The sequence below is a fragment of the Chionomys nivalis genome, chromosome 9 (assembly GCF_950005125.1).
Source record: "Chionomys nivalis chromosome 9, mChiNiv1.1, whole genome shotgun sequence".
Classification (NCBI taxonomy): domain Eukaryota; kingdom Metazoa; phylum Chordata; class Mammalia; order Rodentia; family Cricetidae; genus Chionomys; species Chionomys nivalis.
The window spans coordinates 44,901,496-44,973,584 of record NC_080094.1 but is presented as its reverse complement, the minus strand read 5'-3'; the positions used below and the strand labels follow the sequence as shown (position 1 = coordinate 44,973,584).

At 45.4% G+C, this 72,089-nt stretch overlaps 1 protein-coding gene across 1 annotated transcript; it reads left to right on the top strand.

Annotated features, from left to right (window-relative positions):
* Positions 1-12,434: 12,434 nt before the first annotated feature.
* On the top strand, positions 12,435-38,732 carry Tgm3 (transglutaminase 3). The gene is made up of 13 exons (XM_057780167.1): positions 12,435-12,507; positions 13,002-13,196; positions 13,685-13,924; positions 14,732-14,850; positions 16,181-16,309; positions 19,219-19,396; positions 19,495-19,630; positions 26,577-26,680; positions 28,197-28,442; positions 32,049-32,357; positions 34,733-34,890; positions 37,996-38,129; positions 38,585-38,732. The coding sequence occupies exons 1-13, from the start codon at positions 12,435-12,437 to the stop codon at positions 38,730-38,732; spliced, it is 2,169 nt and encodes a 722-aa protein (XP_057636150.1).
* Positions 38,733-72,089: the final 33,357 nt, after the last annotated feature.

The following is a 72,089-nucleotide window of genomic DNA, read 5'->3' as shown; positions in this document are numbered from 1 at the left end:
TTTTAGTAATTGATTGATTGATTGATTAACTGGTGTATTCAAACAGAGGACAGTGAGATGGCTCAGTAGATAAGAGTGCTTGGCACAACAGCCTGACATCCAGAGTTAGGTCCCTGGAGCCTACATCAGAAGCTGGACATGGAGGCACATAGCTGCAGTCCCAGGGAGATGGGAGGCAGAGGCCAGAGAATTGCCCAGAACCTGGAGGGCCCGCTAGCCTAGAGTAGCAGCATGGCAGAAACAAGAGAGACCCTACTTCATTCAGCAAGGCAGGAGGAGAGAAAGGGCTTCCCCAAGTTGTTTTCTGATCTCCACGTATGGATGCATATACATGCGTGCACACATACGCAAGGCACACACACTAATAAAAATAATATAGTTTATGTTTATTAAAACAAGTATGTGCTCTCACCATGTTTCAAGTATCTAGGTTTTGAGGCGAAGACTAATAACATACAGCCCGTACACATTAAGTAGATAGTTAAAGGACAGGTCAGTGTATAACTGCTGTATCTTAAACGCTCAATTCTTCCTTCCTTCCTTCCTTCCTTCCTTCCTTCCTTCCTTCCTTCCTTTCTTTCTTTCTTTCTTTTTTCTTTCTTTCTTTCTCTTCTTTTTATTTTTGCATTGCTAGGAATTGAACCCAGGCCCTCTCTGTTGATGCCCAATTAATGAGCTTTACTCCCAACACACACCTTTTCCCAAGCTAGTCAGTCACTTGTGATCCTCCTGCCTCAGCTTCTCAAGAACTGTGATTACAGCTGTGTCCCCGCACACCACCTCTGGAGGTGGTTGTGAGCCACCTGATATGGGTGATGGGAACAAACCCTGGTCTTCTAGAAGAGCAGCAAAAGCTTTTAACCACTAAGCCATCTCTCCAGCCCTTAATCTCCTTGTTAAAACTGATGTACAAGCTTGGGCTGAAAAACAGATCAATGACTCCTCCTACGGTCCCAGAGAGAGCGTGCAGCAGAACTGGAAAATCAGTGGTTATTTCTGGCACTCCATGAGAAAAGACTACTTCTCCTCACCTGCCTTCTGCTTCCAAAAGACCTTTGGTTTAGTTCATGGTGAGACACATGTATTCATTTTCTACCTGAATAATCATGCTGAATTAATCCTTCATCCTTGTGAGGTGAGAGCGTAGGTATGATTAGCCTCAAACCTAAACAAAGCTTCCAAGCTTCAAATTTGAAGAATGACCCAGGCCCAGATAGCACTGGAACCAAGCGAGGGCTTTCCACCTCAAAATGTGCTTCCTGTTATACTCAACCCTGAGCCCGTGAACTGTGGCATGTGGAAGCAGACAGCCCTAATAATATATGTGTGCAGCGAGAAAGGACGTGGCTAAGTTCTAGACATGTCCTTAACATACAAGACTTCCTGGCCTCAGCTCCAGACAAGCTGCCTAAGCGCGGTGGTCCAGGAAGCCACTCACCTTTATGAATGAAAGAAAGACTCAGAAGAGCAAACCTTTCGACTTTCTTTCATCTCCTTTCTTCTTTCCAAGCCAGTCTTGCATAAGCGTGATGACCTTCCATTGGGTGACGGGTATGTTGTAAGTGAAACGCTTACAGGCACCACAGGAATGACCTGGTGCCTCGCCCACCTCATTAGAATCCTAATTGGGGTGTGTAGGAGAGGCTCCTATAAATGGTAAGGCAAATCCTCGGCGCCTGTCTCCCCACACCATCTCTGTCATTCCCAGAGGAGCCCCAGGAAAGGCAGAAGAAGCCCAACATGAGTGGTGAGTGCCGTGTCTCTCTGGCAGGTCCCTGTGGGAAACCCATACTGCCCTCGGGCTCTGGAAGAGGAGCCAGTTGGGACAGCTGTCTGTCGTGGGGGCTCTAAAAGCTGGGCTTCCGTGTTGTAGAGTTATGTTCAGAGGTGACTCTGTTCTGGAGAACCTGCTGGGTTCCCCTGGCGTGTCCCAGTGGTGAAAGACGACCAGAATGTATAGAGCAGTGAGCAGGATGTCCTTCGCAGTGGGGGAGGGTCATGTTCCCTTTGAGGGCAAGCTTTGTCTTAGGAGTGTGCTGCTTTCACACATTGCTTGCTACCTAGAAAGTCAAGCCAGATAGCATTCTGCATTTCTCAGTACCATCTGTCAGCCGCAGGGACAAAGAAAAGCAAATTTCACAGTGATACAGGGATGAGAGACACACGTGGAAGCTGAGCATTGAGAAACCCTCAGCTGGAATGCTCCCAAGTAAACTACAGATCCTGTAATACCGGCAACCTCTCTGACTTGACTAGCTGTGCGGAGGCCCAGTAGCAGACACAGGAAAGTGAGCGTATCCTGGCTGTCCCTCCAGACAGCACAGGGGAAGGAAACTGAAAAGGAACAAGAAATGCAGGTTTTTTGACTCCGTGGTTACTGTCGAGGATTTGGGCCCTGTTAATTACTGTCTGTCATGGTGATCGGCCTCGGACCTTGACGGCAGCAATGCCAAACCCAAACAAGGCGTGAGTCAAACCTGTAAAATCTGGTGAATGGTGGTTAGGAGCACAGGAAAGCACCAATCCAGATGTGAATGGTGGATGTGGCCACTTGAGAAAACTCTCCAGATGAAGAGAGAACAGGGAATACTCACTTCTTACCGCCCATTCCCTCACATGAATGAAGGCATGGCTGGAATGCTAACCAAAGGAGCTCTGGGGACAAAAAAACTTGACCAAAAGGGAAGGGTTTTCTGCCAGGAAGAGACTGAGGCCTGGGAATGGGTAGAGCCTATTCAGGTCAAGCAGCAAGCTGGAAGCAAAAATGAATCAAATCCCCAGCACCATGGTGCCTTTCTCCCATGTCTGTGTCCAGATCTAGGCTCAGACATGATTCTCAGCAGGTGAGCCCAGACCCTTTTCTTCAACTAGGATTTGGGTCACTTTTTCTCCAGGGAAAAGTCAGAAATTCCTCCTTGGCCCCTGACTTCTTTGGATACATCTACAGCTTCCCGAGACTTTTTTTCTCATAGCCTTCCTTCAGTTACTTGGACCAGAGAAATAGTTATGCTCCCTGAAAAGCAGACCGTCTCTCTGGGCTCCCTCTCTGGAGACTGCAGCTAGCCCAGTGTGTGCAGGGAAGACCAGCTGCCACGCCCCTGCCCTGGCTCAGTGCCCTCCCTCACCTCTCTCTCCCTCCTCATCGGAGGCAGAACTCACTTGGCCTCTGGGCTGCTCAGGCTGTAGCTGCCATTTCAGAGTCTATCTGGGAGGAAGGCTGTGGAAGGGACTGGCTTTCAGCCCTGTCCCTTCTAGTGATCTCAGACATGGGGTCCTGTACCCCATGAGTCTCTTTCCACACCCCTAAAATGGATTTTTCTCACCTAGAGAGTGTTCATTAGCACAACCTATTAGTACTTGGGAGTTTCTTAAGTGAGCCTCTTTCCCTCTTGCCTTGGCATCTTCAGAAAACCTTAGGAGAAAGGGAGACCTGTTGGGGGTGCCAAGGGAGAGTGGGAGAGGACACTGGGTATGCATATGACGAAGACACGTTCTTTCCATGTATGGAGTCATCAGAGAATAAATAAAGGGTATTTTGTGGGTTTTTTTCTTTTCTTTTTTTTTTTTTTTTGAGAAACCCCATGAGATGCTATCCATTTTCTACTCCGAGGTGATTCCCAGAGGACCCATTCTGTTAGGCACCTCCTTAACACACATCACCCCAGCCTCCTCCCCAGCTCCCTGTTGCATGTTCCCAGCCTTCCTGGGGTCCATGCACCCTTCTTCATTGCCTATAGTGGCTTCTCTACATTGCTTCTACCCTGCAGGGCTGTGATGTGTATATGGGGCAGTCATTCTCCTCCCTGGGGCCCACATGCCAGGCTGGGGTGTGTGCTGGAGTTTCAGAGATCCTTTATCACTTGGGAGGAAAGGAAGAAGGCTGGGTCTCTTGAGCTTGAGAGCTGGGCTGCACAAGAAACCCCGTTCTGTTCCCGGGAGACGAGAGTGGCTTCTCCGCTGCCTCCGCCACAGAGCAGCTGCCCCCCCCCTTGTTAGTGTGAAGGAGCTTTGATGAGTATGAAGTGTAGGCCTAAGGTAACTATTCTCAGCCCCAGCTACACATTTAGAATCAGCAAGGAGGCTGCTTTTAAATGCCAGGGATGCTTCTAATCCGGAGATCCTGGCTCCGTTGGTTTGGAAAACTCTTGGATCCAGACATCACTCTCCTGGTGACTCCCCTGTGTTGTGCCAAGGCTTGATGTCCCTGTCAGGAGAGATTACAAGCTCGCTTTTGGAAAGGAAGAATGAGGAGTTCTTCCTCGCTTCCTGTCAGTGGGATGCCTGGGCGTGGAGTGGACTGCGGTTCGTGGTTGGGGCTTTTTCTCCGCCAGCTTCCCCAGCACCATGGTGGTTGGCTGCAGCTAGCAGCTTGAAGTCAGATTTTTTTTTTACCATATTAATTTCATTTATTTCTATCTGAATCAAAATACATGCAGTTACTTGTATTGATTCAATATCAAATATCATTAGACACTTGTATTTTCCTGTATTAAATGCCAATATAGTCACTTTGTTACTAAATATTTCATCAATTATTTTTATAACTAGTTCAAAGGCTTTTTACAACAATCATCAATTTTACCTGCAATTTGAAGACAGATTTTTATCAAGCAAAATTGGATTCCAGCTTGGACTTGGGTCTGGGTTCTGCCTGAGCTTGTGATACGGGAGAAATGAGTTCAGCCAACTGAACTTACAAATCCCCACCTGTAAACTGCGGTAACGCCGCAGGCTCTTGTGTTAAAAGATGCGCACACGGTGCTCAGTGCTTGGCACGGAGGCTGCTGAAGCCGTCCTGACCCTGTGCTGTTTTGCTGTTACATGTGAAGGAGTAAGGCAGCTGTGCTCTCCAACCTTTAGAGGTAGCCTTAGAAGAGAGGGTATTGGGGTCTCACAGTTCCTTTTGTACTGTTGAGGCACTCACAATTCAGAGACATTGAGGTCCTTACCCAGGGTCCCTTGGCCTGTCCGGGGTTTATTACTTTTTACCCCAGGGAACTTTACCAGCCCTTCCTTGAGTGCCAGGGAATGCCGCCAGGTGTGCTGCAGCGAACTTGAGGGTCGGGATAAGCTAAAAGTACCTGACACAGACTGGAAAGAAATGGGGAGCGTGTGGGCTGGCTGGGCAGTAGTCCTAGGAGCCAGGGGTGGGGCTGCCAGGACCTGGAGGCTGGGGTAGTGGCACCCAGAAGACTCAGTGTTCCAGTGACCTGTCTCTGAGACCTGGCTTCTAGGACTAGCTCTGCTTCTAGACTACTCTGTGATTTCAGTAGGTCACTTCTGCTATGTGGGGGTGGGGGTGGAGGGCTCCGTTTTTTTGCAAACATACTATGAGAATTGTATTGGATTATATCACTGTTCTCCAAGGTGTCCGCTGCAATCCATTTCAGGTTGTGACGTCAGCTTAGTGGGTTGTGATTGGCATATTTCTGTCAGGTGAAGTAAGATCAGAGTGCGTTATGGTATTCAGTTACAGATCAATGTATGAGCACACTAGTATATATTTCTTAATGCAGTCTGTATACTGAGATCTACTCAGCTAAATGACTTTCAGAATTTCCCTTCATTGAGGCTGCAGACCTGGCTCCGTAGATTTAGAGCACTTGTTCTTGCAGAGGACCCAGGGTCAGTTCCTCCAGCTCACATGATGTCCCAGTCATTCATAGCTCCAGTTCCCGGGGACCCAGTGACCTCTTCTGGTCTCTGAGGGTGCCAGGTGCACAAGTGGTATACAGGCACACACACTGGCAAACCACTCATACACATAAAAAAAAAAAAAAAAAGAAGTAAAATAAAATTTTCATTAACTCTAGAAATCTATAATAGAAAGATACCTCTTTGTCTAAAGAGGACATAACAGGGAGTTGAGTCCAGACAAGTGCGTGTGGGAGCCCAGCCCCATAACTGTCTGTCCTGCCACGTTAGCATCCTGCCAGCTCCCTTTCTCAGCCCGATGCTTAGCAACCAAGCCATTCTCACCTGTCTGCTGCCAGCAATTCCCTTAGAGCAAGGCTGATAAGGGTCGAGTCAGTTGATAGTAATCTTTCCACAGTCTGCCATCCTCTCCTGCTGCCCTGCCAAATGTGAGCCACAGAATAGATGGGCAAGGGATCTAATCATGGGGTCACGGGGTCAGACTAACTTGTAAATGGTAGTGAACCCCCCCAAAACAACAACTTAGAAAAATAAACAACTCAGAAGTTCATTTCCTCTTTCAGCAGCAGGTAGACCCAGGAAGGGGCAGGAACTACACACTTCTCAGTGGGCAGACTCTGCCCGGCCTCCCAGCTTACTATCCCTCGTGTATGGCCCTGTGTAACCTGAGACAGCTATTACAAGCCCTGTTCACCTCACTCTACACCACAGACAGCAGGGTGGAAGAAAGGGGGAGGAAAATAAGCCAAGCATATTTGCCAAGTACTGTTAAAGAGGTGTTGTAGCTGGGTGTGATGGCAATGGTGAGGTGATGTCACCTCAGTACTGGGAGACTGAGGCAGGGGGATCAAAAGTTCAGGTGCAATTGGGCGTATTCAAAGTGCTATGGATGTAGAATAGGGTCGTGCCTTCAAGGCCCTCCTGGGATCTATAGTGAGACTATCTCAGAACCCAATATCTTCTTTAAAAGAATTGAAGACAGAATTTCAAAGAAATATTTGCTTCATAATTAGCACTTTTCACGACAGCCAAAATGTAGAACCAACCCATGTCCATGAGCTGGGGAAAAGAGAAACAAAATGTGGTATGTTAATACAGAATGTGTTGTTAATACAGAATGTGTCAATACAGAATGTGGTAATACAGAATGTGGTAATACAGAATGTGTTGTTAATACAGAATGTGGTTCAGCCATAAGAGAATAAGCTGCCCATGCACCCTATGAATGAGCCTGCAAAGCATTGTAACAGGCAAGGGAAGGCAGACCTAAACCTGTCACGTACTGTGTGATTCCATTTATATCAGATGTCCAAAATAGACAAAACCCTAGAGGGGGAAACAGACTGGTGGTCAGGAGACAGCAGGGAGTGAGGAGAGACTATAACAGGCCACAGGCCGCTTTCGGAAGCTGGATAGAGTTCACACAACATACAGATATACTAAAGCCCACTAAAACATACCTTAAAATGCTTATCATGTTAGTTTTTATGTTATGTACATATTATTGCAATTAAAATATTTTTGGAAGACTCATTGGAACTTCTGGCCGACAAGCCACTGGCCAGACACGATTCGTGTCCATCTAGCTGCGGTGACCTGTGAAATGCATGGCCGGCCTATCAAGATAGGGGTTTTGTTATAGGAAAGGGGAGCGAGTGAACATTGGGATAGAAGTTAGCAGCTCCCCATCTGAATGCTGGTGACACTGATTTTTCGGGGTGGGGGGAGTTGAGACATCTTCATCCTGACACTGGAGCCAAGCCGTAACTCAGCCTAGTGCAGATTGGGGCACCAGGGGCTTTTGCTTGATTGGAGGCAGCTGCTTCCTCCTACCTTCCCTTCTTCATGAAGCTCGGAAGCTTGTGAGTTGTTTCTGGGGTCTTTTCCCTTTGTTTTCCAGTACTGGGGCTCAAACCCGGATGTGTGCGTTCTAGTCCAGCACCCTGAGCCGCACTCTACCGCCAGCCTTTCTTTTCCCTCCCGTGATTCTGAAGTGTCTGACTTGATGTGTCAGCCTCAGGCAAATGAGGCCCTCCCTTCATCTCTTCCTTCCACCCAGACTGGTGGAGAAAACAGCCCTGAGGCTAAAATATCTTCGTGAGCTTCCAACTCGAGGAGACCCTGAGATGGCTGACTCCGTCTCTCCCCTTTCTCTCCCTGCTCCTCTGGAAAAATAGACAAAGTGCTGTCGAGAGCAATGAGGTGGGCTTAGCCAAAGGCCCTTGGCATCCACGATTCAGAGGTTCATGGCTGGGACAAGGTCTGAGGGAGGCAGCTGTTGGGGGGGGGGCCCTTTTTGAGCACATAGCTTCCCCTGCAGCTCCCTCAGGGACAGAAAGGCCGAAGGCTCCTGTTCACTCAGCTCACCCTAAAGGTTGTCCTTGAAGAACAGGTTTCTTCCCCTGCAGGTACTTACTGTCACCTATGTGTTTGGGATACAATGTCAGGGTAGACAGTGCATCCTGAGGACCTCTAACCCGCCCCCCCCCAACACACACACACAGTTGCTTCTGGATTCTGAGTCTCACATGGGATCTATTTCCAATAGAAGAAGCGGGGGACACAGTGACAGAGTAGAGTCAGTAAGATCTGGTGGAGAGGAAACCCTGCTTCCTTCTAGGCTGCTTATGGTGCTTCCAGCTACCAAATGGACAGTATTTCCACACAAGCCAGTTCTTCAGAGCACCACCTAGATGCCCAATGGCTAGACTCAAGCTTAACACTGTTTGGAGTTAGCACAGACACTGTGGGTTAAGGACTCAGTTTCACAGGCCTGTGAATCCCACAGACTTCAGGAGAAAGACCACCTACCCAAATTATGGCCTAATAAAGAAAGCTTTATGCATGTATACATCAAAGCTGAGTCAGCGGCTGTCTCCCCATAAGGTGGGGTTCATGAGACCAGCCCCGAGCCAATTTCCCAAGCCCCCTTTCTAGGGCCTACCCGAAAGGTGGGAGATTTTGCAAATAAACGTGGTTCCACAGGAGAGACCAGGCAGTTAGGATTTTATGAAGCAGATAAGGGAATCTTTCTGGAGACCTTGTCGTAGAATACTTCATGGTTACAGCACGGGGTGCAGCCCAGCTCTGAAAAACAGAAACTTAACCTGGCTACAGACTCAAAATGTCTCCTAGGAACAAAATGGAGACTAGCTGGTTTCTCAGCCCCTACTACCTTGCTTTTGACCAACCAGCTATAAAATTGGGAGGGGGTTGTTCACTCATGATCAAAGATCTGCTGGAATATCTCAGAGAACTTGGGAAAACAGTGTGTTTTCTAGATTGCCTGTTTATTGTCAAAGGACACAACTTGGGACCAGGCAGATAGAGAGACGTGAAGGGCAGCGTATGTCCTCCTGCCCCAGCAGCTCCGACATTCTCCAGCATAAAAGCTTTCCGAGCTCTCTTTCCGATTTTATAAAGGCTTTGTTACAAAGGCGTGCTTGATTGATTACAGAGTTAATTAATGATTAATGGTGACTCTAGTCATCGATGATTGAATCAGTTTTCCTGCCCTGAAGATCAGTGTCACGGCACTGAAAGCTCTAGCCCTTGGACCACGTGGTTGGTTTCCTAGGCAACCAGCCACTATCCTGAAGCTCTTGGAAACTCCCAATCATCTTATTAGTTTAAAAAGACGTCCACCCTTTCCAGGATTCTAAATGTCTTATAAAGCCTATGCCGGGAAAAGGCAGAGACCAAATCTCCTTTCTTGACTGTGTCACACAGCACAGCCCGGGTGCTGCTGACTTCTAGGCGCAGGGTAAGATGCGTGTCTGCTGAACTTGTTTTCAATTGACAGGTTTCGTCAATAGTATACATCACGGGTTCTGTGTGCTGTCACCAGCTGACACACTTCATGCAGGTGACAAGCGTGAGTCCACCTGTCCTCCTTCCTTCAGCTCAGGGAAGCCTTCCAGTCTCACACACACACCCCTAGGGACCAGATACTTGGTGTCAAGACAGGCAGAGAGAATGACTCTCGTGACTGTACCCCACTCAGGGATGAAGTAACTATGACCAAGGCTTCCCCACATCTTGGCTCTTTCATCTGTAAAGCAGGTGACTCCGAATGCAACTCCCAGAATTAATGGGCTAAGGCATATAAAGACTTGGGATGATGACAAGCGCATCAAAGTCCAGTAAAACCTCAGCTAATGTTCTGGTCATCATCCCCACAGTCACACTGGGCCTGACCCATCTGCCGCTTCCCTGGTCCTTACAGCCTAGGAACCCTGGAGTTCAGTCTCGTCTTGACCTAGGAGGAATGAAAAAGACACAGCTACTGCACAGCACATAGCTGTTAGTAAAACAAAGAAGGGCGTAGACATGTTGGAGGGGAACAGATGCCAACCATAAATGTGGGTCTCCCCACCCTTCTGTCCTTGCCCCTGTCTTCAGCGAAGGGCCATCTGGAATATGCTTTCTGCTCCCAAACCGCTAATGGTTTAGCAGAGTGAGTCTTACTTTCTGGTCATGCATCATTTGGGGAATGAAGAAGCCCAGGGAGGCTCAAGAGGTCTGATCACCTATCCCATAAAGACCTTCTTTCCTTCTCTTTTCCTTTCTTTTCTTTTTTTAATTTTTGGGTTTTTGTTTGTTTGTTTTTGTTTTGTTTTTAGAGGCAGGATTCCTTTGTGTATGTAGCCTTGGCTGTCCTGGAACTTGTTCTGTAGACAGGCTGGCCTCAGGCTTGAAGCTCCACTTGCCTCTCCCTCCCTGGTGCTAGGATTAACGGTACCACCACCATCACCTGACAAAACCCTTCTTTCCTTTGAAACAAGACAAAAAGCAAAGCGCTACCATTTCTCCGCATCTGGGATGCTCAGAAGGTGGTGAGCAAAATTGCAGGAGGCAGGGTTTTTAAAAATCAGTCATCATTGCCAGAAACAGACCTAGTCCCTAGTCCATAGCTGTATAAAGCTCCATATATCTCAGCATCTGCCAGGCAGTGTCCTAGGTCTGACCTCTCTCCATCTGATACTATGTACAGGAATGTCCCTTAATTTGTGTAAAATGCTTTAGCTTATTCTTTCGATATATATCTGTTGGATGAATCAATGAATGAGAGAATATTTAGCATCCTGGTCCACTGGCAAGATCACAGTGTAAAACCTTTCTCTCTTACAGCAGTGTCTGTCTCACCGTCCCAGAGAAAGGGAGCCTCTACTTAAAGCTGCTTCAGCAGAAGCTCCTATCCCAGGCCCTCCACTCTCTCCTGCTGTCCTTCTCCCTTCAGGGCAGGACCTGCTCTAGACACACACTGGGCCTCACTTTCCTGAGCCTCTGGAGCCTGTTTATCTAGAATGCAACACGGCCTTTGGAAGCCGACAAAAATCCTCTCCTTTCTAGGTCTATATACATTGCATATACTTAACATAATGTCCTCTAGTCCTACTCAGGCTTGGCCCAGAGAATGAGATTTCATTTTTTTGTGTCTGAGTAACATTTCACTCTATGTATAGACAGCACATTTTCTTTATCCATTCATGAACTGATTTGTGTTTGGGTTGTTTTTATTTCTTGGCTACTGTGAACAATGCTGGAATAAGTTAGGCACGGTAGGGAAGGCCTGTGACCTCAGCCCCCAGAAAACTGAGATAGGAAGGTCATGAGTTTGAGATTAGCCTGGGATATATAGCGAGCTCCAAGCCTACAGAGCAAGATCCTGCCTCCTCCATCCCCCAAAATAAAATAAACTTGGAACTAGAGATTTCTTTTTACTTATTTCATTTCCTTTGATACATGCCCATGTGAGGACTGATCAATCATGGGGCAGTTCAATTTTTAGTTTGTTTTGAAGGACCTCCATACTGTTTTCCATGATGGCTGTGCTGTAATCATTTCCTTTTGGAGGGGTAGAGTTTTCAAAACAGGGTTTCTTTGGGCAGTGCTAGCTGTCCTGGAACTCACCCTGTAGACCAGGCTGACCTCATACTCAGAGATCAGCCTGCCTCTGCCTCCTAAGTGTTGAGATTAAAGGCGCGCACCACCAGCAGGACACAGGGCTCCTCTCCTATCCTCACACATCACTTCTCTTGGTAGTAACGATTCCTACTGGGGTAAGAGCATCTGTTTTGATTTACAGTTCCCTGGTGATTAGAGATGCTGAGGACGGTATACCTTCATGTACCTTTCTGACATTTTTATGTTTTCTTTTAAGGTCAAGCATTTTCAGGAAAGCTTTTTCTGACCTCTACAGACAAAAAAGCAAAATGCTCCTCTCTTGACTGCATCTTCCATGCACCTCTAGTTGAAAGAGATGGATTCTTCCCATGCCATCGTTCACTGCGTCTTTTTCTTGTCTCACTTCTTCACTACTGAAGACCTTTGAAAAGTCAAACTGCTTGTCACATTTTCTACTCCATTGTGTCTAACAGTGCTTTACAAATAATTGGTCACACACACACACACACATTGAATACTCCAAATTTACCTTGTTGTTTGGATTGCATTTTGAGCTGTATTTAAAACAGGATTGTTGGGCTTGTTTGGGTTTTTGTATTTATTTATTTTTGTTTTACATATGTGGATGTTTTGCTTGTGTACACGTCTTTGCAGCATATGTGTGCCCAGTGCCTGCAGAAGCCACAGAAAGGTGTAGGGCCCCCTGGAACTAGAATCACAGACAGTTCTTGGCCTTCATGTGGGTTCTGGGACTCAAATTTGAGTCCTCTGAAAGAACAGCCACGCTCTTAACCACTGAGACATCTCTCCAGGCCCCAAGACAGTTATTTTTGATGTGGACACCAGATGCTGGTGTTGGGATACCGTCCTCAATGCCCCCTTCCACATTTCTCAAGGTAGGCCTTTCCCTGAACCTTGAGATTGCTGTTTCATCTAGATTGCCTGGTAAGCAAGCCCTGGAGATCTGCCTGTTTCCATCCCTAGTGCTGAGGTTACAGCTGCACCGTTTCTGAGGGTGCTAAGGGTCTGGACCCAGGTCCTCACGCTTTCACAGCAAGGGCTTCACCCACCACACTGTCTTCTCAGTCTCTTCTGACACTCCTCTTCTAGCTGGTTGGGTGCTGTTTCCCTGAGTGCTCGGTTGCTCCTCAAGGTCTGATGACAAGGCACCAGGCAGATGGAGAGATGCTGAGCAGAAGGAATAGTGTGTGGAGTGGTCTGGAAAGGCCACGTGCTCGTGTGATCTTGGGTCCTGTGCACTGGAGTATTTGAATACAGAAAGGTTGGATGGGAACAAGCGGTGACCATCCTGCTAGGCAGAGTCGAAGTTTTTGTGCTTTAATGTGACTCCTTCTAGAAGCTCAGCTCTGCCCTGCCTCCTCACCCATGGCTGTCCCTTGGTATACTGCACACTGTGTAAGGACCCCTCAAGACTTCAGGTTCTGCTTTCTGTCTCATAGCTTTAGAAGTCCAAAATGTCAACTGGCAGATGCCTGTGAACCGGAGGGCACATCACACAGACAAGTACTCCAGCCGGGATTTCATTGTTCGGAGAGGACAGCCTTGGGAGATGGTAATATCCTGCAACCGAAGTCTCGAGTCCGGAGAAGATCTGAACTTTGTTGTTTCTACAGGTACCCGTTCTGTTTCTTCTGCACATGCGTACAGCTGAGTTGCCCTTGAGGGGTCATTGGGCTTTGGGTTATGTCACTGATTGGTTGACTTTGGTGGCTCTGTGTCTCTGAGCATGAGACTTGTCATCTTCAAATCAAGAAGGATGTGGCCTACATGTTCCCACAAGCCTTATGATGGGATACTTTCCTGGATGAAATCCTAGATCCGTGGTTCTCACCATTCCAAATGCTGCAACCCTAAAATACAGTTCTTCACGTTGTGGTGACCCTCAACCATAAAATTATTTTTTTTTACTTCATAACTATAATTTTGCTACTGGTATGGGTCATAATGTAAATCTCTGTGTTTTCTGATGGTCTTAGGTGACCCATGACCACAGAGTGAGAACCATTGGCCTAAAGGCGCTCACAGTGTCATCAGAGCCTGGTTTCTCCTCAGGGTCTACCCAGCACCCTCTGGTCTCCTTCATTTTCTATTTCCTTGACAGGTCCCCAACCCTCAGAGTCAGCCAGGACAAAGGCTGTGTTTTCCATCTCTGGGAGAAGTACAGGTGGCTGGAGTGCAGCCCTCAAAGCCAACAACAACAATAATCTGACCATTGTTGTCGCCAGTCCTGCCAATGCACCCATCGGGTGGTACACAATGAATGTTGAGATCTCCTCCCAGGGCAGGGTCTCCTCTCAGAAACTCGGAATGTTTATACTGCTCTTCAACCCATGGCTGCAAGGTAGGTCTCTGACCACAGCATCCCCCCCCCCCCCACCTCCACGGCCCTGATGGAAGCAATGAGTGTGGAAAATAAGGATGGCTGAGATGCGCTCCTTACAGGCCTAGACCTGATTGTAGGAAGTTTATGGGCTGGAGGAGGAGTAGAAAAGCTAACCCAGCCATGTGATTCTAGGCAATTGCACCATCTCATCCTCAAATTTGTTCCCACTGAGTGTACATCAGGCTCCCATAGGAATTGTATGAGCTTTTATATACACGTTATATATAACCTGATAAATTATAAGAGATAATGACTACAGTAAAATTCTGCCATGAGGCAGTACCCTAGTACCTTTCTATCTAAAGGAGCAATCTCATTCTTGGGTCCAAGTTTTAGGCTTTTATTCTAGCTTAGCTTCTCTTTCCAGCATGAGCCTCCACAGTGAGAGCTGCAAGCATCATAGCTCAAGACTTCATTCTTCAGTCAGATCTCAGGATATGTTGGGGGAGGGGAGTGCAGGCTTTTAATCCTAGGACTCAGGAAGCAGAGGCAGGTGGATCTCTGTGAGTGCGAGGCCAGCCTGATCTAAAGAGCTGTTTCTAGTACAGCAAGGGCTGTTACACAGAGAAACACTGTCTTGGGAGAAAAAAAAAGAAGAAAAGGAAATTAGTCAGACTGTGGTATGGGCCCAAGTGACTCTTGCTCTAACCCAACACCAGTCTTCAGGAGTGGGAAGAAAGCTTATTTCATTGGTTCACTAAAGGATCTATTTTTGTTTCTGTTTTTTTTTCCCGTGTGTGTGTGTGTGTGTGTGTGTGTGAACAGCGGATGATGTTTTCATGAGTAACTCCGCCGAAAGACAAGAGTATGTTGAGGAAGACTCTGGCATCATCTACGTGGGTAGCACAAACCGAATTGGCATGGTTGGCTGGAACTTTGGACAGGTAAAAGGACCATAAAAGGGCTAGGGTTATGTCCCTAACACAAGATGCTCAGGGCTTCTAGCAGATTTGCTCACTTTCCTGCCTTTCATTTCCTGTTCGTTCATTTGGAACACATTTGTTGACTGTCTACTCCGCTCTAGACCCTAAGCTGAACCCTAAGGATACAGATGAATAAATTTTCTGCTTCAAGTGAGTCAGAGTCTAGTAGGCGAGATGGACTCATTACTGAATTGATGAGGTGAAATATTTCTGATGCCTGACACACAAATAAATAACAGGCCCAGAAAAGAATCTCAGGACAATAATGCAGCTTCTGGCTTTCACGTCACATGAAAACTTGGTAAAGCTTCATCGCTGTGTGGCTTTGGCCTTTCAAAGTCATAGCTTTTGTGTCCTTGCCACCTAAGTTCAGCAAGTTCCCGGGTTTTCTCAGCTTAGAAAATGTTTAGGTGTGTTTTTTCACTTTTAGTTTTTCCGGGTGGTAAGCAAAGTAATTAGAATGAAGGACCTTGGGCAGCCAGGCTACCTAGATGCCCAGAAGTTGATGGGAGGTGCACTCCTGCCGACTCCAAGTTCTATTATGGAGCCAACTCCAGCAACTTTCTAAGTTGAGTGTATGTGTTGACTTGGTTAAAAGGAAGAAGATGAGGAGGATAAGAGTAAATAGTACACCCAAGGGTGGGAGCGGGGCTCTCTTGGTGGGGTGGCTTGTGAAAGTCTTTCTAAGAAGGGTCTATTGAACCTGGCGAGGTAAGGAAGTCTGCTAGTTGTCTTGGAGAACATTCCGAGAAGAAGGAGAAACAAATGCAGAGACTTAAGGCAACAAGAGCTAGCATGTGAAACAATCCCGTGAGTGTCTTACTTTGTAAAAAATAGCTTTAGCTATGTCTTCCGCCACACATTTTATCTGTAGACCTAGTTTGCCAGGAATCTAAGTGACACACTCACGATAACAGTCAGAGCCACAAAGGAACCTTGAGATGCATTTTGCTTGATCCATCATTAAATAGATGGAAAAACCAAGGCTGGAAAGGCTGACTTGTTCTTGAGTTCATGACAAGCTAAGAATGAACGGTTCCCTGTTGTCTCCCATTTACGTTAGTGGGGTGGGTTCTGGCTCATGTAGAGTGAGGGGCCTGGTGAGCTTGCTAGGGAAAGGCTGGGTGCATTGGCTCTTCCTCAGCAGCTGTTATCTCTGAAGGCCACCGAGTAAAAGGGCCAAAGGGGCCCTGTGGTCTTCACCATTGTGCTACTTGTTCCCTTAACTAACAACAACGACAACAAAATGGGTCGTTTCTCCCCTCTTACCATGTGGTCCCATTATGAACAGTTTGAAGAAGACATTCTGAGCATCAGCCTCTCCATTTTGGATAGGAGTCTGAATTTCCGTCGTGACCCTGTTACTGATGTGGCCCGCAGAAATGATCCCAAATATGTTTGCCGGGTGCTGAGTGCCATGGTAAGTAAGAGGAAATGGTAGTAAGTATTGCTTACCAGGCTACCATGTGACCGCACATCAGACCCATGTACTCCATACCTCACGTGAGCCTTGCCAAAGGCGTTTGGCAGCTGTGACCCTGCCCGTTTTGCCAATAGAGACCATGGAACTCCTGTAAGTTTGGTAACTGAGAAGCAATGACAGAGCCAGACCCAAGCATGGCTAGTTTCAAAGCTCTTTCTGCCATATGGCCAGGCCTGTTTTAGATGGGATGGGAACACAACCTTCAGTTGTTCACCTGGATGTGATGAAAAGCTAAGCCTCTGCTCCATCACGAGGCCTCCTGGGAAGGGAAGCATGTACCCACTGAGACAGGAATGTCCACCTCCTTGGCAGCATGGAACCCTCCAGTGTCACAACAGGAAGAGAGCGGATTGTCCTACTCACTATCTAGACAGAGAGAGGGGCTCAGTAGGCTAATGTGACCTTTTCATGGTGTGCCCTGTGAGTCAAGCAAGGTTTTGAGTTGTTGGCTCAGGGATTCTTTCCAGTCTCATGGACCCATACATGAGAAACCTATCCCACTATAGTACACAAGCATGCACACACACACACACACACACACACACCACAATCCTGGAAGAATCCATGGTTCTGTACTCAGTGTACACAGGATGTCTCCATCAAAAAGTGACCAGAGGATCTACCTGCTTAGAAATGAAAAGCTCACTGGATGTGATGGCCCTTGGGAGCCTGAGGAAGCCCGAGGATCAGGCGTTCCCAGTCATCCCGAGCTTCACAGTGGGGCCCTGTCTCCAAAGAAGGTTCACAATCAAAGTCAGTTCTTTCACTCTTACTTTCTTGAACTAAATAATAATCCAGAAATACCTTTAGTGTCTTTTTATGTTGGCGCATGGTTTAGGCACATCTTGGACTGTTCCCAAGCTGCCCAGTTACTTTGTTAGAAATCTGAACACGCTTTGGGTGGCATGGGCTGATGCCTTAGCTTAATTGGGGAGGACTTCTCAAAACAATGGGATCTAGAACAAAGGCTTACAGAAAAGAAGAGAGGCGGACCCAGAGATGCTTAGAACCAGATCTGTAAGAGCCAGGATAGCCAGGGCAGAGAATGGACTACAGGGGACTGAGCAGAACCTCATAAAGCAAGGAGCTTGGATAAAGGGGTAGTCAATGAAGACAGATTAAGTAAAACTCACGTTCAGGGTCACTCAAGAAGCCAAGTTTCCTGCCAGCAAAGAGAGTACATGAGTCCGACCTGGAAGGCAGCCGGCTCCCTCAGCTGCTGACTCACTCCCAGCCTGGGGCCAACCCACTCTATCTCAGAGCTGATTTCCTCAGACGTGCCTCCCTGATGCTCTCTCCAGACCCTCCTGTTGGGCTGGGTCAGGGCAGGAACTAATTATGGCTTATGCAGAGCTTTGAAGTGCTGGGCTTTGAGCCAGCAGGGACCTACCCTGAAGCACCTGTGACCCAGGAGCCTGTGAGCTGCCGCTCTTCCACGTTCAGGGCCACCCTAGCTGGCATGGCATCACTAGAAGTGAGACAGAGCTCACCTCTGCGCTGGGGCTTCGGGAAGGCTGGTGGCTTGTCCTGGTTTTCCTGTGTCTGCTGTCCACTCTTGTAAGCCTGGTACACCCACGTGCTCCAAAGAGAAGGGGCGGATTCGATGGGCTGAGAAATCTATGAGGTCTCAGTCTAGCCTCTCACTGTAAGGTTGAGATAAAGGGTAGAGTTTAATGGAGTCTGAAAACGGGACAGCTGGGAAGGTCCCTCTGGGGCTTCTAGTTTTCACTTCCCCTGTACTGGAATGGGAAGGCCTAGTGGTCAGGGAGACAAACTGACTCCCAAGATCACCAAGGAAACAAGCCACAGGTAGTACTTCTGAACTCTCCCTCCTCTCTCACCTAGAGAGATGAGAATATCTAAAGAGGCATGTGAGTCTGTACTGCATGCACTGGGGATCAAACCCAGGGCTGCACACAGGCTAGGCAAATACTCTACTATTGAGTTACCACAGGCTAGACAAGTACCCTACTGCTGAGTTACCACAGGCTAGACAAGTACCCTACTACTGAACTACATCCCCAACTCTCTTTTGTAATTTTTATTATGAAGAAATCCAGGCCTATAGAAAAGTAGAGAAGAACACACAAGTGCCTCCACATCTGCTGTTCACCGAAGGCTCGTCTCACTTCCTCTCTGACCCATTCCCCACAGACGACTTGATGGATCCAGCATCCCATCCTTCAAGATGGTTCCATCTATAAGAATTTCATGTTTATCTCTGAAAGAAATGGAAAAGGGGATGAGGTCCCCTGAGTCCTCGCCCAGGGTCCTATCACAGTTGTGTCCCTTACACAAGCACCAAGCTTAAGCTGAGTGACTCAATGAACTAATTAATGAATGAACGAAGAAGAAAGTAACAGCAATATTCTGTCTTTATTTTTTTCTAAGAAGTTATATGTTAAAGTTCTAAAGTAATTTCGGGTTCATACACACACACACACAGAGAGAGAGAGAGAGAGAGAGAGAGAGAGAGAGAGAGAGAGAGACTTCAAACCACAGGCACCACACACACACCCCAGAAGACAGCCATTGTCTCCTGCAAACAGGACTTCTGGGCCCAGTCTTGCTGCTGACAAACTCTGGAGTCCCCTACTTCTGTATCGTCCTGCAGTATAGAATTGATGTCTTTCAAGAGCAATCAAACATGACCCATTAAACTAAGTACTTCTAAATTCATAAGCTCTACTCCCCCTGAGAGATTTGTTACAGTTTTCGTGACAGAAAAGTGCACTAAAGACCCCATGGCGTCCCCATCTCCCACCCAGCGTTCTGAATCCTGGAAGTCACTCCTATGGGAAAGACATGGTATTGAATCACTTGGATGTGGGTGTGTTTCTACACAGATCAATAGCAATGATGACAACGGTGTTCTTGCTGGGAACTGGAGTGGCAATTATGCCGGTGGCCTGGACCCCAGGACCTGGAATGGCAGTGTGGAGATCCTCAAGAACTGGAAAAAATCTGGCTACAGACCAGTCCAATATGGCCAGTGCTGGGTCTTTGCTGGGACCCTCAACACAGGTATGTGGGTGGGGTGTGGCTTTTATGGATGGTAACGGGGCACGTTAACATACCATCTTCACCACGGCCAGCATCTTCACACTGACCTTGGTTTGCAGTGCTGCGGTGCTTGGGGGTTCCCTCTCGGGTGATCACCAACTTCAACTCAGCTCATGACACAGATCGCAACCTCAGTGTGGATGTGTACTATGACGCCATGGGAAATCCCCTGGAGAAAGGCAGCGACAGTGTGTGGTAAGCCACCAATCACCATTTCCCTGGGCATAGAGCACCAAGTTTGAGCAACCCCCCTCCCCAACCTTCTCCACCTTGCCCCGGAGCCCAGCTCCACGCTGGGACTGGAAGGGAAGTGACTGTGAGCCAGGCATGGTTGAGAGCAGAAATGTGCCTGGTGCTAATCATGTCCCTCACGGGACCTGCAGTGCAGCCCGTGGAAAGGTCTGATGCCAGTAGAAGACAGAGCCAGAAACTCCAGACCGTCCTGGGTTTGTAGCATCCATTAGTCCTGGTCCCATTTTAGAAGTTAAAATCTTGTAGCTACTGATTTTCCTACAACAGCAACAAAACACCAATTTACCTCAATTCAAACAACCAGATGACTTAAGGTGACTTAAGAATATTTTTTTCCTTCTCCAGGGGTCACTTTGTCTTGTTGTTGTTGTTAGAGCTATTTGTTCCTTGTATTTCCTTTTGTTTTGAGACAGAGAATGACTTCGTAGGCCAGGATAACCTCAACTCAGGATCTTCCTGCCTCAGCTCCTGAGTGCCAAGATTCCAGGTGTGCACCATGCACAGCTTATCTTCTTAAACACGGCAAAAACAAAGCAACACATTTTCTCATAGCTTATGTATATTAACTATGCATCTTAGTTGACAGAATGAAGACATTTTATTCTGGGTTGCAGGTGAAAATAAGAAAGCTTATATGTTTAGGTATCATATATTTCTAATTATAAATAGGGCATTGGCACATGTAGCCATATGCACACAGATATATAATTTATAATAGATGCCGACTAGAAGAAGGTTATATAAAACTTAGAAATGTATAACTACTTATAGCAATGTGTGTAACTTATAGCAATGTGTGTACAATATATGCGTATTATTACAACCATTTAAGGTTATACCATACGATAGGTTATTATCAGTTGTTCTCAGTTGAAAATGGTGTATATGCATAGATGACTGCGAGTCTCTACAGCCCCACCCTCGTAGTCAAGAATCCTTTGCTTGAATCGGTTTCAAAGGACACATATGCACAGCTGCTCACGAGGGTCCACGTGGCTTGGTGAATTTTAGAGCTGGTATCATTCATGTTCAACTTTGAGATTGTTTATATAACATATTATTATTTCTGGAATAAGAAGGTCCAACTTTTCTGAGCTGTTTTTTTTGTCTGATAGAATAAAATAAAGTGAAAATAGAAAAAGTGGGGAAAGCTGTTAATGCAAATAAATAACCCCGTGTCATCAACTGAACTAACAGAAACATCCCCTCCGCCCTACAGGAAAGTGAGCTCGCATAATCCACCCACAGTCACATGGCTTGAGGACGTTTCCCAGGGGATGGTGTTAGGATGTTCCCCCTTGCTTTGCAGATATACAGCCTTCTCTCTAGAGATGTCAATACTTAGAACAAGGGGTTTGTTTTCCAGCTTCACACAAATGAGTATTTTTTTTCTTCTTCCTTAGTTTTGTTTTGTTATTGTGTCTGAAATCTTCTCACAGTCAGTTCCGAATATTGGGGGAACAGCACTCCACTATAGGAGGAAGACAACTGGCTAACCAAGGGCAGCCTGACTCAGCTTTGGGGGAAGGTCCCTTCTGTTTAGCCCATCCATGATGACCTTGCACACCAGGAACTGCAAGGAGATCAGATAGCTTAAGCCCGGGTTTCTCTACTGAAAGAATTCACAGCAGTGTTCGGGACAAGGGACTGGGGCTACTTAGCAAGGTAGCATAGCGTGTGATGTCCAGGCCAGTGATTCAGAGTAAGCCCTGTGAGAACCCAGGGAAGGAATTCTCTGGAGAACCTTCAACAAAACAGAAAGGTGGGACTTTTAAATTGCATTTATTTTCTTGCCAGCTTAGCAATTTATTCGAAATATAATCACCTGTAAGACAAATAGGGCCTGATGGAGACAGACCTGGGTAGCCCCACTGTCATTTTAGAATCTGGCAGTTCCTGTGGGTCCTGTCCCCGCACTCTCCTTCTCCTTTGATGGATCCCCTCTTAGAAGGCAAGGGGAATGGCATCCTCTCCCCACCCCACTCCCTAACAGCTGGGTGTGGAGAACCAGGCCTGGATGGTGTCAGAGCCCTGAGTCTTGTTTGCAGCTCTGCTACCCACCTGCTATAGACGTGTGCAAGCCTCCTAGTCCTTCTCTTCCCACGTTTCTCCTCTAGGGAAGCATAAGAGCTGGTCTAGGACTCGATTAACATCCAGACCTCTTGCAAGCTCTTCTGAGTGGCAACCGCATTGTTATTCTGAGACCATGTGTCTGGTATGAGATCTACCTGCTCCCTCCAGAGACCCTCACATCAGTATACCAACAAGGGCAGAGTTACTTCCCTGTTATAATAAGCACTGTTTAATTTTAGGCAGAAAGTCTTGGGTCTAAATCTTTGTATCATGAATATTGGAAGCTTTCAACTCCTATCCACATGAGCCTAAAGTTATGGAAAGTGAGGATCAATTTGAGTTGCTTAGCAACAGTAACGTCAGTCAATACACGGTGGCATGCCAACGAGTGTGCTCAGTGCTAACGTTTACACTTCACAAATCATGAGATACGTGTTATTATTTTATTATTTTAAGGACCAACTTACAGTTGAGGGGCTGAGGCACAGAAGGGTTGAATACTTTTCCCAAAAGACATAACTAGATGGTAGAGATGGAATTTGAACTCAGACAGGTTTTAAAACTACAAAGCACCAGAGAACATTGTTGCTATTATCCCTGACTAAAGCCTCCTAAACCCAACACTCCTATCCTGGTATTTTCCAAAGAGGGGCAGCCACCATGGTGTGGTGGGTAGGATCTGCTTAGGCTGGATGCTGTCTGACCCACTTGGATGGAAGAGATGGCTTCCTTGGCTCACATTAAACAGTAAGTGGCACTTCCTAATAAGACCAAACATGTCCAGGGCTGCCACAAAGAAAAATGGCTTGCCCAAAGCCACACTGTAAATTTGTGACTAAGATAGAAATAGATTATAATAGGTCTCTACTTCCAGAAAGCACATTAGGTCTAGAATCTGAGGGAGGGTCCTGGTCATCTTACAGAGGGGAGACAACCAGCTCTCTGTGAATGAATGATTTCCACACTCACGGACTCAAGCGACTGTGAACCGGAAGTATAGTTCGGCCTTTGGTGATTTTGTCTGTCTGAACACAATAGGCCTTTCCTTTCCATTATTTTCTAAACAATATTATATAATTGTTACCACATTTATATTATATTAGGCATTATAAGTCATCTAGGGATTATGTCAAGAATATGATGTTACACATAGATTATGTTGAATGTTATGTCTCTTTACGGAAGGGATTTGAGCACCACAGAATTTGGTACCCGAGAGAATCCTGGAACCAGCCCCTTATGGCCTGTAACTTCTCTAAAGATGGGCAGCTAGAGACAGATACTCGCACTATCTGCAAGTTGCTTAATTACTTGTTGCTGTTTCTATTGTCTGGTTTTTTTTTTAAAAAAACAAAACAAAAAAAAAACTTAGTTTCCCACCTATAAATTGAAGGACTGGGTCAGGAATCCTCTGCAATTTTTTCCGGGGCTTCCTTTTAATCCCACACCCAGCCTTCTATGGAGCACACCCTTTCCCCACTGGTGCTGCTGGGACTCCTCCTTGGTGAAGACTAGCCAATCTTATGAACCATTTGAAAATGGACTTTCTGGGTCTTTTATGACTTTGTTTCTCTAGTTACAGGAATTTTCAAAACCTAAGAGAAGCAAAACTCATCTATGACCATATTGCTCACACATTTTAACATTTGATAGTTTCCTATCCATCCCTTAGTGTCCTTTTATTGATTATACAATTAAGGTAATACATTTTGCAAAGTTCAAGATAGAACATGTGATCGATGCTGTCTGTTACTTCTCATATTTGGGAGCCAGTCTCTTCATGACCTCAGTCATAGGATTTGTTTGTTTTTAGGATAGGTACTTAGCCTAGACTCTTTAATTTGTTTATACTTATTATTTATCTAAACAGCCTGTGTCTATGTATGTATGTATGTATGTATGTATGTATGTATGTATGTTTATATGTGAGGGCATATGTGTGCCACAGTGAGCCTGTGAACATCAAAGGACAACCTGTGGGAATCAGACTTTTCACCATGTGGCTTCCAGGGATGGAACTCTGGTCATCAGGCTTGGCAGAAATCACCTTCGCCCACTGAGTCATCTCTCCAGCCCTGAGCCCGGGATCTTGCCCATGCTAGGCAAGCACTCTACCACTGAGCTCCATCCCCAGTTAATCATATAGTTTTGAGCTAATAGTATATTATAAGCATACTCTCCTGCCATTGAATATCCTCCAAAATGAAATTATTTTAAGTGTAATATAACCCATCATATATTTAAACCATTTCACTTTCCCTACTAACATTATGATATTTCCATTTTCTCTCCCTTATATTTGAATTGAAATTCACTCCATGTAAGATGCTGGATCACTTCTCTTGGTGTCATAGTTTATAAATTGTCAAAAAGGGATGGTAATTATTTCCATTTTATAGAGTCACAGATTAAAGGAGTTTGTGCAGAGGCAGGGCTGTATATCAATGGTAGAGTGCTCACCTAACATACACAAGGTCCTGGGTTTGATCCCTACCACCACACACAAAAAGAGTAAATATACTGAAGGCAGTTAGAGGACCAAATGTTCTGTGTTCACGCTGTTCTGGCTTTTGTCGTTTTTATAGTATACATAATCTTTTAAATATTCATCTGTTTTCTAGTCATGCAAGTAATGAACAATTTTCCTGATTAAAAAATGAAACACTACAAAAATAATGTAAAATTTGTTTTATATGTATTGTATATATCATAAACTGCTAATTTAATTGAATCATTAGAGACTAACTCGGTTCAATCTTTTCCAATGATGGAGCCCAAACCTAGACCCCAAGCTTCTGAGGCAAGTGCTCTACCTCTGAGCTAAGTTCCTAACTCCTCTACAATTGTTTGTAGTGATTTTATTATTACCCTGTGTGTGTTCACGAGGAGTGGGGTGGGTGGGACTGAGCATACGTGTAGGACAGTGACATGGAGCTGACTCTTTCTCCTTCCACCTTTACACTCTTCCAAAGATCCGATTCGGGTTGGCAGCGTTGCGCGGCAAATACCTTTGCCCACTGAGACACCTCGCCAGCCCCAAGGAATTTTAACTGAAAAGGATTCATACACACACGTGTACCTGTGGAGATGTGTACACTGTTTCCTAACCTGATTTTTAATTAGGTTTCTGCTTTCATTTTAGAACATCTAATTGCCAGCTGATTTGTTTGTTTGTTCGGTTGGTTGATTTTGTTTGGTTTGGCTGAATTGGGATTTCTTGAGGGGGTTGTTTGTGGTTGTTTTTTGTGGGGTCCGTTTTGGTTTTGAGCTGTGTGTCGCTACATAGCCCAGTCTGGCCTGGAGTTTACAGTCTCCTGATTTGGCCTCTCGGGATTACAGTGCGCACCACGCACACACAGCTTGTGTTTGTTTTTCTTACTTTATGTGGTACTTTAGAGAACCCCTCCTTGTTAAATGCTAGCTTCATTTTGCTTGTCATTTATTTTACAGCTGTGTGATATTCCACTTATAGCTGTGCAACAGTTTTTTCTGGTTATTCTTTTATTGGCCAGTTTTCCCTCCGGCATTCTTGCTCTCACGAGCAACACTGGACTGGAGTTCTCTAACCTAGATGACTGTGCATATTCATAAAAATTCTCCCTGGAGAAATCCCTCATGGTGGAAATAAATACTGGCTTAGTGAATATGCAAATTTTTTTAGAGATCTTTATACTCATTGCCAAATTGCCCTCTGCAAAGGTCATAGCAATTTAAATCCTCAGTAGTATGCAGTAACCCTTGCTTTCTTAACTGAAAGTGCACAAGGCCCCCAGCCTAGACTTTACCTCTGCTAGGCTAGAAGGTAGAATCTGCATGGCTGTCGCGGTTTCTCTTTGTCATTTTAATCTTCTTTTAATATCAGTGAGGTTAAAACTGTTGTCATACACCCAGTCATCATTTATACTGCTTATTAAAACCATCTTTATTGGCATGTTTTTCTTTTATTTTTGTTTTTATTAATATGTAAGTCTCTGGCAACTATGTTGTGCCTGTTTCTCTACTTTATTGGGGTTTTTTTGGTCTTTTTTCCCTCTCCCATTTCCAGACTAGATAATCCAAGTGATCTGCAGATCTCTCTTCGAGTGTGTTTATCCTTCCCCTGTTACAGCTCTTCCCCTAATAAACTCCCCCAGTCTATTATTCAATTTCAGATATCTGGGAGGTTGCACTTAAAAGTTTCCATTTGGTTCTTCAAAAATATTTCTATCTATCCACCAGAAGTTCCTCTTTTCGTTCTCTGTGGATCTATTTCCCTTTTCGTCATTGATTCTGGCACGGTAGCTGCTGTGAGGGCCTTGCCTGACAACTCCAACACGTGACCGTTTTCTCTCTTGAGGCCAAACTAATGTAATCGCTGGTCCTTTGTATGTTGCGTTACCTTGGTTTACCCTAGGTGGGACAAACGATCATATTCCTTTGCTGTGTAGCAGCAAGATCCTTGGGAGACCCAGATCTGAAACCCCCAGTATAGTGGAGGCAGCTCAGTTCCGTCATTTTCGCTGGGCTACTTGGTCTGCCTCGTGAATACAAGGTTCACCCAGACATGTGAGCAGCTTATAGGTGAATTTGGGGTCCTTTTCCTTGAATCTTACTTTTCAGAGCAGACCCCTCACTTCCCTCCGTTGACTCGAGCTGTGGCTCCCGTGTCTCGGAACCTCAGTTCACAGTCCTCGATGATTTCCGGGAGAGGATGCCCAACAAGGCCAGCAGGATCTCTGGCACAGCGTCCTGCCCTTCCGGGAGGAACTGGGAGCTGCATTGTTTGGTGGGAGATGTATTGTTGCCACTCACTAGTTACATGGGCTTCTGTCTGCAGGAATTTCCATGTCTGGAATGAAGGCTGGTTCGTGCGGACCGACCTAGGCCCCTCGTACAATGGATGGCAGGTGCTGGATGCCACCCCGCAGGAGAGAAGCCAAGGTAATCTCGCCGGAGCCGCCGGAGCTTGGCTCTGTTATTTACAGGAAGGAGTAACCCAAAGCCCTCTCTAGCTCCCCAATGCACAGTGGGATGAAGGCTTTTTTTTTTTTTTAACTTATGTTGTATTGCCCGTGCTGCTGTTTAAATGGACACCCTTCTCTGCGGCTCCTCCACTGAAGAGCCCTGGCTTATGGCAGCAACAGGGAAAAGATACCTGCTTTGCCAATAATTACTTCCTACCACTGCCACTGAAAGCATGGTCCTCCCAGGGCAGAGGCCCTGCGGATTCAGTCCTGTTATCCTTTCTGGGACAGGCCCGCCCAAGGCAATAGTTGCTGCTTCTGCTCCTGTATGCCTTCTGGCAGGCTAGCCTCCCCTTTGGACCCTGTGCCTTGTCCCTCCCAAGGGCCCATGCACTCACTTTCACCTCTTACCTCCTCTCCCACCAAAGATGGGTCTTAGGCTCTCTGGAGTTTTTCATCTTCTGCCTCTAACCTCTAGAGAAGCCTATCTTGACTGTTAATTTCATTTTTAGTTGTTCCTTTCAAACAATAAAAATGTATAAATTAATATATACTGTGTATATAAATAATATACATAAATAATTGAAAGTATCAGAGCAGCTCAGAAGTTACAAAAACTTAGAATAAAAATTCAGTCTTATTGTCACGCGAATGTCCCTGCCCTGACCTTGCTAACAGACACCCTTTTGTAAACTTGGGGCTAGAGGGGAACCTTTTGAATATTTTCTAGCTACTACTTTTTAGACTTTTCAGTGCAACTTGTGAGAGGTTATAAAATCAAGTTAATGAATTGTAACCATGCCAAGAAGTAAAAACAAAACGGAATAGAAAACAGAATAAAGTATCAGAACCAAGACTAACTACTGACCCACTAATGTCTTGAGTGTGCCAAGATATCAAATTTACTTTCTGTGATTTATGGTTTAAAAAAATCTGGGTCACTCTTTCCCCCGAGTATAAAAAATTATGTGTGTATCTTTTTGTTAGTTTTATAAACATATGGATGTGTGTGTGTGTGTTTGTGTGTGTGTGTCCAAACAATCTACCTGTGCTGAATACTGGAAGAGAAAATGAAGGTTGGGGTTAGGACGCAGAGGAGCGAGGAACTCCATGCACTAGATGTTCAGGAAAGACTTCTAGAAATGGGAGGTCAGTGCCTCTTTGGCCACGGTGAGTTCAGAGGCACAAAGGCACCGCTTCACAGCAAGACCAGACTGGCATCAGAGCACCAGCCCAAGTGACACACATGTAGGACAGACAGATCGGCCTGTCTTAAGTGGAGCTGGACCTGGGACTTGGTACAGAGTGATGGTGGTGGGTAGCTGTTCTATGTCATACCAGTGGGTCACGGTCTGGGTTGCAATTTGGCTGAGGGAAAGGCGGAGGGCTGACATGCTGGCAGAAGGCCCTCAGCAGCAATGCCTAGGCAGGCTGGAAGTGGATGAGCTTAACCATGGTTTGCACGCATCCAAACTCTGCGTCTTGGCCGCCAGGTGTGTTCCAGTGTGGTCCCGCTTCCGTTAACGGAATACGTGATGGTGATATAAACCTGAATTTTGACATGGTCTTCATCTTCGCGGAGGTCAATGCCGATCGCATCACTTGGATCTACAATAGTAGCAATGGCAGCCAGAAGCAGAATTCTCTGGACACTTACTCCATTGGCAAATACATCAGCACCAAGGCTGTGGGCAGCAACTCTCGCTTGGATGTCACAGACAAGTATAAGTATCCAGAAGGTAAGATTGGTGCTGACAGAGTGATGTCACAAGGGACTTAGTGATGGGCGGACAGCTCTGGGAATGACAGGACAAAAGTCCTTTGCCCGACACCTCTACAGTTCGGTCTGTTCTGTGCAGATGGTAGGGTGTGTGTCTCTACCATCGAGTGCTCAACTGCTTTTTCCAGTGGGGACAGAAACATCAAGAACAGTTAAAACACAAGCTACATAGCCACAGAGCACAGACAGCTGTCAGCCCAGCCCACCTCCAGAGGTGATCCTTTCTCAATTGCACAACTGAACTAATGTCACTATGATTGAACATCACAGGGAGAGGCGTGGTTCTCAGAGCTTTGGGACACATTTTTCTATCAGTCCATTTTGCCTCCCAGAACATAAACAGAAAATGCCATTTCGACAAAAAAAAATAGACAAAGAAATTCAGGAATGTGGGCTTATGCCATATACATTCGTAGTTCCCATCCCCTAAGAAGCCCAGAGGTATGGTCACCTGAAGAGGCAAATGCCGGGGTCTCTGAAATCTCCATCCTCTCTACTGCTGCTGGCATCCTACAGTCGCCCTGGAAGGCCATGTGCTGTGAAGCTGCCTTATCTCTATGAGAGTTGCTTTGGGAACCCAGAGCACCATAGTTCTCAATGATGGCAGGAGATCTCCATTTGAAGGTGGAGTTCGACTTTAGAAATAGCCCAGGGGCATTTGGCAGTGGCTCTAGCAGGCCACAGGTGCTCTTCAGTGGGTTGATACTTCACTCTTCCCAAAAGACCTGGAAGTAGTTGACTCACTTGATCCGCAAAGTCAATTTCTAGGAAGGGAGCAAAAAAGCACCCTTCTAAATGTGCCCGTAGTGCCCCTAAAATCAGACGAAATCTCTGACAACTACTGGCTGGTGCTGTTGACTGGAGTTTACAGAAGGAGAAAACCAGCTCCAGGAGGTGGAGTCTGGCTCCAAGGACAGGGGCATCCACACCAGGTACCAGTGGATGGACATTTTGCAGGTTGTCCTCAGCCAATATATACTCCAGAGTCTGTCAATATGAAAAAACAAACAAAAAAATTCCCAGTGAGATTCTCTACAACTGAAACCCACTTGTTTGAGAATGGTAGCACATTGGAAGAACACATGCACCGTAGAAAACCATCGGTCTCTTCAAAGGGGTTGAGGTGAAGAGAATGCTTTCAGAGGCAGAAATGAAGACAATGTCATCAGATGTTTTGAGACGGTCCTTTTTGGCCACAGTAATGAATAACCAAAGTGGTAGCCGTGCAAGGTTGAGCAGACAGTAGCGGGGCAGATGTCCTTGTGGTTCTTTTGGGTCGAGTTACATTTGTGGCCTCTGGAGAAGCTCATGGTTCTGGTAGTCTTTTGCCAAAGCAGGCGTTTATGAAAAGGACCTTTCCCTTTGTAACCTCTCGGCTTCAAGTATCTGTTTATCTTTGTTACAATTGGCACAAGTGATTCTATTTCGATTCTGACGACTTTCTGAATGCCTACTGTCTGAATGCCTCCTCCAAGTACCTTGTAGATAAAACACAGCAGATGCTGTCACTGGAGAGGCAGGTACCAGGCTGGCATTTTCAATGTCATGATGTAAAACAAGTGTAGAAAACAGGAAACAAATAAACCAGGACAGAAGGCGACTCTCAGTCCTACCTCCCACTTACAACAAGCTTGTAGGATCTCCGGTTCTCTTGTCCCTTTGCCGGTAAAACGAGAATAGCAATGCCTCTCTGGGGTTGGTTCTCAACACAAACATGTACATAAAGGGCGAAGGGCAGTGCTTGGCACACAGCGAGGACTTAATGACTAGGGATGGTGATCTTCCATCATTGGATGTCTGTGCTCTCCCTGGAATGAGGCCTTTCCATAGCCTGTTTTGCTCAGGTACCTTTTACCTGGTTGTCTGAGCCTGTGAGAGTCCCTATTACTCTCACACTTTGATCCTGCCTCTCCAGAGTTCTAGCAGCTTCCTAAGCAGTAGAGAGGGGCCCACAGGACTCCTGGCAGCACCTCAGCTCCTGCACGACAAGATGGAGCAGCTGTCTGATGTATCCAGAGCTTCTTGCCTAATGATGCCAGTTGGTCTCAGAGGGCCCCAGGCAGGAAAAGCTCATAAAATGGGTTGCTAAGCATTTACACAATAGCAATGCTGTGCTGGAAAAACAGCAGCAGGAAGCATAGTCTTGAGTAAGCCCAGCGGGTGACCTATATAGGCTCTGGAACCTCCTTGTGCAAACGTCTGCTCCAAGGTCTCAGGCACAGAGGCTCAGAAGCTCGGCACAGCCTTCAGCCCTGGGTGTGGACTGAGAACTCAGCAAGAATGGAAGGGCATCCAGAGGAACCTGGCCCTCCAGGAGCTGTCAAGCCTGGTAATCCAGCTCCCTTCTTGCAGCAGGGTACAGGGGAGGATCCTTGGACCAGGCTGCGGATCCCTGGAGAGGAGGCCATCCCTTTCTTCATCCAAATTCCAGAGTAGTCCAAACCAGCAGCTTCTCTTAGCATGAGCCTCTGAAGTCCCTGCCAGGAAATATACATAATTCATGGAAAGGACTCGCTAACTTGGAGAGCACCCATCCTAAGCCTTCTGGTTTACCTTGAAATGTTCACAATGGTTGGAAAAAGCCTAGGGGCCACCAACATGGCCCACAAATGCCAACACGGTTACTCTTCTGTCTTCTTGGGAAGCCGGGACCTTCTGCTGTATGGTACTTATGTCTTCAGGTCAAGGCAGGGAACCAGAGGTGAATTGCTTAGTCAGCTGGGCTTGAAGTAGTTTGCTCTGTTCTCAGTGTGCCACAGCCTTTTTAGGGTGTCACCAGGGCTCTCCATGCACTGCTTCTGCTGCCATAGTTAGCAGCACATACAGCCTAGGTCTGAGTCGGGAAAGGTACCCTCCTAGATTAGCCCTTGCTGTTTGGAGAGTCCAAATTTCTCAGCAATTTGGAATTTCTAACTAGTCACAACTTGGAACCTTATCAGTCACAGGAATATCTTGTTGCCTTGTACAGACCAAAGGTCACCTCCCGACTCCCATAGTTCCTATAGACACAAGGCAGGGGCACAGGGGGAGGATTTTGAAGTTCTCTCTCATAACTTTGATTTTGTTTATGGATTCGTTCTAAGACTCCTTGGCTCACTTTGTCGCTTGTTTATAAATGATTGTCCTTCAAGGCTCACAAAAGACTTTTCATCCAAAAAAAAGAGAAAAGAAGTGAGAAAGAGATGGAAGAAAGGAGGAGGGAGAAGAAAGGAGGGAGGGAAAGGGGAAAGGGGGGAAGCAGACAATGAAAAAAAAATCTAACTTAAAGCAAAGAAAGGATGATACCTCAGAGTGCTTATATACAGGAACTGACCCAGCTTTCCCTGTGGTTTCCTGACAGTGTAGACTTGCCAGGGAAAGGACCAGGGACTGGTTGGTCTAGAAGCCTTATACTAGGAAGTGTTAATGGAGACCTTACAAGATCAGACACTTGCTGGGAGCAACTTGGACCCACAGAAGGGGTGTCAATGTCGGGTGTGGGGTTGGACACACCATCCATTGTCTGAATAGCGGTCACATCCCTGAGGTGTCCTTGTTTTGTTTTTGTTTCTTCACCAACTCACAGGTTCCAGTGAGGAGAGACAAGTGCACCAGAAGGCTTTGAGTAAACTGAAACCGAATGCATCTTTTGGCCCCACATCTGTAAGAGATTTGGCAGGGGAGGAAGGGGCGCCCAGCATTTCTGGGAGGTTCAGGGTCGTTGGTGCACTGGCAGTGGGCAAAGAAGTCAGTCTGGCCCTGATGCTCAAAAACCTGACAAGAGATAGGAAGACAGTGACAGTGAACATGACAGCCTGGACCATCGTCTACAATGGCACTCTTGTCCACGAAGTTTGGAAGGACTCCGCCACAATATCGTTGGATCCCGAGGAAGGTAACTCATCCTGTTGTTGTTGGGACTCAATAAGCCTGAGGAGCTGATCACAGAAGGGCTCCTGCTGGGCTTTGGGTGAGTCAGTTCACTGCGGGTGGAGTAATGAATGGCCTCCATGGGTAAGCCTTAGTTCTGATGCTCTGGACGTTGCTGTCCTATGAGCAAGGCCTGTCATTGTGGTGCTAACCTCATATTATTACACCCTAGCAAGGGAGGACGGGAGGCTCTGGTAGCTCATAGCCACAGCACAACGTCCTGTACAAGTTTTTGCTACCCCGCATGATTTTCATAGTAAATGTGACCTCATCTGACCTTCTAAATGAGGTGGACTTCAAGATCTATGTTACAGAGTCCGACATAAGGCTTCAGAGACTTGTGACTTGCTTTGCCATAGTGATTATGGGTTGAGGTCTTGGTCCTTGGTTTCCTGATGTTAAACCCAATGTCACCTCTTATTTTTGTTGCTGCCACCCTGCTCTCATCCCCCAGTCCTAGGGTGCGTTTGGCCTTGGGTGGCCTGCAATAGATTCCAGGATCTTAAACCCTTGCCCCATGTTGCCCATAGCTCCCAAGGTCTGAGTGCCATTTCTTGACTCCTGATGACAGTGACAGATTTTCTTGGAGATCTAAGCTTTTGGGAGGTTCACTGCTGCTTCAGGGCAGCAGAGATGGGACGGGAACAAGGTGGAGCAGAGGGAGGTTGGTCCCACGGGATTAGAACGCAGGTGTGCCCACATTGGCAAAATCCTTGAGCTGTTATGAAAAGTTTAGGCTGACAAAGCAGATCAGCAAGGGTGGGGTGGCTCTTTGCTTCACACCAAGAATTAATGGAAACTGATTAATTATACAGCCCATCTTGGAAGAATTCCAAGAGAAAGTGAGCTCTATTACCTTCACTGAAAGGTACACACATTACAGTTTGTCTTCCAGCAGAAATTTCAATATCAGAAACAACTGTTGCTATTATTTGCCTCTGACACTTAAAAAAAAAAGGAGCCTTTTTGTTTTGGTGGAGGGGGGGACCTAGGGATGGAACTCGGGATCCCCTGAATGGTAGACAAGAACTCTAGCAAAGATACAGCTCTCACCCATGAAGACCTATTTCTGTAGGCCAGAAATATTCCATAAGAAGGAAAAAGTATTTTAATCCTCTGTAAAGACAGCAGAAAGGAATGAAAACAGAGAGGAGGCAGGTGAAGCGGTCCTGGAGTCCCAGGGCTTGGGGACTTTTTGGGTAAGCCTGGGTGAGTCTCCTTCCCTTTTTGAGCCTCAGAGTTGGACCACTGAGAAGCGGGAATCAACAGATCCAAGGAGGTCTTCTCCAGCTCCTGCCAGTTCTTCTCATCCTAAAAGCTGAAGGAGCTTTCTCCCAATTAGCTATCTTACCCCCAGGCCACCAAGAGCAACTGTGGGAAGGGAGAGCAGTGCACAGAGTGTCTGAAGAAGGAAATCCCTGCCGTCTACAGCGGTGGCAAAGTGGGGTGGAATGTAGCTTGCTGATAGGGTGTGAGTTTAGTGTGCATGAGGCCTTGGATCCTGTCCCCAGCACCACAGAGACAGAGTCCTCAGGGCCTAGAGGGAAGCCAGAGGAGGGAGTTTCGATGAGGGAAAACCCACAAGGCAAAGCATGGTGGAAGCACGCCTGATTTGCATACAGAATGATAAGAAGGTGCGGGTGTATTTTTAAGGAAGCGTGCCTTTTGGATAGTTGAGGCAGGGACAAGTTAAGAGTCTGGACTTGCTCCCTAAGGCAGCAGAGAACCATGGGAGTTGTTTGCCGTGGAGCAGAGGAGGAGCGCCATGACTTAGAAGAGACTGCAGTTGGCCTTGCTAGTGTGTGTGTGCTGCTTCTGTGAGGGGGAACCAGAAAGAGGAAGGAAGTCGAGGGCACTGTCACACTGGAACCGCAGCTTATTGGAGAACTGAAGCATTGATTTGGCCAAGGCCTTGGCTTCCCTTCCCAGTCATTCCTGGGTTGTCATCCTTATTGCTGCTGCCATTAGGCAATGGGTTAGCATCCTTGTTCTCACCCTGTCCCTTAGAAGGAAGCACATTCTCTGACTTTCCCCAGGCCTGGGAGGGGCATCTGTACTTCAGCTCAGCAAGTCCCCCTTCTTTGGAGTCTGCTTGTTGGCTTGCATCCTGGCACCTCCTCTCGATCCCTATTCTGGAACACATACACATACTGCTAAAACACATACCGCTAAAAATCCAAGCCAAAACCAACCAACACACACACAAAGACCTGAGCAATGAAGGTAAACAGGCTACCTACAGATCCTCCTACCAGCTCAGCCCACCATAATTCAGTTCTAAGGACGATCTCAAAGCCCATCTTCGCCCTCAGATCGCCCACTCCCTGATTCTCCTTTCAGAAATACAGCATCCTGTGAAAATCGCGTACTCTCGGTATGATAGATACCTGAAGGCAGACAACATGATCCGAACCACAGCCATATGCAAGGTGACAGATGAGGCAGAGGTGGTGGTGGAGAGGGACGTCATCCTAGACAACCCCACCCTGACTCTGGAGGTAAGAGGATGTGGGGAGTGCCTCCCCCAGACACCAGGAAGTGAGCAGAAAAGGCTGATTTTCCCTAGGGGTGCACACAAGACCCTCTTGTGGATCAGTCTGCACCTTCACCTACTGTATCTATACATAGCGTTTGTCTCTTCCTGTACAATCCCACTTCCGGCTTTCCAGCACCCATTGTGTAGGATCCAGGTAATTGTGACCACCTTGGTCCCACCTCTTCTAAGCTGCCCATAGCTCCTAGGGTTCCCGGTATCAAGAGGGAACCCAGGGTGTCCACTTTGATGCAGGCTCCCATTTCTCTGCTCTGCTAACCTTTTGTCATCCTGTTTGGTCCAGCTGTGTTTTAGGACAGCAGCAGTCCCGCCTCAGGGGCCAGACAGTCACCGTGGGGCAGTAGTCCCAACCGTGGGCCTTGCACTAAAGTGACTTGGCCTTATAGCTGGGCTCCAGTATTTATCAGTGTGGAAAGTGAACAGGTCCTTTAGCTAAGTCTGCTGCTCCAACTCTGTCACCTGGCAGGGTGTCACTTCCTCAGGGTTAGCATCTCTTGATAGCTCTTCACAGTCAAGCCTGGTCACCAGTGACACAGCCTCAGAACATTCTAAGCATTTGTCCCAGCTAAAAACAGACCTTCGTATAACAATTTGTCCCCCTATCTGTTAGTCAATGCCAGTAAAACGGGTGTCACCACTGTCCCGGGATCCATCCTACCACACAAACTTCATAAAACAGAAGCAGCGCCCTCTGTGGGTCCTAGCCACAGCAGAGCTAGTGGCCTGCCCTCCCTCCCTTCCCAGAAGGAAGCTGTTGGCCATCCCTGCATGACCCCTGCATGGTGCAGCCCCTCTTGCTTCACAAGGCATTTCCAAGATGCAGTGGACAGTTGAATGTTGTCTCCCACTCCCTAAGCTGGGGAACAACACTGGGCAGTGACCAGCTTAGCTGTAAAAACATCTTGCCCAAAAACCATGAGCGTTTAAATTAAGTCAGTTTTCCCCATTTTACTCCCTAATCCTCAAACATCCTTAGAGTCATCTTTTATTCATATATTCAATTTTGTTCAACATTTTTTAGATTTCCATATGATGTCTAATTTATCTTTAAAGATACTATAACGTCTTTATCACTGCACCCAGTCAAGAAGTAGGCCGTACTGAACTTCCTTGGGCCTTTTTATACGAGACACCCAATTTTCCACATTCTCCCCTCTTTTGGAGCTTCTAGAAAACAGGGATATTTTTGTCCACTAAACAAGTCAACGTGTGATTCACTCAGAGCAGTCAGAGTTCTAAACTCATTAAGAAAGTCTATAAAAAGATAATATGTTGGGTGAAATTCTGTTGTCTCCTCTAATGCTGATTGGTGATTAACACAGGTTAACACGGGGACCTTAGACAATGAGATCGGAAATAAAATCTGAGTATTTTCCCAAAGGGGGTGCAAATCTGCAAGTTCATGGCTAGTGCTCTATATCCATGCACTGATGGATGCATTTATAGACCCAGATTAATACATAACCATAAAGATAAAAAACAGATATTTGAACACAGAGAAACCCTGTCTCAAGAAAAAAAAAAGAAACAGATATTTGAAAATGTAAATGAGTATGTTTATAGACTTGGTTAATAAACAACAATTAAGATAGCTAAATATACAGATGTATAAATTTAATGTCAGCAAGAAGAATCTGGTACTACTTATGGAGCGTTGTCATACATCAATAGCATAAAACTATGCTTTTCTCTTCAAATTATTACAAATACTTTGAGTTCCAGGAGAGAAATTACAGTAATCCTGGCATTTAATATGCCTCACTTATTCACAGTGTGCTGCTCTGTGTTAAAGTCTGCCAAAAAAATAGCCTAGGCTTTGGGGCAGGAAAGTCCTTCTTTTTCGCAGTGTGTGAGTTTCCCAAGATGTCAAATCAGTCTGAGCTTGGCCTTTGACACTATACAATGGCAGCCATGAGCACTTACGACAAGGGAAAGAAACTCACAAGCCCAGCAATCTCCAGTGTTTCTCAAAGGAAGAAAAGAGAGAAATCTGCCAGTCACGCAGTTTCAACATCTATATCCAAAACGCTCGCTTCCTTTTTCCATGACATCATTTGTTCCTAGCTAGAAGGGGAGAGATAAGTAATTATCCCTCTTGCCGGCTATGTCTGCCCAGATTCGAAGCTGATGCTTATCAGATAAATGACAGTCTCCACCTTTTGGGGTGAATAAGTAGTTTGTGTTGCTTATATGACCCCAAATCAAGACATCATCCCCTGTGACTCCAGCCTGGTCAGTGTTGGAGCCCTGCCAAGACCGCAACGTGACACATAGGAGTTGTCTGGGCTCCTGAAGCAAGGAAGGAAATTGGCAGCCTGCGTGTCACCACAGAAAAATAGCCTGTCTGCCCCAATTCTTGTGATCAAGCGCAGAAGGGACCATGGCTGTGAACCTCTACCTGAGTCACCTCGGGAGTCTTCTGTGTATCCTCAGTAGCTGGCATCTCCCAGGAATGACTTTAAGGGTAAAAAAAAGAAAGACACAACCGATAAAGGGGCTGGAGAGATGGCCATTTAAGCCAGTACTATTCTTGCTCATGTTTGGTGCTCAGAACCATGTTGAGTGGGTCATAGTGGCCTTTAACTTCAGCTCCAGGGAGCCGAGGTCCTCTTCTAGCCTCCTGAAAGGCCAGAAACACACACACACACACACACGCACAAAATAAAATTTTTCTTAAGGAAAAAAATAATCAAGAGGTTCAGGAAAGGTAACTGGCAGTGGGCTGTCTTCAGAGGCAGGAGCTGCCCTTTCTGGAGGAGCTGGGCTGAGGCCGTGAGTTGTCGTATTATTGCTTCTTCCAGTCACAGAGGACAGCACAGGTCCCCCTCTGAATCTGTTTCCCATCACAGCGTAGGGATAATAGTGATGTCTCGCTGCCACACGTGGGTTAGGAGACCAGCTGATAGTTGCGGCTGAGTGAAACGCCCTTCCCTCCTACATCCTAGGCCATGTTCCTCTCCTCTTTCACCCCGTCACCATGCTCAGCTCTCACAGGGCAGCAGGCAGGGGCCACACAGCTAGCACCCTGACTCACGGACCCTCCCTACAGGTGCTGGAGGAGGCTCATGTGCGGAAGCCTGTGAATGTGCAGATGCTTTTCTCCAACCCCCTGGATGAGCCAGTGAGGGACTGCGTGCTCATGGTGGAGGGCAGCGGCCTGCTACGTGGTAACCTCAAAATCGAGTAAGTTCCCGGGTCTAAGCAGCTTTGTAGGGATGGCCAGATGTGGGACAGGCGGGCCTGCCCTGGGCCTTTAAGTAGGACAGGGAGAGCACCCCATGTCCTCAAATCTTCATTCTTTGTGGGGCTTGGTACCCAAGGATCTTCATTTGCATTTTGTTTGGAGTTCATCAAACTTGAAGTCCTAATTGCCAGTGCTAAAATCTGATCCTTAGGGCTTGGCATATTAGGGAGATGGTAAGACTTCCTGCCTCCCCACCAATGGGAAGTCACAGAACTGAAGGGACCCAGGTTAGCAGAGGCAGAGAGAGAGAGAGAGAGAGAGAGAGAGAGAGAGAGAGAGAGAGAGAGAGAGAGAGAGAGGTGAAGAAGTGGTCGCTTTGCCTGACACCACTAGAGCCAAACTTGGAGCCCTCTGGCTTTCACATCAACACTTAATCCGTATCCTTCCCCATCAGTGTGCCAGCCCTGCGTCCCAAGGAGAAGTCCCGGATCCGATTTGAGATTCTTCCCACCCGGAGTGGCACCAAGCAACTGGTCGCCGACTTCTCCTGCAACAAATTCCCAGCCATCAAGGCCATGCTGTCCATTGATGTGGCCGAGTGAAGGACCCGGCGGCGCTCCCACAGACTTGGGAAACACAGACCAGACAGGGCTCTCCTGGGGAGTGAAACTGCTGTCTATGCTGTCCAGCCTGAGAAGCCTACTGTGTCCCCACGGCAGCCAGACATGGACTTCTAGAGAGCCCCCACCCAACCCCCTCACCTCAAGCTAGGCCAGGTCCACCCTGGTCTAGGACTTGATCATTTTTGCACATGTCCTCCTTGCTTCCCTTGGAGCCCTTGGCCCTGCTGATCTCTCGCACCCCGCATCAATGCTGCGGACAGAGCAGCAGCGCCTCCTCTAGGAACTCAGCGCCCCTTGGGAAGAAGCCAGCCTGGACTGTTTGCTGATCCCGAGCCTGCAGCTGGGATATCCGTTCCTCCCTCAGCCTCCATGGAAGGCAAGGGGTAGTTGAGTTAATCACACAACACAGCACTCACACCCTTACCGTCAAAATAAATGTTAAACGAAGCAATCACACAACACCGATTCCACCGTATAGTCAAAATAAATGTTAAGTGCAGGCAATCATACCACGCCGGTTCCATCCTTACAGTCAAAATAAATGTTAAATGCGTGCAGTCATACAATGTCAATTCCATCAGACTGCACTACCTCGGGTGGTGAAGGTGGGGAGGAACTGGGGTCACCTTGTCTAGAGACGGGCTGGATGAGGTGGCCTTGTCTGCTGTGTATCCGTGTCCATAGGAAATGTGCTTGTCTTTGTGGCTTCAAGAGACAAAACAGGGGAGCGCTGTAAGCCAGTTCAAACTTCCTAATGTAATGTCCTTCCTTATATGAGGTTGCCTTGGCAGGGAGCTCCTTGTAAAGGCAGGTCCAACACTGTGCACGCTCAGGGAACTCCCACTCACACCAGGGAGAGGATTTCAAGGTCTTTTCAGGAAACCTAAGGTGGAGCAGGCTCTGCTTGCGCCCCCAGGCTCTTTCCCGCTATGCTGTGTTAGTCTGTGCCCTGTTGCTCTAACAAAATGCCTGAGGCTGGGTAATAGGCCGATAAGAGGGTTAGTCTGCTCACACTTTGGAGGGCTAAAAGTCCAAACAGTAGCTCAGGTAGGGACGTCATTGCAGGTGGCAGATGTATATTCAAGAGAAAAGTCATCTAATACGAAAGGAAGTCAGAGTGGGGCAAAGCCAGTCCCTCTGTGTTGTGACAGTTCAGTCTCACAACTCGGGGTCCGGTAAGAGCTGGCTATCCCTCCGGGAAGCAGCACCCCTAATGGCTGCCCACTTGCCCTTTCCCAAAGCTCCCTATTACCTCTTAACATAGCCAGACTGAGGACTGGGCTTCTGGCTCATGAGCCTCCGGGAAAAACTCAAACTGCATCAGAACTATAGCCCCCTCCTGGGCTAGCCTCAGTCAGGTCAGGAGTCTGTTGTCTGAGAGCCACGTGACTGGCTTATGCGAACCCTTGTGCAAACTCAAATGACTCCCCAGCATTTGCCCATTAAAATATCCCCAACAATTAAGCACATGCCTGCATTCCCAGCTCTTGGGAGGTGTGATAGGGAGATCAGGAGTCGCCGGGCGGTGGTGGCGCACGCCTTTAATCCCAGCACTCGGGAGGCAGAGGCAGGTGGATCTCTGTGAGTTCGAGACCAGCCTGGTCTACAAGAGCTAGTTCCAGGACAGGCTCCAAAACCACAGAGAAACCCTGTCTCGAAAAACCAAAAAAAAAAAAAAAAAAAAAAAAAAAAAAAAAAAAAAAAAAAAAAAAAAAAGGCCAGCCTAAGCTATATAGTAAAGCCCTGTCTCAGACAACAAAAATGACCTCAAGCAGACCCCATACTTCTCTTGTCATTGTTCTGACTAATCCCATTCAGGTCATCATGTTTTATTTTTCCAAATTTCAGTAACCGTTCCATTCCAGACAGAAACTGCCACGTCACATCCAGTTCAGAGCCGGCTCCCCTTACACTCAGCTCAGGCCTCCCCCATGCTTGTGAAGGAGAAGCCATCTTCGCCTTCCTCCTTCTTCTTCCTGATGTTCCATCTACAGAGTCAGAGCAGGCCAGAAGTCACAGAAAAACAACAAAAGTCCACTTTCACTGCCACGAACCTCATTTGCAAGCCGGTGCTGAAGAGCAGGCTTGTGCTCCCTAACGCAGGCAGCGTGGCTTTGATCCAAGAGGCCAGAAGCACTTTTGTGATGGCTGCAGCCCAGGCCCGCTGGCCCAGGAGGCTCACATCCCCTGGCCTCACCAAGCATGTTGGCCTCTTTCCGCTAGTCAAGCTGCTCCCACACCCCTATTCCTGGGTGGCGGGGTGGGGGTTGGGGTGGGGGCCGGAGAGACAAACAACAGAATCTGTATCCACACTCGCTCCCCAGGACTCCCACCTGGCCATGACTCTGGTGACCGAGGGCAGCTGAGCCCTAAGTCCCTGCTGCAGAGCAGGTCCCCGGCTGTGCAGGATAGGTTTCTGTGTCCACAACTCCCTCTCTTTCTCTGCCGGCCACTCCTGGGGTCTGCCCTTCGCCTTGAGTTAAGGACAGGGATCTCCATTGTGTCTCAGCCCCAGTGAAGGTCGAAGTAAAATAGACAGCCAGCTGCTCTGGTCTCTGCTAGGAAAAGTCAGATTTCCATGACCTCCCACTCATAGGAGGCTTGTCTAGACTGGTTCCTCAAGCACCAGATGAGCTGCACTTTCCAGTTACCCACTTTAAGCCCCACTCTGTACTGTGCAGGGGTCAGACAGCAAAACCAGCAACCGGCATGGTGACTGCCTATGGCTCCCTGCACTCAAGGAGATTCTTAAGATGTAGCATTAAAAAAAATAATAATAATCTATGCCAGGTGTCTATCCAACTCAGGCACGGGTGTCCTGAGAAATGAATCTACTAAACTTCTCTCCCTACTTGAGCTCTAAACAGTTTTGGAAATAAAATAGATCTGGAGAGGTGGCTCTGTGGTCAGGAGGAATTGCTGCTCTTCTACCTGGGTTTGATTTCAGGTCATCACGTGGTAGCTCACAACCATCCGCAACTCCAGTTCCAGGGGATTCGATGCCCTCTTCCGGCCTCCATAGGCACCAGGCTCACATGTGGTGCACAGACAGACACACAGCAAAACATCCATAAACCCAAGATTAAACTTCTAAAGGAAATAGTATGACAGGTGGCATCTGAGATTATGTATTTTTATGTCTGCTCATGTCCCACTGGCCTGACCTTAGTAACATGGTCACAGTTAACTACCAGGTCAGCTGGGAAGTGTGGCCATCAGTTAGAGGGACTTTCACTAAGCTAATACATACAGTTTCTACCACTATAGTCAAAAAAAGGTGACCACCAGCCACCACGACTCTATTCCCTGACACATGGGCGATGCGGGACAAGGACATGCAGAAAACTCAGAGAAGCCAGGAGCACCAAAAGAAAATGGAATCCTTCGTACCTGATTGTTCTTTCCAAATTACCCTCCAAGCAATTCCCCACCCTCTGTCCCTGCACAGGCTAGAGACAAGCTTCACACTTGCACAGGAGGAACTGTCCCTTATAAAGAAGAGGCCTTTCCCCTTGACAGATGCTGCTTCCTTTTTTTAAAATTAATTAATTAATTAATTTTTTTAAAAAGAAAACAAACTATCTTTTTCGACTATACATACCAATCCAAGTTCCCACTCCCTCCCCTCCTCCCATTCCCTCCACATACCCTCTCACCCCATCCCCATCCAATCTTCAGAGAGGCACATTGCTTTGGGGAAGATCCAAGGCCCCCGCTACTATATCTAGGCAGAGCAAGGTATCCATCCAAAGAGAATGGGTTCCCAAAAAAACAGCACATGCAGTAGGGATAAATCCTGGCCTCACTGCCAGTGGCCCCTCAGTCTGCCCCAGCCATGCACCTGTCAACCACATTCAGTGGGACTAGTTTGGTCCTATGCTTGTTGCTTCTCAGTCTGGCTGGAGTTGGTGAGCTCCCTTTAGCTCAGGTAAGCTGTTTCAGGGGGTGTCCCCATCATGGTCTTGACCTCTTTGCTCATATTCTCACTCCTCCCACTCTTCAACTGGACTTTGGGAGCTCAGTCCAGTGGTCCAATGTGGGTCTTTGCTTCAGCTGCTGGATGAAAGTTCTATGGTGATATTTAAGATATTTATCAGTCTGACTACAGGGCCGGGGTCATCCTTATGGATTCCTGGGAATTTCTCTAGAGCTAGGTTTTTTGCTAACCCCAGATGCTGCTTCCTTAATCCTCTCTGCTCTTTCCCACCATATAGGGCTAAGGTATTAGTCCCAAGTCACTGTGCCCAGGTCTGCAATGTTCTTGATACACCCCGTGTTCCCTTTGTGCAGCATCGTTTGATCAACTTCCTGCTGTCTTTGTCCCATTGGATGATAGTTTCTCCTGACTTTGTCCCATTTTTCCCCCTGAAAATAATATATAAGATGCTATACTTCTTAATAAGCTTACTTGGCATAAGACAGCTTATGCAAGACCTCCCAGTCAGTCCCAAATGTTTTGTCTTCTCTACCGTCTATCCTCTATCTTCTACCTCCTGGTCCTCTTTCTCAGGACCCTGCCACAGAAGAACACCTTGCTGGTCCAGGTCAATCCATAGCAGATTATCTTTCTTTCTAATGAAACTTCAGTATTTGCACACATGCAGACACATTAAAGTATTTCATGCAAGAATGTTAACAACATTAAACAGCTTAACTACGTTAAAAAAAAAAAAAAGGATTTGCTGCTGTTTTAAAATAGACAGCTACGTTCCCCCATTCCTTCCAGAGGATATATTGCAGTGCATTCTTCCCAATACTTTACAGTCCTTAGAAATGGGAGAGAGACACCTCCTAGTGGCCTGTGGGAGAATTACATGCATTTGTAAATCTGAGGCTTGAATTTTGAAGAGCTGAGGGTTTAACTCTAAAGAAGCTGGGTATTTTTAATGGGACAACGACATGTTTCATCCCTGCATGATGTAACCTTCTGATATCACCAGGCCCTAAAATTACCAGCCCAAGATTTCAGTGAGTGATAATATGTGGCTAGTGAGTCCCTGCTTCCAGTCAGATTCTGAGGCTTCGGCAGCAATACTTGGTGCTTTCTACAAGCTCGTTGTCATGCCGACTGGGAAGCTGCCCTGGGGGTTGTGGAAGAGAGGTAGGAAATAGATGATGCTGTGAGCATTTAAATAAGCACAGACCACAAAGCCAAATGCTGGTTAGTGCTGGGGAATGTCAGGAAGGAGGTGTGATGGTTACATGCCACCGTAACTCATCAGTGTTTAGGATCACCCAGGAGACACCCCACACCTCTGAGCATGTCTGTGAAAGTCTTTCCAGAAAGGTTTAACTAAAGGGTCAAGACTCACCCAGAGTATGGGCAGCACCCTACCCTGTGCTGAGGTCCTGGACCAAAGAAAAGGAGACCCACACAGAGCATGCTGCACACTGCACTCTACTTCCTGATGACGGGCACACAGGACCAAGTGTCCTGTATCCCTGGCATCACAGTCAGAACAGCCCTTCCTGCCTCTCATTCCCTACCCGGTCGTGATAGACTGTACCCTCAAACCGTAAGCTAAAATAAACTTGTTCTTCTTAAGGTACTTTTGTTAAAGCAACAAGAGCAGTACTGATATTCAGTGGAAGGTCAGCACTACACGGGAAATGTGGACAGCAGAGGCCTGGCTCATGGTGTTTCAGAGAAGAACCAGGACTCTCTTGGGAACTGGCTAGGGATCATCCATGCTACACTCTCATGGAGGATCTGGCTGCATTCTGCCCTTGTCCAGAAAATTTGAGAGAGAATAAATTTGGATTTTAGTTGGCCACATTGGGCACCAATTTATTTAAGGGAGGCAACTTGTCCCCGGCTGCTCAGCCCTGAAATAATTACGCAGAAACTAATATTACTTAAATCACTACTTGGACCATTAGCTCTAACTTCTTATTGGCTAACTTTTAAATATTAATTTATCCCATTTCTAGTAATCTGTGTATCTCCACATGGCCGTGGCTTACTTGGTAAAGTTGCAGTGTCTGTCTCGGGCGGGGCTACATGGCTTCTCCTTGACTCTGCCCTTCTTTCTCCCAGCATTCAGTTTAGTTTTCTCCACCTAACTGTGTTCTGTCCTGCTATAGGCTCGAGCCAGCTTTCTTTATTCATTAATGGTAATCACAGCATACAGAGGGAAATCCCACATCAGTTGGTCTGGTGAGGAAACTGTGCGACAGAACTCATGCAGGCTGTGAAATGGTAGTTGCTTATTGCTCTTAGATCCGTGTCTAGGGAGTACAGAAAAGTGGGAATATGCACTGGTGAGAAAAGGGTTTAAGGCTGAGACACACAGGACGTGGAGAGCAATCGTAGTTGATAAAGAGATGAATGTCATTAAAGAGAAACTTGACCCTCCCTCCATCCTGAGTCTGTCCCAGCTAGAGAATTGGAGGACTCCAGACATCCACCCTGGCCACACACATTTCCTCCACCCCATACACACCCATGTGGAAGAGGTTAGAGGTCTTGGCACTCTTTGCCCCAGGACACACTTCTGTGTAAAGTCCAGCTGGGGAAGCCAGCAGATGTGCTCCTTCCCCACACCCAGTGTACAGTTCTGCCCACTGTTCCACCTGCCTGATGAGGTGAGAGGACTCAGAGCCCACCATCCCTACAGTTTGCTCCTGCACCCCTCCTGTATCCCACATGTTCTCGCTGATGAGGAGAGAAGAAAGAGACCCCTTTACCCTGGTGCACACTAGTACGGTGTCAGGTGCATCTAGGCTGGTGAGTTGGAGGATGTGAGATTCCCTCTGCTTCTAGCACACCTCAATGGGGCAAGTCAGATGCTATACAACTTACCTGTCCCCAGTGCACATTCCTGGTGTTCCATGTACATCAGGGTCGTGAACTCAAAGGACCCATGACATCATCTCACCGTGCATGCACGCACACAAGCACACACACACACACACACACACCATAGTCTTGAGTGCACTCTGGCTTGTGAGGTCAGAGGCTGAATGGAGTATCTCCCTCCAACACACAGAAAAAGGTAGTGGTGGTTCCCCAACCCTTGGCCCAGGGTGGCCATGGTCGCCTCACCTACCACTTTGAACTTCAAGCAACATGAACTGAACCAGGATCTACCAAGCCAGGGAAACACCAAGTACCAAGCCACTCACTCACTGAGTGACCAGAAAGACTCAATCAGCAAACTAATGCACTGAGACAGGAAAGTCTCAACGCAGAAACACAAGCCACATGAGACGCAGCCAAGATGAGATGTCCACTGAAAACAGGTTTTTTTTTTCTAACCTCATGGTAATGCCCCTCAATAGAGTGACTTAGATGAAATTCCAGAGAAAGAATTCAAAAGAACTGATACAAACATGCTCAAAGAATTCAAAAAGGATGTGAATAAACTTGTGGATGATTTGAAAGTGATATTAATAGTCTCCTGAAGGGAATCCAGGGAACGCAAACAGCTGAATTAAATAAGAGAATCAATTCAGTCTGTGAAAATAGAACTCAACAGAGACAGAAATACTGGAGAAAAACCAAACCGAAATGAAACTGGGAAGGAGATTCTGTAAGTCAAATAAGCACCTCAGTGGAGAACCTCGGGGCAGAATATCAAGGCCTGCGAACAGCTACAGGAACTGGATTGTGCAGTCAAACGCAATGGCGAATATTTTAATGTGTAGATGGAATATGTAAGATCTTTGCAACATTATGAAAAGGCCATGTCTGCACATTTTAGGCAAAGGAGAAAAATTTGATGGTAAAGTCAATAAACTCATAGAAGAAAATTCTCCAAATATGTGGAAAGAAATGTTCGTCTAGGTACAAGAAAACCAAATGGACAGAGCTAGAAAAAGAATCCCCCGTGTAATGTTACAGTTTATAAAAGAAAAAAAAAGACCTAACAAAGGAAACGTATTAAAGTGACAGGAGGGGGCGAGTCGGATACATAGGCAGGCCCACGAAAATCAAAGCAAATTTTCCAGTGGAAACTCTAAAAACAGGTAGGACTAAGAAGAGTTGAACTTTAGTTCACGCATGGTGTCTTGGCAGTGCAGCTCAGGCACAGGTTCGGCAACTGCACATACCTCCGGCTCAGCACCACCACGATGCCCAACAAGAAGGTTAGGGTCAATGGAAGAGCAAAGGGGGCGCCCAAGCGACACTCAGCGGGGCTGTCAGCCAAGCCTGCCCGTGCCAACATGGACATGAAGCCAAAAAAGGTCATGGGAAAGGATAAATAAATCATCAGACGAAAAAGTAGAAACGAAAGGGAAGAGATGAGGAAAGGACAGTCTGAAGTGGCTAACCAGCAAACTACAGAACTTGTGACTGTCTCGGGGGTCACCACAACAGTCCGTAGAGGGGGCTAGTTTTATAGTCTACAACACAAAGCCTACTAAATGGTAATTTGGAGCCTCGGTCGTACATTTGTGTTTGAAATATTTTAAATCATATCTAGTCTCGTGTTTCCAGCCCAACTGTTTTCCTAAAAAAACACTTCTCGGGCCAGGTGGTGGTGGCGCATGCCTTTAAACCCAGCACTTGGGTAATAACCCTGAATACTGAATAGACTCCACTTCTTCACTCAAAAGATACAAACTAGCAGATCAGATCAGAAAACAGAATCCCTGGGTTGGAAAGATGGCTCACTGGGTAAAGACTTACTGCCAAGCCTGGTGATATGAGTTCAACTCCCAAGCTCCCACGGGGAAGGAAAAAAATTGACTCCCACAAGTTGCCCTCTGACCTCCATGCATGCACCATGGTGTACGCATACACGTACACACACACACAATAAATCAAGAAATAAAATTTGAAAGGAAAACAGAATCCTTATGATTCCTGCCTTAAAGAAAAGCATCAAAGATAGACCCAGAAGAGTGGCTAGCATAGTGCCTGAAGGTGCTATGCAAACCTCTGGAGGAGACAATTCATCGGCATTCTTACCTCGCTCTGCTCCATGCATGCTGAAACACTGATCTTCCACACAGTGGGACAATAGCAGTGGCATGTCTGTTTCAGAGAAAACAAACCACTTTCTGACTGGATGTGAAGTCCACCTCATACGTGGGAACCCATGCCTGATAAGGCAAACCAACTCAAAGCTCTATAGCTACACCACCCTGGATTGCCTCCCAGAACCTGAAGGTAAGACCCTAGTGCTGGAGACACCGTACGCGTTGGACACAGGACTTAGAGGGACAAAGCTAGAACTGCACCCCACACCTTCTTCCTGAGGATTAGCTGTCAGAGTATCGGAAGGTGCTGTCCACAATACCAAGGAGAAAAGTAATTGATAGTCCTATCCAGCTGCACAATCTATGAGCCACAATAATGTCCTGCCAGGAAAGATGTCCCCAACAGTGTGACAGCAGCACCTTTGTCTCAGGGATACCCAATAGGTGTCTAATAGGACTAGACATTAATTCCACTCCACAGGAGGGAGTTCATGTCTGGCCCTGCAAGCCTAGCCAACAAGCCGTGGCTAGAAAAGTCATGGACCCTGGAGGAGAACCTTCTACTGTTGCTTTCCTAAACCAATGCGGTTTCTAACTATATTCTAATTATTCCCACAGATAAATGTAGCTGTCACCTCTTATCAAAGAAGCCTTGAGGACATTTTATTAGAATTTAAATGAAACAAAGAAGACAAGCAAGCTACCTGACTCAACAGCCACCCGAAGGAGAACAGGGCGGATAAGGGGAAAGGCCCTTTGAGTCAGCATGAACGTCTGACACAAGACAGTCGGGCAGTCGTATGGTAGGGACGGAAGCAGTAGAAAAGGAGACATGAAGTTGGAAACATTGGGGAAATCCAAGGGTTAGGGAAAGCAGAAGTCAGGTGAAAATAGAAAAGAAAAAGTTACACCTTTCTGAGTCTCCAGGCAAGACAGCAGACTCACAAAGCAGCGTGCCTGAGCTCTACTGGGAATTTAAGAAAGAAAAGGTACATTATCTTGTTACAGGAAAATTATTCTGCCCATCTCTTTAGCATGGCTTAAGGTGAGCCCACTTTTCTAGGAGTGGTGTAGTGGCATTTCACTTGTATTTTAATAAATAAAACTTGCCTGAGGATCAGAAAAGTAACACAGCCACACTGGCCAGCCTTACAGACCAGGCAGCAATAACACACACCTTTAATCTCAGTAGCCACACTAGCTTGCCATAGGCGGTAATGGTGCATACCTATAATCCCACTGGTGCATGTCTTTAATCCCAGTGGTACACGCCCAGTCCTCGAGAGGATTATTAAACGGGAGAAGACAGTCTCATTCTGAGATTCCTAGAGGCAGGATCACCATTTTGGACTGAGATCGAGGTAAGAGCCAGTGACTGGCTGCTTTGCTTTTTGGATCTTCAGGTTGAACCCCAATATCTCTCTCTGAGTTTTTATTAATCATGCTTCAAAATGGCTCCTTGGCCAGGTGACTGACCTGACTTAAGCGGAACGTTAGGTCTCCACCCAGGCCAAAGAGTCGATTCTTTTGACCAGAGTTCTTTTTTATTTCCTTAACGGGCTGTTATTGCTTCTCTGGCATTCCCCCTAAAATCAGGAACCAGACCAGACACCAGAACCCCCAAACACCAAAGAAACATCTTTTTGCAGCAGACAGACCACTAACAAAGCTCTACAGCTGGTCAAAAGCCTCCTCCAACAAGACCATTCCTCCTAGTCATTCCCTAACAGTTCCACCAGCTGGGGATCAAGTATTCAAATGTATGAGCCTATGAGCCCAGGGACCATTCTCATTCAAACCATCACATACTGCTCCCTGGACCCCATAGGCTTGTAGCCAAATCATAATACAAAATGCTTTCAGTTCAGTTTCAGAAATCCTCATAAACCGGGGTGGTGGTAGCACATGCCTTTAATCCCAGCACTCGGGAGGCAGAGGCAGGTGGATCTCTGTGAGTTTGAAGCCAACCTGGTCTACAAAGTGAGTTTCAGAACAGCCAGGAAACCCTGACTCGAAAACAAAACAAATAAAACCAAAAGTCCCCATAGGCTTTCAGTCTCGACATTGTTTTAAAGTTCAAAATCTCTTCTGAGATTCAAGGTAAACTCTTAACTGTAACACCCTGTAAATTACATACTTCCGACACACAACATTCATACATTGCTGTTCTGAAAGGGAGCAATGAGGGCATAGTGAGGAAACACTGAACCAAGGCAAGATCAAAACCCTGGAGGGCAGCTCCAAACCCTGCCGCTCTGTCAGCTGTCAGAGATGGCTCCACCCTTCCTGCTCCCTTCAACATGATCCTCTCGTGCTCTCCTCACACACACGCATGCACACACTCACACCCACACACTCACACCCACACACTCACACCCACACACTCACACGCACCCCCCCACATACACAGAGACTCATATACACAAATAGATAAATATAAAAAAGAAAGAAAAATGAGATAAAAATGACAGGAAGTAGCGAGTTTCTCTCAATAGCATACTTAGATGCAAATGGTTCAGCTCATTAATAAAGAGGCACAGATTGCCTGCACATATTGAAAAAGAAAACTGGATCCAACTTTCTGTTTTCACCAAGAAACACACCTTCCTTGCATAGACACCCAGGGGCTAAGAGTCAAACACGTAAAACCATCTATCAAGCAAATAGAAACCAAAAAAAAAAAAAAAAAGAACAAACTGATGTAGCTATTCTGATATCTGCTAAAGTGGATTTCAAAAGAAGGCCACTGCATTATCCATAAAGGGAGCAATTCATCAAGAAAATAGATACAGGGACAAGGGTGATAAGGTGTGGGGATAGCCCACGGTCATATTAGTGACAGCCAGCAGAGGGAGTGCTAGACTAGAATTATCCTGAAGAATTTGATGCGCAGCCAACGCTAGACTCAAAACCAGTGACTTCAATGGGCAATCAAGAGTGAGAACCAAGGCTGGAAAAAATGAACTAAAAGCACACCGGAAACTTGTTAAAAGCGCTCACTCCATCCCAACATAGGAAGGGTTGGGTGCTGGTGTGGAAGGTAGATGGTGGGAAGCGCTCCAGCTCTCTCGGCGTCCTTCTGTCCCTAGTCTCAGCCACTGCTGCAGGTGCAGGCTTTTGCACCCAGCAGCCTTATACCCGGGCTTTAGACTCCCATTCTCTATCTGTGACTTTAGTTAGGATGCCAAGGACCCGGCACAGCACGCATGCGCATGCATACGCAGCCAGAAGCCCAACCTTGTCGTATCCGGAAGGGCAGCCCACAGTGCCTTCTCCATGGCTACCAGCAGCACGTCCCAGCGCTACGCACTCTGTTGTCTCCTCAGGAAAGCTACCCTTCGTAACACTTCCATACACCTTTGCCTCCAGCTCTGCATTCACAGGGTAAGGCAAAGCGAGGCAAAAATGAGACAAAACTGGTCATAAATCAATACATTTTGACCCTGTTTTGATGTTGTGATAGTGATCGTTAGCAACCTGACAGAATCTAGAACCACCTTGGAGATGGGCCTCTGGGCATGTTTGTGGGGCATTACCTTGTGTAACTGAGGGCAGTGGCCTTCCCTGACTGGTCCAGACACTACAAGTGGAAAAAGAAGTTGCTCATCCATTGCTTCTGGCTCTTCACTAGAAATGCCATGTGACCAGCTGTTTTCAGCTCCTGTCGGGGTGACTTCCTGGCAATGGTAACGGGACTGTGAGCCAAAATCAATTCTTTCTCCCTTCAGCGCTAGGGGGTTTGGGGCTTTTTCAGTTTGGCTTGGGTTTTTTATTTGTTTGTTTTGGTTTAGTTTTGGTTCGTTTTTTGGGTTTTTAAGACAGGGTTTCTCTGTGTAGTCCTAGTTCTGGCTGTCCTGGAATTCACTCTGTAGACCAGGTTGACCTCGAACTCACAGAGAACTCACTTGCTACTACCTCCTGAGTGCTTGGATTAAAGGTGTGCACCACTATTGCCTGGCTGGGTTTCTGTTTTTGACAAGGTCTTGTTATGTCGCTCTGGCTGGTCTAGTACTCATTGTACAGACCAGGCTGGCCTGGAACTCAGAGTCACCTGTCTCTGTCTCCCAAGTCCTGGAATTAAAGACATGTACCACCATGCCTGGTCCTTAATTTGTTTTTGCCTGGGTGTTTGATCACAGCAACAGACACGAAACAAAAGCAGATGGTGTGGTGGCCTAAGCAGGAATAGTCTCCATAGGCTCGTGGATTTAGGTGCTTGGTCATTAGGGAGTGAAGGTACTTGACAGGGATTAGGAGGTGTGGCCTTGTTGGAGTAGGTGTGGCCTTGTTGGAGGAAGTGCGTCACTGGGGATGGGCTTTGAGATTCCAGGGGCCCAAGGCAAGCCCAGTGGTTCTCTCTTCCTGTTGCCTTAGGATCCCGATGTAGCACGCTCAGCTCCCGTGTCTGCCTGTGTGTCATAATGCTTCCCTCCATAACAATGATGAACTAAACCTTAGAAATTGTAAGCCAGCCCCAATTAAATGCTTTCTTTTAAAAGAGTTGCAATGATCATGGTGTTTCCTCACAGCAATAAGGCACTTAGACAGATGAGGACATGGAACTGTATCGTCCTGTCCCTTACCGTATCGTCCTGTCCTTTACTGTAGTGTCCTGTCCCTTACCATATTGTCCTATCCCTTACTGTATTGTTCTGTCCCTTACCATATTGTCCTGTCCCTTACTGTATTGTCCTGTCCCTTAGTGATCTCTGATCATTAGCTGATCACTAAGCCATCTGAGCAGAAATAAAAATAGAAGTCAAAAATGACATAAATCTGATGATATCAAATATTCAGCTTTTGAAAAAATTATAAAATTCATGTGAAAGAGGAAAATATGCTACTAAGAAATAAAGTATTTGATAAAAATGGGTTTAAAGGAGATAGTTGACCTACCAGAGCAAGACCCTTAATCAGATATTATACATATAGGAAAACATGTCTGAAAAATTAAAGCAAAATACAGAGGCAGCGTCTAACCATCTAGAGAATATGAATATAGAGATAGAAATTATAAACAAGAACCAAATACTAGTTTTAAAGCTGTAAAGTGTGGTGCTGGAGAGATGGCTCAGTTGTTAAGAGCACTAGCTCCTCTTCCAGTGGACCAAAGTTCATTTCTCAGCACCCACATGACCACTTAAAACTGTCTGTAACTCCAGTTCCAGGAGACCCAGCTTCCTCTTCTGGCCCCCAAGGGCACCAGGCACACAAGTGTGTACAGATATGGATGCAGGTAAGGCACTCATACACACAAAATAAAAATTTAAATTAAAACTGAAAAGTATAATGACTTCTCATAAATTTAACTGAAATTTAAAATTGATTCCATGAAAGGAATCTAAAACGATGCCAATAGGAAAAGAAGAAACCAAAATATCTCTGTTTGCAGATGGCAGGACATTTTATATAAGAGTTTCCCAAAATTCCGCTGGGAAGTACTTCCAACTAATCAACAATTTCAGCAAAAGGTCGGGCTATGCCATCTTACAAAAATCAATACACCACCAACAAACACACTGGGAATGAGATAATGGGTATACACCCATTCACGATACCCTCAAAGAAAATAAAATAGCTAGGAATAAGCCAATCAGAGGAGGTGAAATACCTCTAAAATGAAAACTTTACATCCATGAAGAGAAAAATTGAGGAAAGACACTAGAAAATGGAAAGACTTTTAATGGTCACGATTGATGATGAAATTAATATTAGGAAATGACTGGTCTATCAAAAGCAGTTTAGATTCAATGCAATCCCAATCATACTCACGACATTTTTCATAGAAACAGAAGGAAAAAAATCCTAAAATTCATATGAAACCATAAAAGACCAAGGATGTCCAAAATAATCCTGGGGGTGGGGCAAAGAAAGAAAACAGTGCTGGAGGAATTGGTGTTCCAGATCTGAAGCTGTATTGCTGAAATATAATAACAAAAACAATATGGTACTAGCACAAAAACAGATACATAGGCTAATGGAACTAAACCAAGACCCAAGCTTTGTAGAGGGCACAAGGCACAAGGTCCTTGTGCTCACAGACAAGCACTAGGGAAACCAGACATGTTATACACACGGGATGTCTCCTTAGTGGAGGGGCAGATGTACACCTCTTTTCCATTCAGAAGGCAGGGAGTGGATGTAGTTAGCAGCTATGTGTATGTAGTTAATACTATAGAATAATGGTCTCTATGTAATGAGGACCTGCATCCTCCAGACTGTTATTTTTGCCCCAGACTTTTCCTCCCTAGAACTTTATCTTGAGCATTGTTTCTCAATCAATAAAACCCGTCTGTCTTAGTCGGGGTTTCTATTGCTGCGATGAAATACCATGATGAAAGCCAGCTGGAGAGGAAAGGGTTTATCTGGCTCACACTTCCACATTGCTGTTTGTCACTGAAGGAAGCCAGCACAGGAACTCAAACAGGGCAGGATCCTGCAGACAGAAACTGGCACAGAGGCCCTGGCTTGCTCAGCCTGCTTTCTTATAGAACCCAGAACCACCAGCCCAGGGATGGCACCAACTACCGTGGGCTGAACCCTCCGCATTGATTACTAATTGATAAAATGCCTTACAGCTGGATCTCAAAGAAGCATTTCCTCAACTGAGTCTCCTTTGTCTCTGAAGACTCTAGCTTGTGTGCATTTGACACACAAAACCAGCCAGTTCACCATCCCTAGGGGAGATGGCACACATACTTTGTAGCATGGTGACCTCCACGGTGACCTAGACTACACCAGATTGTCTCCTAGACCCTTGAGCTATAGAACCCATTCTTTTGGAAGAGGTCACGTGGACTTTGCAGAGTTTCAAATGTAGTCACACCTTAAGTTTTATTGCGATAATTGTCACCAGGAGACTTTTTCCCAAAGTTCCACTACACTTGTATATGGATAATTAAGTCATATTGAACCTGATTCTTACCTCACATGGATCATTGCTCTTCCAGCCCTGGTGTTTGCAGAGATAAGCCCCCCCCCCCCAAATATGAGCACAAGTAACTACAGTCATCTGGTATTTGACAACGATGCCAGAAACATCACTGGAAGAAAAAATAGCAGTCTTGAAGATTGGTCCATATATATGTGGGTAAAAACTCTTCAGCTGTAAAATAAACAAACAAAACCAAAATCATAAAATATGCAAGTAAATCTAAATAATTATAAAATATTATATTGAGTGGGATGACCCAGACTCATAAAGACAAATGTCACATGTTCTCTCTGTAGTTCTCAGCTCCAAATCATCAGGGCTGAGTCCATACCCTGGAGTAACTGCAGAAACCAGAAGCAGTGTGAAAAGGAACCATGGGGGCAGAGGGTAGGAGTGCCAGAGAGAGGAAAAGTGGGATCTAGGGGAAATGAAGAGGAAAGTATTAGTTAATTTTCTATTGTTGTAATAAAATACCGTGACAAAGGAGGGCTTTTCTGGGTTTGTGGCTCCAGAGGAGTAAGATTCCACCACCATTATGGTGGGGAAGCAGGGTCGTAGGCAGACATGATGGCTGGAGCAACAAGCTGAGTCCTGCCATCTGGAACCATAAACATGAAAACCACAGAGGAGGGTTCCATGATCCCTTTCCTCTAGTCTCCTCCACGGCTGCAAAGCCAGCCCCTCATGGACAGCACTGCCACACTCAGCTGCTAGCTTGGGACAATCTGTGACTCCCTGAACCACAGTGGCAACCACTTTTGTTTTCAGTGACTTTAGAGGAACAGAAAATACCTTGGGCTCTTTTTCACTCGATGGACACTTAATTGGGTGAACTTCTGTCCCTGAGGGCACTGCCCCCTTCCTCCCAAGGCAATTCAGGCCTCATCTTACTGGCATTAATCTCCTTAACAATTACACAAACATAAAACAGAAAGAGCTAACTGAAAATGGTGTGTTTACACTCTCAAGGCCCACCTCCAGAGACACACCTCCTTCCACAATGCCACACTTCCTCCCACAATGCCACACCTCCTAAACCTCCCCCAAACAGTGCCACCAACAGGGAACCAAATGTTCACATACACGAGCCGCTGGGAGACATTCTCATTCAAATCATCACAAGGAAAATGAGGGGAGAGATAATGGAGGTCAATATAGAAAGAGAAGAAAGGAGAGGTACATAAACTAGGGATGTTTGAGCTATAAAGAATAGTATTCTTTTTTATTTCCTAAAATACCAAAACTCCAGTACTAAGCATGAGAAACTTCTTTTCAAATTGTTGGTCAGGGGAGCCCAAGAGACTCCCCAAACAACATAGGCTGCTGCTGTGGCCCTTGGCTGCCCACAGGAAGCAGAAGGGAAGTCCCTGTTGCTGCAGACACCATTCACTTTGGACACAGGCAGGACTCAGAGGATTCAAACTGCATCTGACCTGAAAGCCTCTTCCCTAAGGACTAGCTTTCACAGTAACAGACAGGGCTATGCGAGCTGCCAAGGAAAGGGAGCAATCAATAGTCCTCCCCAGCTGTGACACCTAGGAACCGCAATGACCAGTATGACAAGATATCTCTAACAGTACAACAATGGCCATGTAATCAACATGGCAGTAACCAACAGCTGTCTGGTTGTTCTTAAGGCTTGCTCAATGGGAGTGAAACCATGCCTGCTACTGGAAACCCAGCCAGCTACCCAGGCCTAATAAGGACATGGGTCTTATAGGAGAACTTTCTTTTTTTTTTTTTTTTTTTTTTTTTTTTTTGGTTTTTTCGAGACAGGGTTTCTCTGTGGCTTTGGAGCCTGTCCTGGAAGGAGAACTTTCTTAAACCAGTCTGATTCCTAACTAAATTCTAAATACTTCTTCTTAGACTACAGATACGTGTAGCCCTCAGCCCCCATCAAAGAACTCTCTCTTTCCAGGAGATGCAGATCATTACAGAAAGCTGCAACTGGTCAATCTGCAGAAGACAGCAAATCATGCCGTGACCAGCTCCAGTTGATACATTTGCATTGCAATCATAACACCTAAGACTTAGGGAGCATAAAGGAAGATTGTAAGAGCTCAAAGACCGGGAAGTCTGCTGTGAGTTGTGTCTCCAAGAAATGGCAGGGCAACTACACCCATCTGACTGCCTAGCCAAGACCTACACAAGTACAATGCCAACAAACATGCTAACACAGAAGGAGGAAATACTATGAGGCTCCACTCCTAGGCAAAGAACTTCTGGAAACCAATGGCTATTGGGAAAGGAAGAATTAGTCTTACCCAATATCAGCTCCCTGGTTTGCTATCCACTACCAAGGGGTCATCCCTGGTCCACATTAAATGAATTTAGCAGAATTTGTGTGTGCACATGTGTGCGTGCGTGTGTGTGCATGTGTGTGTGTATTGTGTGTGTAACAATAATAATTAAAGAAAAAGAGGCCATGGATTTGAGAAAGAACATGGGGCAGGGACCGAGGAGGAGCTGCAGGAAGAAGAGTGTTGGGTCCAGGGTGGGGGGTTGCGCAAAGATGGGGACAGACCACCAAAGTCTAACAAACCAGAAGCAAACTTTTCCAGAAACCAGATTCCAGAAAAAAATAAAATAAATAAAATAAAAAATCTCCATGGGGCACAAAAAGCTTATCAGCTAGCTGAGATCACAGCTAGAGATGGATTTTGTAAGGCTGTGGCAAAGGTGATTTCTGAACCCACCTTTTTATAGTAGGGGCACCAAGCATTAGGTCTGAACAAAGGAATTTTTACCATCTCGGGGCAAAACTCAGATACAGATTGCCTTACTTTACAATCTCCATTAACAGAGTTTCTCAGTTTAACTAGTGTTTCCACTTAGTCTATTGTCTTCCCTGGCACTTCCCGGTGGTGTTCACTGAAGCCCTGTGCTCTCCCCTTCGATGCTGCCAGTTTCCCATAGCAGGGACATGTGTAACCCAGAGGTCATACATAGATCTATCTCCTAAAAGGTAACTCAGCTCATATCTTAATCAAGGATGGCCCGGGTGTTAGGCTCTCAGTTTGCAGAGAGATGCTTTGGCCTTGTAAATAGAGCTATGGGTTGTAAAGCGGAGTAGCCCACTGTTAACAGTTAATCCTTAAGCTATTGAGAAAGATATCGACAGTCTGCTCTCATTCTCCTAGGCTTATAACTTTGTATTTCTGTATTTCTATATTCTTATTTCTGGAATCTACATTTTTATATTCTTATCCTTGGATCCTTCAACGAGGTGGATAAATAATGTAACTTTAATTAATTTTTTTTATTCTTTTTTAATTAAAATTTCCAACTGCTCCCCGTTTCCCATTTCCCTCCCCTCCTCCCACATATTGCCCCCTCCCCCCGCTCCCCTCCCCCTATCCCCCCTCCACTTCTCCTCCCCCTAGTCCACTCCCCCTCCCTCTCGATACTGAAGAGCAGTCCAAATTCCCTGCTCTACAGGAAGACCAAGGTCCTCCCACTTCTATCTAGGTCCAGGAAGGTGAGCATCCAAACAGGCTACGCTCCCACAAAGCCAGTTCATGTATTAGGATCGAAACCTAGTGCCATTGTCCTTGGCTTCTCATCAGCCTTCATTGTCCGCCTTGTTCAGAGAGTCCAGTTTCAACCCATGCTTATTCAGTCCCAGTCCAGCTGGCCTTGGAGAGCTCCCAATAGATCAGTTCCACTGTCACAGTGGGTGGGTGCACGCCTCGTGGTCCTGATTTCCTTGCTCATGTTCTCCCTCCTTCTGCTCCTCATTTGGACCTTAAGAGCTCAGACGGTTGCTCCAAATTGGGTCTCTGTCTCTCTCTCGATCCACCTTTGGGTTTCAGAAGACTATAAAAGAATTAGAGGCCTTAGAGAGAGTTGACTGAGATTCCTCAATCAGAGAAATAGAGGGAAACACTAAGAAAGATGTAACTGTGTGCGACCATCAAGTGTACAAACACTTATTAGAGATAATGAAGAAGAAAGAAAGAGAAATGGAAAAATATTTGAGGAACTAGACATGTAAAGTATAAAAGTTTGATCTTTAAAAAACTAATATGTAAGTCCAAGAAACTCAATGAATTCCAGTTAGCATAAGCTAAAGGAGATGCACACTTAAACACATTATTAATCAAACTATTTGAAGATGATAAGATAATTAGAAGTCAAGAATGAAATGAACTGTCACATTCAAGAGATCTTGAACTAGACTAAAATCTAACTTCTTGTCATTTTACTGGATTGACATATGCAAAAATCTATTCTCTCTCTCTTTTTTTTTCTCTCTCTCTCTCTCGTTTTTTTTAAACAGGATCTTACTATATAGCCCAGACTGGACTGGAACTCAGCTATGTAGACCAAGCTGCCCTCAAACTTATAGAAACCCATCTTTCTCTGTCTCCTGCGTGTTGGGATTAAAGGCGTGTGCCACCATACCCAGCTGAGCTGTTTATTAAGCAGCACAGAAGAACATGGCATGGGAAAGGAGTGAAGGATTCATTGCCATAAATCTTTAACCAAGTTTTACAGTGTAAGAAATAACTTTATTGACCCCCCCCAACTGACTCCAAATAATAAACAACATTGCAGACAGGTATTTTCAAGCTATATCAGTTACCAAGCTATTTCCACACATTGCTTGCAAGATTTAGAGCGGATAGTTGTCATATAAGGTTTCTTCCAAGATGTTGATTACTTTCAGCAAATGGTTACACAACACACACACACCACTCTTGATCAGAGTGTGGAAGAGATCATAATTTAATATTAGAGTTATACACTAACTTGGGCTGTAAAAGCTGACTGCATGGGAAATCAAAGGTCAGTTACACTGCTCTCTTAACAGCAGGTTACACTTAGAGGACACGGCAGGGCAGGGGTTAATTCCATAGTCTCAGATGATCTCAAGGGGTATTAATAACTTCACTGTGAGGTCTGGCGAAAGTTCAGTCTTTCTTAATAAAAGAGATATTTTCATAAAATTGTACTACTACATGACAGAACCCATCTGTAAGCTCAACTTTGAGGGATGGAGACAGGCGGATCCAGGTGCTTGCTGGCTGACCAGCCTAGCAAAATGATGAGCTCCAAGCTCAGTGAGAAACACTGTCTGAAAAAAGAAGGTGGAGGGAGACTGAGAAAAACACCTAAGGTCAGCCTGAGATTCTACCTCCTAATGCATATGAATGTACATGCAACACACATACACATTTGCACACACACGCATGTGCACACACACAACTTGCTAGACTAGAATCTACAGAAATTTGTTATAAAGAATAGGTGCTGTCCAGAAAAATATTTTCTGAACAGAACACCAATAACATAGGCACTGAGAACAACAATTAATAAATGGAGCCTCATGAAACTGAAAAGCTTCTGCATGGTAAAGGGCACTGTCATTTGGACAAAGCAGCAGGCTACAGAATGGGAAAATAGTCTTACCAACTACACATCCAACAGCAGTTAATATTCAAAATATATAAAGAACTCAAAAAAACTGGACATCAAAAAAACAAACAAATAACTCATTTAAAAATGGGTACAGACCAAAGCAGAATTCTTAAAAGAGGGAACTCAAATGGTTTAGAAGCACTTAAATGTTCAGCATCCTTAGTCATCAGAGAATTGAAGATCAAAACTACTTTGAGATTTCATCTTACATCATTCAGGATGGCCAAGACCAATAAAACTATTGACAGCTCATGCTATCAAGGATGTGGAGGCAGGGAACACTCATTCACTGCTGGTGGGAGTGCAAACTTTTACAGACACTTTGGAAATCAATGTGGTGGTTCTTCAGAAATATGGAAATCGATCTACCTCAAGATCCAACTCTACAACTCTTGTACATATACCCAAAGGTCACTTCGTTCTACCGCAGAGACACTTGGTGAGCCATCTTCATTGTTGCTCTATTCACAATAGCCAGAAACTGGAAACAATCTAGATGTCTGTCAACATATGAAGAGATAAAGAAAAACATGGTACATTCACACAACAGAGTATTACTCAGCTGTTAAAAGATGAAATCATCAAAGTTGCTGGTAGATGGGTGGAACTAAAAACATCATCCTAAGTGAGGTATCCTGGAACCAGAAAGACAAATATTGTACTCACTTATATGTGGATGTTAGCTGTTAGGTCATTGATAAGCAATCCATATAATCACAGAGGTTAGGTAGAAAGTAAGGAACGAGGTGGGAGAAAGGGGTCTCCCCAGGAAGGGGAAATAGAAAAGGAAGTTATGGATGGATGAGGGGTGTTCGGTCTGGTCCAACGTATTTGTCCACGCTTGGGGAAGGGGGAAAAGTGAGGATTGAGAAAGAAATAGACAAGAGACAACAGATAGAGCCAGGAGGGCATCCAGTGAATACTATATTACATGATGTTTATTTCCCATAGCCTTTTATGTACCCCAATCCAAAAAGGAGGAGAAGGCAAAAGATTCTTTACCAAGACACAAAGAACAAACAAAGAAATTACCTTCTTAATACCCAAAAAATGACAAGTAACCATAGCCTATGTCAAAAAATCCCGTCAGTAGCCACACCTTAGGTCAAACCTCCTGTCTTATAACCTTGAAGGAGCAAAAATAGGTTTGAGGTCTCTGATCTCTAGTCAAGGTGGGCTTCCACATAGCGGGTGCTAGAACAGGAGGAACAAACAGGGAAGGGGAGGGAAGAAGAGAGTGAGGGAAGGAAAGGATGAAGGGAGAAGGAGAGAATATGGGGAGGAACAGCTAAAAGGAAGAGTAATTTGAGGGGCTGTATAGAAACCTAGTGCAGTAGAAGCTTCCTAAAATACATAAAACATGAAGGTGTTCTAAACGAAATTGCCAAATAGCAGGGGAGACGGAGCTCCGACGGGACATTTCTCATCACCATCTCTGGAGTCTCAGAGAAGCTTGAATGGATCAGAGATTCATAGCATCTCTCCATAAGAGGGGGATGGGGCAACTAGTGGAGTAAGAAGAGAAGGAGCGAAAAGATATCTATCACGCCGATTAAAGGGGAGTAAACCAAGGTGATGGGGCTTACCACCAATACCAGTGAAGAGGACTGGGGACCAGAGAAGGTGGTCAGGGGTCAAAACTCAATATCAGTTCTAAGGGGAAAGTTGGTTTTATTCTCTACCACATCTAAGGCTTCCCCGTATCACAGAGATGGAGAACGTGGGAGCTTGGCTGGCCTCAGGGCCTCGTGTGTCTCAAAAGGGAGGGAACCTTATTCCTCATTAGGTCTCTCAGAGTCCAGAAACACAACCTGGGGTATAATGGTTAGTTGCAGTTGTCAACATAACAGGATCTAGAATCACCATGAAAACAAACCTCTGGGCACATCTGTGAGGGGTTTCTAGGCTAGTTTGATTGAGGAAGAAAGATACACCCCATTTGTGGAAGGCGCCATTCTGTTGGCTGGGATTCTGGACAGAACAAAGGGGCCACTAGCCCTCATCTCTGTGTCTGCCTCGTGTGTCTTCCTCACCATGATGGTGTACCCTCAAACACCGAGCCAAAATTAACTCTTCCTTTTTTTTTTTGTTTTTTTTTTTTTTTTTTCGAGACAGGGTTCCTTTGTAGCTTTGGTGCCCGTCCCGGAACTAGCTCTCGTAGACCAGGCTGGCCTCGAACTCCCAGAGATCCGCCTGCCTCTGCCTCCCGAGTGCTGGGATTAAAGGCGTACGCCACCACTGCCCGGCAACTCTTCCTTTCTTGAGTTGCTTTCATCGGATATTGGTGATCAGGGAAGAAACCGACAGGAGGCATTTATCCTTTTTTTTTTTTTTTTTTCAAGTTTGAACTGAGCTTAGAGTCCTTGGATGGTCCTCCCTCATGAGGGTGGCCAGGACATTTTCCCTTCTAGTGGGCCTTGTTTTGAAGACTGCACATGGCTATAAAGAGGCCTATAACCCAGGGGCCTTGAACAGTCCCAGCAGAAATGTCCTAGTCCTTTTACCCAAGTCTGGGTCAGTTCCTGTGCGCTGAACTGGATAGCTGCTAGGTGGCACTCTAGGAATTCCTGGGATGGGCATGGAGGACGCCACTGTTGTCATTCTTTCTCTGGTTTGGTCCTTCTGTCTGTTAAAGGCCTTGAAGGCCATGTCTAATAAAGCAGGTGGGCCTGGAATCCCTCATCTAGTTTTGGAAGCTTTTGTCTAATATCCAGACAGACTTGGCTTATGAAGTGTGGATCCGGGATGTCTTGGTCCTCTCCTCCAGACTCAAGGTTCAAATCTGTGTGCTTGTACTTGGTTTCCAGCTGGCCCAGGCTGGGAGGGTGAGGGATTTTCAGAAACTCTCTGCAGTATTTCCTACAGCTTATTATGGTTAATTGGTTTGATAACTGAAAGTCCCTCTAAAAGACAAGCAATCATGTAGTCTCTGAATCTTCCCACACCATTCCCTACATCAGCGGCCCGAGGCACCTAGTTGTGCTCTGTGTCTGGACCGGCAATGGAGCCTGGCCATGTTGTAGTTGATTTATAAGCAAGAAGCATATTTCCCCAGGCACACACTAAAGGCAAGACATGGAACTTTCCTCATGAGTGTGTCAGGTGATCAGGGTGATATAGGCATCCTGCCAGGTTAGGTCAAAGCTATTGTAAGCTTTTGAAATTCTTTAATGAAGATGGAGGGATCCCGGTTAAATAACCCTAGTTTGGATTACATTTGGAACAGGTCAAACACATGGAAAGGAACAGGCCTTAGGGAGCGCCAAGGTCTTCATTGGCCACCTCCCAGAGGAGAAGGACATTTCCTGTGGGAAATAGAAAGAAGTAGCTCTTGGAGTGCTTGTTGGTCCCTCACAAGGATGGGATTGAGGAAGCACACCTGGGTAGGCAGGTGGGCCAGCAGGAGGCAGTTCCACGTGTGAAAATGAGGAAGGGGGAGAAGGAGAAGAAAGAAGCCAGAGAGGAGAAAATGGAGGTGCAGTGGTCAAGCAGCTGTGTGGTGGTAGTGATGGCAAAGCTGGAGGGAACACACAAAGCAGGCCACCAGGGATGCCCATGGGAACCAAGCTGAGGGGTGTAAGGAAATCCTGTGATGTATGGTGACCTTCCTTCCGTAGCTGAGGGTCCAATGATGGGCCATGAAGGCTCAGGTGTAAATTACCTCAGACTTCCTTCCTGGACTGTGAGAAAAGAGGTCTAGTTCTAATATCCAGTTACAGCCCAATGTGCCGGTAAGCAGTCAGTTTCTCGGTCCAGGAGTATTTGTTACGAAGGAACAGGTTTGTTTGTGTTTGTTTGGTTTTTCCCATTTTGCAAGTCTGGGAATCAAACTTAGGTCTGTTTTTCACACTACGTCTTAGGGGTGGACTAGAATGAGACTCATCGCAAGTCCTTCCAGAAGTACCTAAGTTATTCTAAGAGCATCCTTTTGAGGTATCAGATATCCAAGTCATGGGTGAGACCCAGTCTCGCCATGTGTACTGGACCAAGGCACTCATTGTTCGAGAATAAAGACTTTCTGACTCACAGAAATATAGTTTCGATTTGTAGCCAAACCCGTCTGGTTGGTCAGGTTAGACCAACCTTTAAGTGCTACAAACTGAATCAGAGGTGTAGCAAAGGGTAGCTGAGTAGCTTGCCATCCTAAAGAAAGCAGAAATCCGGCTGCTTACAGGTCTCTTGAATCCAGAAGTCCAGCTAGGAGGAAAACGGGCAGGCAAAAATTTCCATCAACTACCAAGGGCCAGGCTGAGGAAGGGTGCAAATGAAGAGAGAAGGCAGCAATTGAGTCCTCAGAACGTGTGTGGGTTTGCCCTGGATGCTCTCTTTCTTTCCGTGTGCCACAATGTTAACAACGAGGGGCCTTCTATAAAAATAAAAATATCCCTTACCATTTGGAAGGAGTGTAAATGAAGGAAGCTCACAGGGCTTCTCAGTCAGTCATGACAAGCATCAGAGTGAAGAGAGAGGTCAGGTGACCTGGACCAACAAGTCATTCTTCAGTGACAAGTGTCCTGATCAGAAGATAAAGAAACAGGTGAGTTTGGGATCAGGAGGTCTTGTACAAGCTGTCTTGTGCGAAGCAAGCTTATTGAGAAGGACAGCATCTTATATACTATTTCCAGGGGAGGAATGAAACAAAGTCAGCAGAGACTATCATATAATAGGACAAAGTCGGCAAGGAAGCTGATCCAACAGTTGTACAAGGGGAACAGAGGTTATCTCAGGAGCAGCAGGTCGAACACACAGGGCCTTGGGACCGATAGCCGTAGTCGCGTAAGGTGGGAAGAGCTGGGTTCTCAGGGTCTGAAACAGAAGCTCTGCCCTCAGGCACCAGTCTCAGGCCATGACTAGCTCTGTCAAGCATATTCCTGCTTTTTTTTTTTGGAACTGTGTTCCTTCTGGGACCTCAGGGGAAAGCCTGGAATCAGCCCAACCCTCAACAGTCAGGGAGGCAAGGGCAGAATGTCCCAGCCAGGCAACCAAAATGTTGTCCAGAAAAAGGGAGCCCAACTGTGGGTATAAATTATTTACCAAACAAGAATTGATATAAAAGTTTTAGTAAATATTGTTGCCAGCAAGATGGTGCGGTGGTTAAAGACTCTTGTCTTGAACCCAGCAACCTGAGTTCAGTCCTCAGAAACCATATAAAAGAAGAAGAGAGCTGACTCTACATGATTGTCCTCAGATCCACATGTGCAAAACACACATACACACATATCCTTATACCCACCCACCACAAATAGTGCTTTATTTGATTTTTCTTATATTTTCACTTTTTAAATATAACATTTGTTATTTAGATGGTTTTATACAGAACAGCTTTCTTTTCATTCTGAATCTGGAAGTTCTATTTAATCTCTTTTTAAAAAAATAGGTCATTTGGTCAAAAACACTACGGGTGTTCCCAGTGAATCACCTTATTGGAAAGGAAGGGGGCCCTTTCATAGCAATTAAGAGAAGCTACTTGGCCTGGTCACATGGACCATTTTATAGAGTCATATATAAATAGAGTTCAACAGGGCAGCTCACTATCTTGTTAGGCAATTAATTTTATAATACTACCTGCCCTTTTTGAGACTCACCCTTTGGGATGATGTGTCAAGGGCCATTAGGAATTAGGCTTTAGTTATTTGTACAAAGCATTTCAAGTCACTGGGTCAGGCTCCAAACAGCTAAGGTTTGACCTTTGCATGCTGGAGAATTCAGCTTTTAATGTTTGGACCTTTTATGTTTGTCTTTTTGCCAGTTTCTTACATTTAAAACACAGACAAAGACAGTGAGATGGCTCAGAAATAAAAGTGTTTGCTGCCGAGCCTAATGACCTGAATTTGATCCCCACGTGGTAGGTAGAAAGAGAAGACCAACTACACACGTGCATGCACACATATGCAAATGTAATAAAAAATTAAAAATCAGAGATATCTTAAATAAATTACAATCTTGAAAAATCAAGAACAAGCTAAACTCAAAAGCATTAAAAAGAAGCAACTGTGATTAGTGGAGAAACTAATTAAATATAAATTTTAAAAGCAATGCAAAGAATCAGTGAGATGCAGTTGATCCTTTGAAAAGATTGACAGACCCTTAGCCTAACTAACCACAAGCAAGAGATAAAAGGCCTAAATTAGTAAAATCACAAATGAACCAGGAGACATTATAGTAGATATCAGTAAACTTTAGATAAGCATAGGCATATTCTTTAAAAACTCATATCCATTAAGTTGCAAACTATAAATGAGATGGATAAATTTCTAAATGACCCACCAGAATTAAAGCAAGATGACACAGAGTATTTAAACAAATGTATATCAAGCATGACATTGAAGCAGAGAGTTTAAAAGTATCCAGGCCCAAATGTATTCACTGCAGAATTCTACTAGGCCCTGAAAAAGAATCGACCCTTCTCAAACTGTCCCACAAAACAGAAAAGGAAGAAACGGTTCGAAAAGAACTTCACAGTGCTAGTATTATGCTAGTACCAAGACCAGAAAAATACGCAACAACAGAGACAAAAATTTTAGATCAATTTTCCTAGTTACACACAAATATTTTCAGGAAAATGATTGAAAGCTGAATTAAAAGCTGGGCGGTGGTGGTGCACGCCTTTAATCCCAGCACTTGGGAGGCAGAGGCAGGCGGATCTCTGTGAGTTTGAGACCAGCCTGGTCTACAAGAGCTAGTTCCAGGAAAGGCTCCAAAACAACAGAGAAACCCTGTCTCGAAAAAGCAAAAAAAAAAGAAAGAAAGAAAGAAAGAAAGAAAGAAAGAAAGAAAGAAAGAAGAAAGAAAGAAAACTGAATTAAAGATCACATCAAAAATATAATTCACCGTGCTCAACTTGTTTTTCCTCCAGAGATACAGGGGTGGTCAGTATATGTAAATCAGTAAACGTGGCACACACCGTAAGTACACTCGACTGTTGCAGAAAAGTTCCCAAAGTCACAGATAGCCACTGCAAGGATTGGATCAAGAGGCAAGGACACTGCTGACACCGACTGGAGGAAGAGATGGGCAGGCGCTAATGAAAGAATTCATCCAACAAAAATAGCAACACCAGAACCCAGTGGTCATACAACAGGAAGACTTGAGCATCCTTACCCATTCTAATCTGTCTGTGTGTATGTCTGCAGGCCAGAAGAGGGCACCAGACCTCATTACAGATGGTTGTGAGCCACCATGTGGTTGCTGGGAATTGAACTCAGAACCTTTGGAAGAGCAGGAATGCTCTTAACCACTGAACCATCTCTCCAGCCCCTACTAGATGGTTTTTAACTCAGGAACAAAGGTATCAGACAGTCACACAAAACTTCCATTGAATCAACAACTTTCAAGTTCTCATCTTGGAAAGTCAGAGAATGAAGTTTATGGGGGCTGAGCTTTATAAACAAGTACTTTTGTTTTTTTACAGGAAGCTAAAAGAAAGAAAGAAGGCAGAGCCCCTGTATGGCAAGCGTGGGTTTCAGGAGTGAGACGCCTTTGAAGATTACTGTCTCTGAGGTGATAAGGTTTTATTGGATGAAGGGGGGATGATCTGCTCAGTTCGGTTCCCATTCTAAGTGTCCAGGTGCCTGTCAGTTTCAGTCACACCCTCGTGTCTGGCTTCCAAGAAAGGGGTACTTCTGTAAGAGGAGCGCAAACAACAAAAAGGCCTATTAGGAACTTCTGGTCCAGAAATTAGAATCTGCCTTGTGACCAGGGACTCTACACATGAGGCTCACACCCAGTCTACCTGGACTCTCCCTCCCCTCCTCCATTATCAGTTCCCTGGTCAGGTGGATGTTTGCTAGGGATAACCCTGTTCTATTTTCCTTATTTGGGGGTTAATCCTAATGCCAGCCCTGCTTGGTACCAGGGACCCTGTAGCTGCCCGTGCTTGAGACCCAGGTAGCCTACCTTGGCTTTCCCTTCACGATTCCCTACGAGTCACCCTAGTCTCGTGGCTGTTTGCCAGGGATAGCATTCTTTCCTCAGCCTGTCCCCCACCCTCACCAGACTCCAGCTATATTCCCATCGGGGCCCCTTCAGTCCTCACCTGTGACCCAGAGTCCCGCAGTCCTGCCAGCTGCCTGACTGGAATCCCCACTTGTCCTACGCAGGTGGGAGAGCCAGGCTATGATCACACTGGCAGAGGAAACTTGTTCTGGACTCTTAGACCAAACTGCCGGAGACAGAAGACTGCAGCGAAGAAACAGAAGACATAGACAGAAACCGAATCCCCAAATACCAGACAAACAGGAAATTGAAATCCCAATCCTGTTATAAATTGTCCCCAACAAAATTACAGATTGATTCCAACACATGACAGTGGGTGATCCCAATACCCCGGTTTCACAAATAGACAGGTAATCTAGGGGGGAAACTAAATAGAGAAATTCTGAAATTAAATAACATCATAAATCAAATGGACCTAATATCTAGAATATTCTACTTAAAATACTAAAGAACCTGTTTTTCTCAGTAGTCTATGGAACTTTCTCCAAAACGGATCACATATTGGGACACAAAAACGACTCGACAAATACAAGAAAATCAAATCATATCATGCATTCAATTTCACCACAATAGAATACATATATATCAACAGTAATAGAAACAACGGAAAGTGCATAAACTCATGGAAACTAAATAATACACTGCTGAATGATAATTTAGTAAAGAAAGAAATCAACACCTCAACACCTTGGAAAAACAAGAACAATCCACACACTCTCTCTGCCACCCCCCAAAAACTTAGACAAAAAGAAATAATCAAAATAAGTGCTGAAATCAGTGAAATAGAAACAACCAAACAATTACAAAGAATCTAATGAAACGAACAACTAGTTCTTTGAAAAGATTAACAACATCGACAAACCTTTAGCCAAATTAACCAATGAAAAGAGAGAGGGTATCCTGTTGTGGAATATTTAACTATGTGAAGGTGTGTTACATTTTTTTTACGCTGTCTTTGTTAATGATGAAAGATATGTTACATTTGTTTATGTTACATTTGTTAATTATATAAAGATGTACAATTGTTTCACCTTACCTGCCTAAGGCACCTGATTAGTCTAATAAAAGAGTTGAATGGCTGATAGCTAGGCAGAGAGGGATAGGCAGAGCTGGTTGGCAGAGAGAATAAATAGTAGGAGAAATCTAGGCTTGAGAAGAATGAGAGAGAAGAAGGAGAAGAGATCAAGGGAAAAAGAGAGGGATTCACCTGGAGCCAAAAGCCAGACAGACAAAAGAAGCAGTGAAAATAGGTCATATGATTTGTGATTCCACTCTATATGCTGTGAATATCGTTGGTTAATTTAAAAAAAACTGCTTTGGGCTTATAGCAGAGCTATAGAGCAACAGATCTAGGTGAGGAAAACTAAACAGAATGCTGGGAGAAAGGAGGCAGAGTCAGAGAGAAGCCATGGAGCCCCATTAGAGACAGACGCGCTGAAACTTTGCTGGTAGGCCATGACCTCGTGGTGATGCACAGATTAATGGAGATGGGTTAAATTAAGACGTAAGAGTTAGCCAATAAGAAGCTAGAGTTAATGGGCCAAGCAGTGATTTAAATAATACAGTTTCTATGTGATTATTTTGGAGCTGAGCCGCCAGGAACTAACTAGTGGCCTCCTCACTACAGTCATACAGAAAGAAAGAAAGGTAAAAAGCCCCAAGACAAAATATAGGTAAAGAGAAACACATTAAAATAAGATTAGATAAGACTAGCTCAAATAAAGCCTAGCATTCATAGCTAATAACTATCTCTACTTCATGATTTGGGAGCTAATTGGTGGCCCAAATGAAAGTCTGCTACTGGATCCAAATTAATAAAATTAGGGATGAAAAGGGAAAGATTATAACAGACAGAGAATCATAGGGATATATTTTACAATCAATATTTCACCAAAATGGATAATCTAAAAGAAATATATGGATATCTAGATATATTGTCCTGCAAAAGCTAAATCAATATGACAAAAACATTTTAAAACAGTTTAAAAAACATCCAATGAGATGAAAATGGTAATCTCCCAACTAGAAAAGCCCAGGGAAGATGGATTCACCGCAGAATCTACCAGAAGACTTGAGGGCAATACTCTTCAAATTAGTCCACAAAATAGAAAATGAAGGAACATTTCCAAATTCTTTTTCTTTCTTTTTTTTTTTTAAAAATAGTGTTTCTCTATATAAGTTCTGGCTGTCCTAAAACTTGCTCTGTAGATGAGACTGGCATCAAACTAACAGAGATCTGTCTGCCTCGACCCCCCCCCCCCAAATTCTGGGATTAAAGGTGTATGCCACCATCGCCCAGCCCAAATTTTTTTTTAAGAAGCCAGTCTTACTTTGAAATAAAATTTGGCATGAAATGGGTCAAGCTTCAAGAAAAGATCTGATAGATGAGAAGAAAGTAGAGAGTATATTTGAGCTCATTGGTACAGGAAGGAACTTTCTGAACAGGACTCTAAGAACACAAGCATTAAGATCAACAAGCAAATCCCAGCACTGGGGAGGCAGAGGCAGGTGGATCTCTGTGAGTTCGAGACCAGCCTGGTCTACAGAGCTAGTTCCAGGACAGGCTCCAAAACCACAGAGAAACCCTGTCTAGAAAAACCAAAAAAAAAAAAAAAATCAACAAGCAATATGTGGGATTGTTCAAACTAAGAATCACCCATATAGCAAAGGACACCATCATTTGAGTCAAGAGGTAGCCTACATGGGGAAAAAAATCCTTACCAGCTATATACATTGGACAGAGTATTGGTATCTTAAATATATAAAGAACTCAAAAAATAAATAAACATCAAGTAGACAAACCTGATTTTAAAATGGAGGATGAAGAAAGGATCATTGTGGTGGAACACGCCTTTAATCCCAGCGCGCAGGAGGCAGAGACCGGTGTAGATCTCTGGGAGTTCTACACAGGGAGTTCTAGAACATCTGAAAGTGTATAGAGATACCTTGCCTCAAAAAACAGGGAGTAGTGGTAGAAAAAGACAGAGTTCTCAAAATGACAAAATATAAATGACTGAGAAATTTTTTTAAAGTATTCGACATCCTTAGCCATCAGGCAAATGCAAATTAAAACTATTTTCAGATTTCATCTTATCCAAATTAGAATGGCTAAGATCCAATAAATAAGTAGATAGATGATAGATAGGTAGGTAGATAGATAGATAGATAGATAGATAGATAGATAGATAGATAGATAGACAGATTAAAATGCTGGTATAAATATGGGAAAGAAAAACATTATTCACTGCTGGTGGGAATGTGAACTGGTGCACTCACCATGGAAATCAGTGTGGAAGTTCCTCAAAAAGCTAGAAATAGGTTTATCACGTGGTCCAATTATACCTCTCTTGAGCGTATATCCAAAGACTCTGTATTCTCCTATAGAGATACTTGCCTGTCCATGTTCACGGATGCTCTATTCACAATAGGCAAGAAGTGTAAATAGTCTAAATGTCCATCAATTATCAATGGATAACGAAAATGTGGAACCTTTACACAATAGAATATTATTCAGCTGTTAGGAGAAATGAAATTATGAAATTCACAGATAAATAGGTAGAGTTTAAAACAATCATTCTGAGTGAGGTAACCAAGATCCAGTAAGATAAATGTTATATTTTCTCCTGTTTGTGGATGCTAGCTTTAAATCTTCAGATACATATGTTTCATTGAAAATACCCACGGAGGGAAGTAGAAAAAGACAAGATCTCCTGAGTCAATTGAGGGCATGGGAACCTTGGGAGAGGGTTGAAGGGGAGGAGAGAGGCAGGGAGGGGAGCAGAAAAAAATGTAGAGCTCAATAAAAATCAATTAAAAACTGCATTAAAAAAATACCCACAGAGGTCAAGAAAGTTAAAAAGGGGGCATGTGAGGCATCTCAAGTGGTGGGGGATAGAACAGAGTGCCTTAAAGACTTGATATAATGGTCAAAGAAGAGCTTAATACACAGGGGGCTGGGGGAGATGAGGAAATATTTGGTGTGGTATAACTAACACTGAAGACATTTCAGAAATCAGGTACATATATAAGAGTTTAAAGGGCATTTCCCCATAATAGGGCAA

Coding starts and splice junctions, on each gene's coding strand:
- Tgm3 (XM_057780167.1), top strand. CDS start 12,435: ATGCCCCCTTCCACATTTCTCAAGGTAGGCCTTTCCCTGAACCTTGAG. Junction 13,925..14,731: donor CTTCAACCCATGGCTGCAAG/GTAGGTCTCTGA, acceptor GTGTGTGAACAG/CGGATGATGTTTTCATGAGT. Junction 16,310..19,218: donor GCCGGGTGCTGAGTGCCATG/GTAAGTAAGAGG, acceptor GTTTCTACACAG/ATCAATAGCAATGATGACAA.